The following is a 70,957-nucleotide window of genomic DNA, read 5'->3' on the forward strand; positions in this document are numbered from 1 at the left end:
GAGGAGGATTCATTGCTATCGATCGACCTTCTTCTTCCGCTTATGGTACCGCATCAGGGTTTCTGTTTGTTTTCTTGGTGTTAGATGATTTTCAACACACTACGGTCACATGGTGTGCATGTAAGCCACGGGCCTGCCAAGTATTTCGGAAAGAGAGACCCCAATGTAAACACTCGACCGTTCTGTGCCCAAATACTTGGCTCCTGGAAACACAAGTTTTTCACGACTTGCTTGATTAGAACTCACCGCAAGAGAAGTGAGATGATCCTGTAATCCTTACAGGAATCTGATTTGAGGGCTTTTCACCCGCATGGATATTAGCTGGCTAGCTTTTCTAAAAATCACATCATCCCACTGCTTCCACAAGGACACGACAGCCGTGCTCCTAGAGCATTGTCCGGCAAAGTGGACAACCTTTTGCATCATACATCCGGAGTTTTGGTGTTTCCGGAAGGGTTTAACCGGCAAAAGAACATCCACACCGGCTCGGAGGAGGTTTGCGTTCCAAAACGACTGTAGTTAGTTGACCACGTGGGGGTGGTATTGATGCTGCTTGTTTGAACAAATATATCAAGTAGCTAGATCTTTGTTTCCTCCAACCCTCGGGCTCCTAGTTTTTGCTGACGGTACACTATCGGGGAAACTTTTTAACCATTATCGACATGTTGTTCTTAAGGTTTGCTTTAGTTTTTTATCTGGATCTGATTTCCGTTCTCCGTGTTCGACTTCTTCAAACTCACACAATTGGGATGGTGTTTCGTTCGGGCTTGTTTGCTATTTGTAAAGGAAATGGTACCATTCGTCGTGCGGAGAAATCGATATGGCATGGATTTGGATCCATTCTATGACGGGGCTCAGATTACAGCTTTTTGATTGTAACATTTGGTGTTTCTCTCATTAAATAAATACAATTTGGTTATTTATTTGACAGTATTTGATATGATTGCTTTTTAAAACGCGTAATGAATAAAATACCTTTGGCTTGGTTTTTATTGGTTGAGCTTTTGTTGAACTGTTTGAATGTTTAGAAGAAAAATTGGGATTGGAATAAATTATTTCTTCTTTCTTTTTGGTAAATGTGCAAACGGCCAAGAAGTATTCAGCATGTTGCGTTAGAAGATTATTTTATCATCCTAAACATGTATCTCTATTCAAGTTATACCTTTTCAATCTAAATACTTCACTTGAGTCAACTTTTGTTAGTCGATTAAATTGAAGATATTTATGTCACAAAATATGGTCAGTAATCACATTCATCCACATAGAGAACATTTAATACTTTTATAGATAAATTTGGCTCAAAATTAAATTGTAGTTGAGAAAATCAATTTTGCCCCTGTGTCAACAGTTCTAGCACACCAATCGCCTGGGATACAAAATTGTAAATAAATTAACGATAGACCAGTCTAATTTTTCCATTTTGATATTGAAATAAAAGATGGCAATATATCCCATAATACATATTTCATACATTGCATGAACTCATTCAATTGCGCATTAAAACATCGAGCTCCAGCCTTCCTCTCGTCACATGAAACGAGTTTTCAACAAATGGTACAATTCACCACAACTGCTACGGAATTTTCCAAACATTTTTTTTTATCTCGACTCTGGCGTGGCAAAATGGTTTCATGTGCTTTTTCTCTATCTATCGCCCACGGTGTTACGGTGTGTTTGTGCCGGCGGAAAGTTCCACTGAGCGATATGTGGAATGAAAAAAAAAGATAACCAAGTAGTAGCAGAATGACGGGAGAACGGAGCTATTTCCGCTGTTTTATGAGAAAAAAAATGTAGGAGCAACATTCGTACTTGGAAATCCTACCAAATTCTCTTTGTTTGTTGTCTTAAATATGTTACGTCCAAGTTTTCCCTGAAATGGAATTGTCCGATGGTCTGTTTTTGCTCAAAGGATGCTGGAAAAGGCATCGCCTAGAGCCTGTGCCAATATTCATGCTTTTCTCTTCGAGTTAAAAGCACCAGGCGGCAGCATAAGCGGTCGCCGCCATTCGATGAGCAGCAGAGCAGAGCGCAGGTTAAGCGAGAGTTTTTTTTTCTAGCATAAAGCATATACGATGAAACAGACAGCTCTCGATGAATGTGTGTTCGTAAACTGCCTGCGCATGTTGGGAGAGCAGAGAGTGATAACGCACAGCATTGAGAGAAACCGTCAGCCGAGTCGGTATAGACGTCCGTTTCCGATCGTTAATGTAGTGGTACCGGCTCACGCATCGTGTAGCAGGAAAATTCGGCGAAAATACCGGACTCGCGAACGGGAAAACTAACTTGGAAAAGCGCCGCGACGTTCAACGGAGCAAAGATTGAAATTGCGAGAGTGTAGGAGAGAAAGGTTGACGTGCTGCTTGAGAGAGTTAAAGAGCAAGGCAGCAGGAGATCACAGGTTACGTGGGTAAGTGTTGGTACAGCGCCCCGATGCGGTGCAGAACAAAGGCAGAAATTTTTTCCCACTCCCCAAACAACACGAGATCAAATCTACCTCATAATTGTTTGATAGCGAATCGATTCATTCGCTAAGGGATAAATGGAGATTGTGTTTTTTCAGGAAAACTGAAGCCTTCGTTCGTAGAAGTCAATAAAATGTCGGTGGGAAAAAAGCTATGTGCACGAACATCATAGTGTGCGTGGTATCGATGTTGCCTTACAGGTACCGAAAGATGGAGAGAGAAGCAAGGAGAGGCTTTTAAACGCGATCCGCGCAACGCGAAATACTCTATTTACGTAGAATGCGGGAGAGCAGCGGAGGCAAATGTCAAGCTCGTCGAGCATCGGTGCGGTGAAGATGGGAGGAATGTGTGTTATTGCCGAGAGAGATACGATGACCACGGGCACCACGTAGGGCTAGAAGGGCTGGTTCAGTTCTCAGTCCACGCTCAGCGTTCAACCGCACCGCTTGTCGACCGTCGGACCGCATGGACGTCGTCCGTATTGTGTACACGCGTCCTGCGTATGTGTGAGTGTGCGTGTGGTAGCATTTCGCGTTTTATGTTTTTAATCTCCATCGGCCGTGCTTGCCTGCCGTGAAAAAGGGCAACACGTAGAGACGAAACCCGGAGGAGTTCGGCGGTTCGCTAGAGGAGTACTGTGTGTTTGGCAATGTCAACACAATTCGAGTGTGTCTTTATTTGTTAGTGATTTTCTTTTCACATCATCGTGCTTTCAAGTCAATCCATCGCCCGATGGTTATAAACGCACACACCGTACCTCGATCTCGGCGTACGTCGATTACGTTATCCTGCGAGGGGTACGTTTGACAGTTAATTGATGAATGTCTATGCCGGATTGTAAGCTCATTTCTTTTCGCACAAAAGAACGACCTCGTGCATGTGTTAGTGTAGTGTGTGGCGTTTTTCTGCATTCCCCATCTTCGCGGTGGTAGCAATGGGGGAAATTTCCTCAGCTAGCAATAACAACAACAGCATCAACAGGCTACAACAATCGCCATCATCTGCTAAGGGTCTAGTAAATTGTACGTATTCCACGTATCGTGTTTACAGGGTGCTTCTTCTTATTTGGATAAGCAAACGATAGTTTTTGGATGAAAAAACAGCCTCTTGATCTTTCCATTTACGAAAACCGTGTTTTTAGAAGTGTGTTTGTGTATGTATAAAATGGTTTTCGCGGATGGATGTGACGCGTTTGTGTGTATGTAACTTCGCAAAGTTTATCCACAAACTACTTTTGCCACTTTTTATGCTGCTATCGTTGGCTGAGGAAAAAGTGTACGTCGAAGTCGTCGTCGGGTACAATTTTCTTTTTTATCCCGTACGCGACAATAAGTTTTCCACCCCTCAAGGATGTTTCCGATGCGTTCGATGTTTAGATTTTTTTTTAATCTTTCTTACTCATAACGACCGTGAAATGGATGGTGAAAATGATAACATGCTTCGTTTTAATCAAAATGAAACCCTCAGGAAAGTGAAGGCATACAAAATGGATACAAGGTCAGCGAACGCTGTGAGAGGTGCGATTCTGCTAGAAAAGGGGAATATTGAGGAAGGTTATGCTCAATATTTTGGTTTGCCAACGCGAAGAAAATTTTATGCTGCGCCGCTTTGCATGCAGACAGAGAGAAAAGAACGACTTTTGCTAGTATGTCAAAGCGAAACAGAGAACATGAATCGTGTGAAAGAAAGTTTGTGCAGAAAAGTGGCAGCATCATTTAGAAATTCACATTCGAACGTCGTGTATATATGTGTATGTGTGTGTGTTGGTGCATACTTGGTGGAAAAATCAACGGGTGCCAACCATTTTCCATTTAAACCAAACCATCCGTAGCTCATTGCTGTTTTTCTTGGTTCGCAAAAAAGAAGTGTTACCGATGCTATTAAACTTTTGTTTTGTTAACCAGTTCAAATTGTTGCGATTTTCCTGTTCGTACAAACACAAAACCACCGGTTGCCAATTGTTTTCCACGTCCCGTGTGACGTGAGGCACGTACACTGCAGTAAATGCAGCTGTGCCTCATTTTGCTGTAGTTGTATTGGACGCAAGTCCCGTTTTGGGATGGGCTTTGCATTGGCACCTCAACTGCATTTGGATATAACAACAATTTTCCATTAAGTGATCGACGATTTGTTTGAACTGTTGAAGCCGATATTGTACCGATTTCCACAGTGCTAAATAACAAAATTATTTTTCTTCTCTTCTCTTGATAAAGTAATCTCGAATCGAGAGCCTAAACTTATTCATATAAGGGCTGTTTTTTGAAGGAATCCTTCAGCAACATGACCTAGGGTCCGCTTTTGGCCCATATTAGATTATATTATAGATCAGGGTAAATCGATACGGATGCGATAAAAGATGTGGGTATGAATATTGTTTTCAAGGTTTCACCGATAGGTTAATAAAAACAATTAATCCTTTTATCATGCAGTCATCTTAGAATATTAAATCCGTCCACACATGCCTTGATAACCAAATTTAATGTGAATCTTTTTGCCTCTTCCAGGTCTAGTAGCCTTTGCGTGAGCCATTGACGGATCCGTTTCCGGGCAGCGTAAGGGTTGCGTGCCATCCTTCTGCCGGTCCGGGGCGACCTGGTTCGCTTCCAGGAGGATAGGACAGCGGGGCGGAAAGCTATGGCCACACGAGAAAAGAAGGCCCGATCGGTGACCGCAGATTCTCCTACACCCTCACTCGGCAGCGCAAACAGTGGAAGCAGCAGCAACATTAGCACGATCGCCATAAACATAGGCAATACAGTAGTAACAGGCTCCGGTGGAGCGACCAGTAGTGGTGGTGGAGGTGGTGTAGATGGTGGAAGCGCTTCAGCACCAACAACGCCAACATCAAGCAGAAAAGGAGCTACGACAGCGACAAATGTAAACAGTGTAGGCGTCAGTGCGACAACTGGAAACGTTGGTGGTAGTGGAGGTAGTACAGCATCTTCTTCCTCTTCGTCGACGACGCGGGCATCCTTAAGTCGGGCAAAGTCAAAGCAGCTGCTGCTCAGCGACGAACCAGCGGCTAGCAACGACGATCCGGTTCCACTCGCTTCGCCCTCTGAAGGATCCACCAACACCGTCGTCACGACACCGACCCGCGCGACACGCCGTGGAGGAAGCATCGCGCGGGAAGATTCGGTCGGGCCGGATGCAAATGCGTCTTCGGCGGTGGCCTCAGCAACTCAGAGTTCAAAGGAGAAAGAAGACATGCCCCAATCTGCGGCGGCCGGTACGTCGAAGGATCACACCAAGTCTCCGGCAATCGGGGCCCGGCAGCGGGCGGCGGCAGCGGCAGCGGCTGCAGCAGCCAAAACCAGCAAGCAGTCGGTAGCGAAAAATCCTACCAGCACCACTGATAAGCACAGGAAACACCGGGTTGTAGCCCTCAAGCGTACCCTGCTCAAACGAAAGGGTAAAAAGATCATTGGAAAGCCGATCCTCGGCAAGAAGGGTGTCGCGAGAAGACAGTTGGCAGCGTCGGCGGCAGCAAAAACCTCGTCAGCGCGAGCCACTGTCGCCATGCCAACGAAAAAGGAAGTCACCACCGCCACCTCGCCGACCAGCTCGTCGGCCAAAGAGGACACCGATCTCCTTAGTACGCCCAGCCTGCGCAACGGGAAGCCCCGTAACTCGGACAGTCCCGTGGCAAAGCGCAAGTCGGTCGGTGCGGCACTAAAACGTGAGATCAACAAATCGCCCGATCCACTGACGGTCACACCGGCACAGGTTAAGATCGAGCGGCGACGGTCCAGCTCGATGCCCAAGTCGGAGGACGGTGATGCCGCTGGGTTCGAGTTCAAGCGCGAACTGCTCGACGATGAGGTGCGCTGTAAGATAGTGGACAAGATGGCCGAAGCGTTCAATGGACGCAAGCAGGAGGTGACGACACCGGGGGGCACGCTGCGCCGTAGCATGCGCCAGCGGAAGAGTACCACCCGGGATAAGGATGAATTCGCAACGCCACGGTTGAAGGGTGCCGGTTCGCTGGTAGACATCAAAGTCGAGCCAGCGGAATCAACGGAGGAAGGTGAAGTTGATATTGGTGGCACTGCGCAACCGACGGCACCGTTAACGATCGATACGGGAGAAGAAGCGGAAGGGTTGAAGGACGAAGAACCTACGGCCGCTAGCACCAGCAGCAGCAGTAGTAGTGGTAGTGTTGGCACCGCGGGAAATGTGGTTGTAGGGGAGGGAACCGAGCCTGTGGAGAAGGATCCATCGCTCAGCCCGGAACTGATCAGTGAGGGTGTGTCGGAGCTGAGCGTGAAGGAGTGCTACAGCGAGCCGGCCTTCCTGGAGAACAATCTCGGTATCGAGAAGGATCCGAAGCTGGGCGAAATCGTGCAGGGGCGCTTCCGGTGCGATAAGGTTAGTGACGCTAGTGGTGGTGCTTGTGAGGAGGATGAGGAAGAGGCAGTTGTGGAGGAGGTGAAGATGAACGCTAGCGGTGGTGGTGATGATGATGATGTTGTTGTTGTGCAGGAGGAGGAGGAAGAGGAGGACAAGGAGGAGGAAGTGCATGTACAGGAATCGGTTGCGGCCGTAGAGGACGAGGAAGTGAAGGACGACGGCAACGAAGCGGAAGTACCCGTGGTGGTTGCCGATTCGACGATGGAAGCTTCCGACCGTATCGTGGGGGAGACCGTGGAGAGTGTGGAGGGAGACAAGGAGCAGAAAGAAGACGATGAGAAAATGATCGTCGATGAGGATCAGCAGCCTTTGCCTGCTGTGGCGAAGGATGAAAACGATGAGGATGTTACTCCACCGGAGATTGAAATGGTAGAAATCACGGAAAACAGAGATGAAGACGACGCAATGGAGGAGGAGGACGTAGAAGTTGTGGTAGAATTGGACAGCGGAAAAGCGGACTCTGATTCCGAAACGGTTGCCTCGGAGCGCGTAGAAGAAAGTGTAGCGAAGGAAGCGGATAAAAATGAGAACGAAGCGGATGTGGAGATGAATGAAGAACCTACGGTCGAGGTGGTGGAGGAGGTGGTGAACGAAGTATCGAAAGATGCCACTGAGGACAAGGTGATGGAAGTCGTTGTAGAAGAGGCAGTAGAAATTGGTGACAAGGAGAAATCGCCACCGGCGGAACAAACGTTGGGCGATGAAAAATCAAAGACTGCGTCAGAGGATGTGGCAGAGGTGGCTACTGTCCCAACGGAAGCTGATAAGAGTGGAACAGCGTCACCGGCTCGTCTCGAGCGACCAATTTCCAAAACGCCCACCGAAAGCAATGGCACCACCGTTGCCTCTGTTGGCGAGAGTGAACAATCAAACGGAAACAATCAACAAACACCACGCACGCAGAAGGTGGCCGCGAGTGCTACGACGACGACACCGAAGGCAAAGTCCACGGCAGGTGGTGGCACTGCGGTACCGACACCGACCGGTAGTGGTAGTGGTAAGGAAACCAAGTCAAAGTCACGCGCTACTAAGGAAAAGACCAAGGACGATGAAAAGACACGTGAAGAAAAGTTGCGTCAGGAGAAGCTGCGTGTGGAGGAGAAGGTTCGGGAAGAGAAGCTGCGGGCCGAGATGAGACTGAAGGAGGAACTGCTGCACCAGAAGGATGGTATACCGATAGTAGTGCTGGAGAACGGAACCGCCGATGAAGTGCCAAGCGCGATCGGTGGAAGAAGTCCTGCATCGTCGCGGGCGGAGGGTAAAGACTCACCAAATCCAGCGGGGGATAAAGCAATCGGTGGAGGTGTTGAGAAAGAGCAGAAGACTGACCCCGCCGTGACGGCGCTGATTGCATTGCCTGCCATTACGATTTTAAAGAAGGAAACTGGCACCAGCAACGTTGCCGCCGGAACGCCGAAAAGAAAGCTCTCGAAAGATGCAGCGGAAACGGGAACCGGGCTGGTGGGTCAGAAGCTCCAAGCGGAACTAGAGATATTGCCCATCCCGGCAGAGCCGACGGGTAAGGAGGAGAAGCAACAATCCGTCAAGGAACCCACGGTTGTGCCAACATCTTCCGTCGATTCCGTCGAGTCACCGTTGCAGATCATATCGAAGAGTGAACAGGCCGCCGCAGCCGTCACGATCACCGTGGCGAAGGCGGTTGAGGGTGTCGCTGATGGCAACAAGTCGCCGTTACCACCGGCCACCTCATCATCATCCTCGGCGGCGCTGACTATAACAAAAATCGAAGACGAACGTGGTAGCGCAACTCCTTCCCCGAATGGAAGTGGCGATGAAAAGAAGCTTAAACGGACGGCGGCTGCGGTGGCGGCGGGTAGCACTCTTGTGGCCCAACTTCCCGCCGATAAGGCATCGATCGTCGTCGTCACCGGTAAGGAGGAAGTGGCTCCACCCGCCCTCCGGCTGCTCGAAGAATCCGATGACGTGGCGAAACAGAAGGAATCCCACCTGAAGAACCTTGGGCTGCTGACGATTCGGGCGGCATGCGAAGAAAAGCAACGCCGAGCGGAACAGAAACCATCCGCCCCGGATGGTTTGTCCGGCGATGGGACAACGTCGGCGGGCGGGGGAGAGGGATGGCTTGCGGGTGCTATCGGCAGCGGTCAGCCCGGCAGCGCCGGTAGCAACGGAAGCGGAACAGGTGCCAGCGGCGGTCGTAACGGGAGCAATAAATCAGCGCGTGGCTCGCGCGACGAATACACGGTTTCGATGAAAACGACCGTGCTTTGCGGCAAGGGTGGTGCCGGTGGTTCGGGTCGTGGTGAAAAACGCAAACAGCAGCGTATGCCACTGAAGATGACGTTCCAAAAGGGCAAGGGTAAAGGCGCGTCGGCGGGTGCTGCCGGCGGCGGGAGCGTTGCGGTTCGCGATTCATCCAACGGTTCCGGCACGTCCAGCAATGGAAGCGCGGCGGCCGGCTATGGAACCGACGGGGGCAGCAACGGGGACACCTTCTACACCATCCACAACAACGAGGTGAGCTCATAGTAAAACGGAGAAGAAGAAGTAGGAGAGTATTGTAGAAAATAGTAGAAAAGTCTGGCGAATATTATAACCACCAACCATCACATCGGGCGGAAGCGGACGATAACGACGTTACAAAACGGTCAGGATTAGTCTTACTGCTGCTCGTTTTCTTTCCCACTCACTCTTCGTTGGAACTCACGTTCCAGCCCGGCCTAGGAGTCACGGAACTACATCCGAGGGGGCTTATGCCTTCAAGATAAGACTTTACTTTTTTTTTCGTGGAACAGTGCACGAACCGTCGAAGGTCGCCATTTTCTTACCTTTGAAACGTCCCGGGATAATCCCTCGTGCGTTCGGAGAACGGCAGCAGATTCAGGGTTGGCAGAGAGTAATAGAATTGCTTGACATCCAACTAGAATCAATATCAACATCACCAGAGGGTGGAGTCGTTCGTCTTGACCTTCCCCAAATCCTCATCGTCCCCCCGTACTCGTGCTTGTTGCTTTTGGTGTGTCCGTTATGCTACCAGATGTGGTGGGGGTGTGTTTCTTTGTGCTTGTTTGACAGCAACACCTGTTGCAGCTGGGTGGTGGCCACTTCCACCCAGCCGCTTAAGATGTTCAATTGATTTCAACCTTTTTGCGCTTTATTTTGTTTTCCTTGCAGCAGCTTGATCAGCACTCGTCGAACTCTTCCGATGGACATTCGCACCGGGACTCGTCGACGGGTGGCCGGAAGGCACACAGCCGATCTCATACAACTGGTAAGTGGGAGGGCGGGCGATGTATTATTACTTTCGCATGAATTTTACGTTACATCACAGACGTTGCCACCAACAGGTAATGTTGTCTGTAAAGCAGCATGTTTTGAAATAGTGCATCAACTTTACTCTCTCTTTAATGGTATCTAGTTTTGAAATAACCTATCAGTTCAGCCCCTAACGTATCAGGTTTTTAATAAGGCAAAAGCAGACCCGAAAAGTCGCTATAACAACAATGAACATTAATAAATTTATGCTTTAATACTAACTTGTGGCTGGTACCATGGATTTTTTATTGATTTTATAAACGAATTTGCTGCTTAATGTCACTTGTTTTATATGTTGTGTGCGCGTTGTTGTTTAGTTTACAAATTTTTGGTCACTGCCAAACTTTTAAATAAGGACAAAATTTATTTCAGCTAACTTAGAGACAAAAGTTGATGCACTATTTCAATTATGGGTGAGTTAAAAGGAAAGATAGGTGCCAACGACGGTTTCTCCCATGAACATGGTCCTTGGAAAGCAAACTATTAGAAGGAATAGAAAATATAGAACACATTTGAATCTTCTTTAACAAAAGATATTCAATAAACGATGGAATGCCGTACAATCGGAAAGGATCTAATTTAAGCGCACTCGGATGTTTTCCGACTTCCGAGAGTTTCCCGCATACGGAATCGCTTCCGATACTTCCAACGAAAATGGGTCGTTGTTTTTATTGTCAAAGAGGAAGGAGGGTGTGTTATTACACAATTGTAATATGTTTGCACTGTAACTGTTTTTCTCACAAAATAAAAGAAGTGAAGAAGAACAAAATCCCACTCCCTCCGGATAAAGAGCGACCGAACAACGGACAAGAGACGCTGCTTCGGTCGTTGAAAGAGAATGGGGATGGGGGTTTCTCATACCGGAACTCTTGGACACACGTTCCCCAAACCGGAAGTGTAGACGACCCGTTGGAAGTAAAATGTTTGGATAGGATTTGTCATTTCGTTCCCTTTCCTCGGACTTTTGTCTCCTTCCAGTGGGTTCGTTTATACTCGGCGGGGCAACATTTGGTTTCTCCGACTTTTATCCGGATCTAAGCCAGTTTTGGGGCGAGTATTTTTTTTTACCACCCAACTCGTCGTCGTTTCTAATGACTTGGGTGTGGGAAATCCTCCACTTTAGTACTACACACTTCTCGGTTCCAATGGAAACAATGGATTGACCATCGTTTGCCCACTATATCCGCTTTTCTAACCCATTTATTCCCATCACCCTTTGCAAGCCAACCTAATGCTGGTTATGAATGAATTAATATTAATTGAATATTTAAGCACGGCTTCGGTTTTTATTTCTTCTACGCTAGTGAGGTGGTCCTGGCTATAATCTTCACCTGTGTAAGTTGGTTGAGGTTTTGCCAGCTTGCTAGTTTTGCTGCACAAAGTAAATGAGGAAGGATCTTCGATGGTCACTTTCAAAATTCTAGAATGGGATAGATGTCTGCCTTCCTTGGGGGTGGATTATATTCTGAACCATAAAATGAGCATGTGAGATGGGCTGCGGATAATAGAAAATTTGTCTTCATCTAGCGCCTAATTAGAAGGATGTAGTGTTTAAGTGGGATTTTTTCAAGACTGAAACATGCATGTGATCATCATCATACATGGCCATGATGGAGGCGCATGGTGCTTTACGTTTTTTTTTGTGTTGGATATGGTTGTGGGAACTGGCGAGGATTTTTCCATATAGGTTGATCAAAATAATTGAAATTGATTAACAATATTTTATTTCTCTTTTGTTCAGTATGTAGACTGTTTACAATTACAGTAGGTGTTACACAATTTATTGTTGCAATCAGAAACGAATCTTGTCACAAACTGTGATTCTACATCTGCGTGTGTCATGTAAGATTTACAAAAGTAGATCAGTAGCTAAAATTTTCCAAATATTTCAAGCTGTTGTTATTTTCTAAAGTAGAGTGAAAAACATGTTATACTTAATTTTTTGGGATTCATGAAACGCTCAGTTAAAAATGCATTCTGATAAAAAATATATTACGGGGTCTGTTTAAATAAGACTATTTGAGGACATGTTTAATCGGTAAATTTAATGTTAAATCAAAATTAATCCTGCAAATGAATTGGCTCCTCTAACATGAACAAATGGGTTGTTTATGTCTCAATATTCCTTATAACACTGAACTTTGCTATCCATAATAAAATACATCAAAAAGGGTTTGTGAAGAAAATTATCTCATGGCTTCAGTCACGTGCCATAAGAAATCAGGTACAGAGGCACTCATAAATCCCACCGTTTATGAGTGTACTAGACATTCTTAAGCACGACAATTAATACAGCCATCGCTCGCGTGCAATTGTGGGTGGAAGAATTGTGATTTTTTTCCGCAAAACAATTGTCATCTCTCCCCGTTGCGTTCTGTGCAAAAAACGCCAAAACACGCATCGGCACGGGACGCTATCCCATTGGTTGGGGATCGGGAGCGATAATAATTAAAATTGTTGTCATAAAGCGTCGTCACTCGGCGAGAATGTTGTAATGTAATTAAAACATCGCTTAACGACGCGACCAAAAGATGCGCCGGAAGGAGGAAGTACAAACGCAAAGTGAAAATACAGTCACTAATTCCCTGGCCCGAAGTACGTGTTCCGGGTAGTCAGGTTCTGCCGTGCTGTGTCTTCTATTCTTCACGCCCAGAGTAAACAGCGGGGCCATCGAGAAGCTTACCTAAATATGATGAACATTGATGGAAAGTGATGCTTTTTTACCGGGGAGGAGTGAGGAGCATGGGACGCCGGGCGATCGAATCTGTGCGAAAAGATGGTAATGAAAAGGCAGACGTAAAACAGACGGAACGAAGATGCTTTGTCCGAGGGACAATAAACTTCTTGCACCCGCTCCCCGAAGGAACGAGGGGAAGATGATGATGATGATGATGGTGGAGTGTGAGAGGGCTACTGTTTGGTTCTTGGTAAAACACTCCCGCCGTCGGGATTGGCTTGAGTGTCGGTTGTTTTAGCTGGCAAATGAAACCCTCCTCTCGGTTTAACAAAAAGGGACATCGGAGCTTCGCGCAATCGAAGGGAAGTTCCATTGCGAAACGGTAGCGGTAGCAAAAAAAAGAATGGATAAAAGACACGCTTGTTGACATTGGTTGTGCTGTTTCTGTGATCGGATTTGTAAACGTCCTCAAAGTAAGCAGACGGAGCGGAACACGGGTATCGAATGCTGATGCGACGCTGATGTTGCCTATCAAAATATTGAATTTATAGGATATTAAAAGTTGACCTTTTCTTCGATTTCTGATCACGCTCTCATTCGCCATCAGTGCTTCGTTCGCTTGCCGAGTGATGCCAATTGTCAGAGGGTTTCGGCGAGGCATTTAACAATACTACGAGGAAAAAACCATCTCGCTACAAATTGGCTTGAAACAGACGGGTGCAATAAATTAATTTATAAAAAAGGAGCCCCAAAAGATGTATCCACATCATAATCGAAAGAGAGAAGAAATTTTCGTTTGTCGAGAATAAGAGGAAGCTGGAGTTAATTTCCATCGAGAGGAGACGAATCCTAATGAGGATGTGCCGATGGTTTTCCTTTTCTTTTTATCGTTTCGTATGGTAGGTGGCCATCAGGGGTGGAATGCTGGAGCATGGATATAAAGTAAATGTTGACGGAAGGGAATACGGAACCGTGAACCTATTTTACCCCAACCTTTTTTTAGCTCGTTGGGTTTTCCCTGCTGGGTAATGATTTTTTGATTATTTCTTTACGCGGATGACACCTTTTTGACTCCGGTGAGGTCAGTGTTGGAAGATGGTGGGGATACAATTTAGTTACGAAAATCAGCCTCCAGTTTGTAGGAAAACAGAATGTTACCAATATTATAATTCGTTTTGCTCCTGTATCTGCACCTAATAGATTCTAATTGCTTGTAATCGTTCGTTAATTGTGAATACTTCTCTCTCATTTGCATGTTTTATTTTTAACGTTCCCTTTGCAGATGGTGTCAACCTATCGGACAGCGTTGGTGAGAGCTCGGCGGTGGACAAAGCCATTCAGAAGTCGCTGGTCATCCCGGAGAAGGCGTCCTCTTTCAATGTGCACCCGGAGCGGCTCTGCCAGGACCAGTGCTTCTACTGCGGTGGCAAGTTTGGCCTGTACGACACGCCCTGCCACATCGCCGCCATCAAATCGACCGAGCGCCAGCAAAAGATACTTCTTGGTAGGTGCACCTCATCTTTCACTCGGAAATAAGAAAAACACAAAGAAAATATGGGATTGCTTTCGTCTTTTACGTTCGCTTTTCCTGATTAGAACATTAACGTTTAATTGCAGCATAATCGGTTCTCATAATCGTTATTATCTGCTTTGATATCATTTTAACTTTATGTTTTTAAATGAAAACAAACATTACTCTTGTATCTCCTATTGAAATGATTTTTTACTATTTGAAAAATAGTTAGTGCAGTTAAAAAAAAAGTAAATTCATATTTCCATTCTCACAAACATTAGGCCTTAACGAAATGTAATATTTTCAATTTCATAACAATATTAATTAGTCAAGTGTTGAGAGATTGGTTTTCAATTTGAGACATTTCTGTATTATGGTTTTTGTTTCATCGAATAAAAAATCATCTAAATTTTGTTGTTTTTATGTAACTGAGGTTTTCTTTTCAACACAGTTAATCGATGCTTATCGCTTATTTTCAATTTCAGCCGAATCCAAAATCACTCTCGACAGTTGCCTGTGCGATGCGTGCTTCCGCCATGTTGATCGTAAGGCGAACTATCCTTCACAAAAGAAAAAGACGGCTTCCAGCGGCCCGCAGCAGCAGCAAAACTCTGCCTCCACCGGCTCCTCGTCGACGTCGGCTTCCGGTGGCAACACCTCGCAGTCTACCGTCTCACCGATAGTGATCAAGATGACCACCAACAAGGACGGTTCGACTAGCATCACCGGCCAGCAGCAGAATCATCACCACCAACCGATGGTGATTGACGATGGTAGCGGAGTGCCCGGTGCTGGCAATGCGCGCGAAATCTGTGCCGTACGCCAGTGCACGGCCCATGCGATGCAATCGCTCCGCCGCAAATGGGTGCTCAAGATGAAGCGTAAAATCGGCAAACAGTTGGACATTAATCTCGAGCAGGCGGCCCGGGCGACTACGGAAAACATCTCCATCTGCAACCGGCACTACGAGCAGATCAGCCACCTGATGATATGCGCCATGTGTACGAAACCGCTCCAGAGAAACCACGTCTACCATATGTATAATGTAGGTATCCTAGTTAGTTCCTCACGGTTGCTACACGGTGTGGCAGGTAGTGGATTGTTTTCCAGAATTTTGTCCGTTTTTTAATGTGAAACGCTTAAAACATATTATTTTCTAAAATATTCTAAATGTTTTAAATTTACACTAGCATTTAAATAGTGGTATTTTAACCGCTACAACATTTTCGTTTTTAATAGCTTGAAAACGGCGGGATATTTTTTCAACAGAAAAAAAGCTTATTTTAAAATTTAAACATGCAAATTTTTTTTTTTTGATATTCTATTCCACCAATTCTAAGAACTAATTTGATCAGATCCAGATGCTTTTTGGTGGTAATTTTGACCGCTCTGTTTCAACATGCTTTAACTTCGTTAGTTTTCAAGATTTTTCTCATCCGTAAACGGCTAATGTAGCTAATAATATTTTTCCAACATGTAATATTGCTCAACATACAATTTATAGTTGCTTTCTAGCGCACACGTATTCTAGTGTTAATTTTGCTAAATCGTGTTCGAAAGTATGTTATACACTGGTGAAAAGGAAATTTTAATGCTGTGAGTAAAATTTCGTCCAACTAGCCTTGCACTGAACCACTGTGCGATGGTTCCAAGTCCCACACGATACTAGTGACACCGTACCGCCCTGGAATGTCCTTATAGGTCGTAGGTATGCTACTGGTATTCGCGTTAGGGGGGGGTTTTCTTCGGGCGCCCGGAAATAAATGGCTATAAATTTCGCCAAACTTCTCCGCTTAACCCGCGTTGCATGTTTTTGGTCCGGGCCAAATTATAGTACCCCACGGGTGCTCTGGGACAAATGGAGCACACGTAAGGCACTCAGAATCCCCAACCACGCGGTGAAGATGTCAGCATCTTCTCCCCCGAAAGGGTATTTGTGGTTTTTCAGTTGGAAAGAGTCGCCGATTTTCTGTTTGTGTGTAACCCGCGCTATTTCTCAGGCCGTGTAAGATATTGACAGAACGCCGCAGAACGCACCAGGTGGGAAGTGGTTGGATCTTCTCACCCCTTTTTGTCCGCTCAACTTTCCTACCCCACCACGCACGTACCGTTTCATTTACGTCAGAATGGAGCTACCGCCTTGAAGTTACTATTTTGCTTTTGCTTCTTTTGCCGTTTCAGAATATTCCTCAATTAGAGCGCCTGCTTCAGCAGCAGGGAATCGACATCAGGCTGAGCAGTTCGGAGCTGGTCGTGTGTAAATTATGTAGACATTATGCTAATTTGATGTTTAAGCCACCGGATCCAAAATCACAGAAGGCTCAATTTATTAAGAATTACAAACGAAGGTAAGAGCGCGGGGTTGTGACGAATGGAGGGGAGGACGATTTATTCCGACAGTGACACCAACGACCGACCGCGTCCGGTCATTAGTTTGTAACTTCCGCCCTGTGCAACCCAGTTGTGCAGGGGATGATGTGACACCTTTGGACAAGTTGAGGTCGTTGTCGAAAACGATGGGACGAAAGGGACGAGAACCTTCTGTTCCATTGTTTCAACTTGTTCAAAAGATATGCTTCTTGTTCACAACATGCATGTTCCCTTTGATTCGTTGGTCGTAATTTTGTGTGTCACAAGCCAATGACCGGGCGTCTCCATTGTGTGTCGGGTTTTTGTTCTTGGATGGGAAATTGTGTATCTTGTACTAACCAATTTGTGCGTTCGTTGGTTCGGGTTTCCGATTGCCTCTTTCCAGATTATGTACGGCCCGGCAGCGTGACGTGAACGAGCTGAGCGAGCTGCCTTTGGAGGTGGAAGTACAAAGTGTCGACTCGCTAGACGGTTTGACGAGCGATGGGGTGGCGCCTGCCCTCTCGACGGTGGACATTGTCATCTCGGACGGCGAGGACGATGATGTCGAGGATGATGAGGTGGAAGAGTACCGGGACCCCCTGCAGCAACAACAACAACCGCTGAGTCAGCAAAAGCTGGCGAAAGTTAGTGAACTGTTTTCGATGGGTGAGAACTCGGTTTCGTTGCGACGCCGGGGCAGCTCCCGGAAGTCGCCGGATGTGAGCATCATTGAAAACAGTGGCAGCAGCAGCAGTAGCAGCAGCATGGCGCAGATGAGTGACCGTCTGGGAGAAATCACCATCATACCGACAACGAAGACCTATGCCGCCTCAGCGCAGCACCAGAACCAACAGCAATCACGGGATGATAACTTCGACATGACCCGCGCGCTTAAGTCGAACCCGAACATTTCGATGCGGGAGTTGTTCCCGGGCGAGGAGGAATTGGGCATTCACGTGAACATCCCGTTCAGCTCGTCGACGGCGCGTACTCCCGAGGGTTGGACGAAAGTTACCTCCACCATCCAGTACGACGATAACACCCGTGCCCTCTGGGATGAGTTGCAGAAACCGTACGGCAATCAGTCCAGTTTTCTGCGCCATCTGATCCTGCTGGAGAAGTACTTCCGCAACGGTGATCTGATTTTGTCACCGCAGGCGAAAACCAGCGCTACTACCTACTCGGAGGCGGTCCAGAGTCGGTTGCGTTCGTTCGACAACGTGCCGACACTCTCGTCACCACCGGCTCTTGCCTCACTAACGCCGGCCAACGTAACGCATCAGGATAAGACAAGCAACATTTTCCAGCAGTTTAGCAGTGCCACCATCACCATCGTTCCGGCATCGAAAGCCCGCGCCCGGGTGCCTTCGTCTTCTGCTACCAACGCCGGTACAGGCAACAGCAACAACTCATCCGATGGCGCTTCTCTCTCTACGGTCGGTCCGGTGAGTTTGCTAAAGTCGAACAATTTACGGCCGAGCGGCAGCAGTGACAAGGCGTCCGCTAACAGTTTGAAACGCAAGCTTTCGAACGAAGGCAAACCGGTTGCGGCAACGGCAGTCGCGATCCCGCCGAACTTCGGAACTTCCGGTGGCGGAATTGTATCGAAGGTGGCTAAACTGGACGAACCTAAGGCGGCCTCTTCGGCGCCACCGGAACTGATTAGTATCAATCGAAAGTCGAACATACCGGTAACCACCGTTCCTACCGCCAGCCTAGTGGCGTCCACTTCAGGCGCAGTCCCTCCTCCACCGCCGTTGAAGCAGCAGTCTCTACTGCAGCAACCGACGGCGATGCAGCAGCAGTCGCAGGCGAAACGATCACCACCGTCATACGCCGCCAGTACGTCCACAAATGCCGGCTCCCAGCAGGAACAGCAACGGGAAATCATTCAGATGCCGGAACATTTGACAGAATCGGAGCGCGAAGAGGCGACTGCTAAACCGTGGCGTCCAACGCTGCTTCCTATTGCACCCGGAGCGGTCGAGAGTCTGAAGTACGGCCCGCTTTATCAGACGGCCGACGGGCGTCTGCTGCCGATGCTGGTGCAGGTTATGTCCGGTGGTAAACCGTACCACATCTCGATCGACGATTACAATCGGATGTGCATTCTTCGGCGCGAGAAGTTGCTGCAGCAGCAACACAACAACAACAACACACAGTCAACGACGGCGGCGATGGCGACAGCGGCGACGGCTGCTACGATATCGACGATGGCCACCAAACGTGCCCTGCAAGCTCCGGGAATAAGACCATCCGGTACCTCTGGCACCACAGCAACTGGTGGTACCTCTTCGGCTGTTAGTTTGCTTCCACCGGCACTTCGATTGTCGGTGCCTTCGGTGGAAAACTCCCCCATCGGCACCGGTGTAACTACGATTACGCCCGCAACAACTAGCACGCGACTCGTGCAGCTACCGAATCAGATTCTGGAGCAAAACTCCCTCATTCCGATCGCCGGAAGTAGTCGACTCGGTTCGGCCGGTAGCGCACAGCAGAAACAGCATAGTAGTAGCAGCGGCAGCAACAGCAGCCTTACGGTAACCATGACGACCGCCATCAACAGCAACAACCTATCAAAATCGGCGACGAGCAGCAGTAGCAGCAACGCTGTAAAACCACTTACGCTTCCCAACAGTACCACCGTCTACCCGATGGTCATCTCGGCCAACACAATCTCACTCCCGTCGGCCTCGACGGCATCCTCCTCCACCTCATCATCCTCCGCGTTAGCGTCCATTGGTTCCGCCGGTGGTCCGTTGGGGATGATGTTTTCACAGGCGTCCTCGATTGGGCGTTCGAACGCTTCGGCGACCTCGCTCGTACTCACCCAGCAACACCCGACGACGGCGCCATCGCTCACCAACAATACGGTGAACTTGTCCGTCAACAGCAGCAGCAGCAACAGTAGCAGCGGCAACAACCCGCTCGACCTGCTGCTGAAGGGTGGCAGCCACGTGACCCAGTCCCAGCTGCAGGCCTTCGCTGCCGCCGCCGCCAACGGCAACGCCACGGTCACGGGCACACTGTTGGACAACTCGCCCGCCCAGCTGCTGTCCAAGATACCAAAATCGTTAACTGTGATACCACAACAGAAACAAAGATCAATGTCGCGCGTTTCCTCGCACGAGGACCAACACAGTGCCTAATAGTAGAGCAGAGTCGGGGTGGAAATTGGAACGAGAGTTAGCGAAAGGAGATGGAAAGAACAAACTCTACAAACAACCACACAACACTTACTACAAAGTTACAAATTGTACGACCAGAAAGGAGGAGGAACAGATGTGCGTTAGGCTTTATACGGAAAATGAATGTGAAAGGAAAACGAGAGTTAAATTTAAGAAGAAATTGCCGCAAAATACAAACGCAATTATGAAGTCGCCTAATTGCACGGTAGCAAACAAATACGTTAGGAATATAAAATTGAAATCAAACAAGTTTACAAGTGAAATTTCCCCGTGTAGAGAGCTAGAACAACAAACAAACAAAACAAAACAAACAAATACCTTACACAACTGCCCAACTGCCTCGAAAAGAGTCCGCCTAAGACAAATGTTGTCGCAGTTTGGTTCGATTTTAGAGCAAAAAGAATTACAATATCACGTTAGCGCCTGGCAGAAAGTTATTTAGAATTCCTAGTTGTACAAAAACAAAAAAGCAAAACTGTGGGCGCCGAATGTGTGTGAATTTGTTTTCAAACCCATTGTATACCTATTATCCGTAATACCCGTTCTTAAAACAGCTTCTTATTTCTTATTTAATGCTCCTCTAGTCATTAATGCTTTTTCGGACGAGAAATTTTTCTTGTTGATCTTTTCTTTATGAACTTCTTCGTTCACCAGAACTAGAGTACGTGGTGAGATCATCCTTCGCGAGCAAGGAAACCGATCGAATGCTATGTTCGTAACGTCTATCAAACAAATCACGGGCTAAGAAAATGAAACGAAACGGAAAACAAATGCAACATATCTAAAGTGTTACGGCGTGTGCATCCCAAGGTGTATCCCCAAGTACATTCCACAACAGAGAAAAAATCACTGCAGCACGTCACTGGTCATGTGGCTCGAGAGCGAGACCGGCCAACATTATGTAGATCGTGGAGGAGAACAGAAAGAGAATCGTTTTTGTTTTTTGGTTTCCACCGACAGAGTTTGGTGTAATTTTAATACCCAATACTTTAACCCACCTCCGTTTGCTTATAGTTCGATCGGCCAAGCAACAGAGAAGACCTTCCGGTAGCTTCGGCCAACACAGATCATTTGAGGTTTATCAGTGCATCTCCGCCGCAAACACAGCCATTTGTGTGTTTGCAGTGCGCAGATGGTCAACATGTGTACATAATTGTTTGGTAAATTTAATTTATTACTATTTAGTGTTGGAATATAGAATTAAGTTAAGCAATTTTGCTAACTAACAGATGAAAACAGGAATCAACCAGGGAAAGTAGTAACGTCCGGAGGTGAAGAATTCGTTAGTTTTTTTTCCCCCCGTGGTAGAAGGGAATGTATTTTGAACTATTAATTAAATAATTAATTTACAACCAATAGGAGTATGCTTCACACTTTGATAGATGCAGTCCAATTCCCCTCCCCCTTCCCATGTATTTGCCGACGCAAAAGAAAAAATCGGTCGGAAGTGTCGAATACAAACTTAGGTGTATTATTTTGTGTGAAAAATACTACGAATCATTACTTTGTTATCTTATCAGCCAACCGGAGCATTCTGTCGAACGCGTGTTTTTCAACCAATATGGTATTTTTCTTTAACACACACGTTGGGCTGGTCAGTTGGGAGCAAAAAGAGAGCGAACAATTTAGGCCCCTTTTAGTGGGGAACCCTCCTCACGTGGGGAAGCTACATATACGACATCATCATAGTCATAGGATTCGTTTCGCCAAGCCCGGGCACTGAAGAAGAAGCAGCAAGAAATAGTTATTTCAACTCCCGTTAGGCAATCCAAAACAATACCACACTCATCCGTTAAAACTAATAAGGGCCAAGACGAATAAAAGCATGAGGATTGTTGAACTAGTACTTTTTTTGTTTTTTTTTTCTACTAATGAAAAGTATCCATTTCCGGTAGTTCCCGGCGTGTTAAGGTTTCTCCCGAGACACTTTTCTATTGCCAGTTAAGAGTTTGCGTATAGAGTTTGGGAGGAGGGTGACATTTTGTAACATTTTGAGGTTGTGCTTCAATCCTAGGTTTGTCTTCATACTCATATGTTTAATTTATGCCCAAGAGTTCAATGTGTATGCTTATGAATAATTATGCTGTTCTTGGGGTTTGAAAAAACCAACAACTGGTGGGTTTTGCGCAAGAAATATGATCCAAACGCCTAAACGGACAAGAATTGAACACTACTCTAGCAAACATGGCGCAAGCGATAGGCGGCATGGATAAAAAGAAGTTGAAAATAAAATAGATTCATATTTTTTACACAGTAATCTTGTATAACCATATTATCTATATACATACATATACACACACAAAAAAACATTCAAACACACACAAGCCGTAAAATTGTAGGTGAAAAAAGCATACTTAGAAAGTATATTGCAGTTTGACGGGGAAAGATAGAGACTCACAGAAACGGTGTCATTTTGGCATATGGTAAGCATGGACAAATGGACTCGGAATGTGTGTTTGTGTGATGAGAGTATAGGGATAACATCTATTTGAAATGAATAAAATTAAAATATGAAAAGTACAAACGCGATTACACTTCGCATAGAATGTTGTCCTGTTCCGTTTGTTGCATCGAAAGAAAGATTGGTTTATGGAAAGGAAGGATTTATAATGCTATGCATGCTTTTACAAAGATCGTCCATCAGTTGACAAATCTCCCTGAAGAGTTGATATACGTGCTAATGTTGTTTCGACATTTGAAAACTTCGTAATAGTGCTCGCCTTATGTGTAACGTTTCATTTGGAAAGTTTACACCAAATCAATATCAGCTTTCCCTTTAAACTGCCACTTTGTGTTCCGGCTTGCGAGCATCCATTTTATGGCAACGATTTACTTAAATTAACTTCCAATAAAGTGCTTCCTGAGGCATTTTCTTATGCCAGTCTTGGAACAACTCAGGAATCATCGCCTTAGTCCCCACCATGGTGGGCGCTGGTGAAAACTTTTTATGATCGCCATCAACGTCGTTGGTAACAGCTGGAGTTGTGGAAGTTTTCCATGGGAGGATCGGCAGGGGTTTAATGAATGATCTGTTTAAATTATCATTTGAACTGCTGATGTCCAAATACACTTTGGTAAGTACTAACATAACCTAATATTTTGATGTGTATGGGAGGTATCTTATAATAAGACTTATAATTTTATTTTTATTTTTGAGCAATTTTCCTTTCCACAACTTCCGTAAACATACGGTTGTCTTTTTCAGCATTCATTTTTTTTCAGTTGCATGTAGCTGATAGGAAGTACCCACGCTACAATAAGGATTTCACAATGTTAATGTTGCAATGTCCATGCACAATATCGTTAAAAAATATATTTAGAACAAACTACACACATTTGGGTAAAACGATACATTGAATACGTCCTTTATATTTGAAAGATTTTCTCGTTGCCCTTTTAAATTTGCTTAACATCCCGCGGATGAAAAATTAGGCTGCGTACCCCTAATTGTAGCCTTTTCCAGCCCGCATCCACATTGTTTTACTTGTGTGCGCACAGTATACCTACACACAAGCGCGAATGAATCGAAGGATAACGGAATGCTACGATGGGCGGCAGTAAGTCGCCAGAGAGAGGTTCTTTATAACAACCCTATAAAGAAGAGCGTCTTTACTATGAGTATAGCGACCAAAAAGGCTCAATTTTGTACAATGGGTATGGATTGAAAAAAATACATACAAGTTAAATAAACAACTTCATTACATGTTTCATAAATTTGATAATAATACATTTGGTAAAATTCCAAATGGAGCCCCCCCCAGCCGAAATCGCTGTCGTAGCTACACCATTTGTGAGCGGATGTACCTAAAAGGTATGCAATGGGTGAAACAAATGCTGTTGTGTGAACCGTTTGAATTGAATGTCTCGTTAAATTAAAGATTGTGATTATACTGAAAAGGATGTACAACATGAACTCCCTCATGCATTACTTCCATGATTTTATGAAAATTCGGCTACGCAATCAACCTAGGGATGCGGTATGAGGGGAGCCCACGGGCCCGCCTTATTTCACAAATTTATAACAAACTCCCTTTTTCGGTAGACCTAGCGCATTGGTTTATGCTGTCCATCTTGCCTAGTGTAACCGATTAGTTCAAAACATTACAGCTTCTAACGGCAATTCAACGGTGCAAATATTCAAACTGAATTGATGTGCCACCTATTGCTTAACTTTCAGGCGCAAACGTGGAAACAATGACGACGATGCGGCGACTAGGGGGCCTCATTTGGGATTTTACCATACATTTTAATCTCACAGAGGAGAGAGATTCAAACGAATGGCGGTAATGGTATGTATGGGGGAAGCACGTAGAATGTTCATCGTATTTTGTTGAATTTCCACTTCCTCGGGGGGAGATCCCGCTGCCTACAGTGAAGTCGCTGTTGTGTGTAGAGTTAGTGTGAGAAACGCAAAACAGCATCTACAAAGGCTGAAGCGTTGCAAAACGCTCGAATGTTTTCATGCCATCTGACAGGTTGTTTTTGGGTCGGCGAGTAAAAATCGATTTTTCAAACCAATTTGTAAACAATCGGTGCGTGTGATTCACATAAGATAAAGTAAAGACGAAATTGGTAAGTACGGTTGGAAATTGTCGTAATATAGAGTGTTCTCCATACTCCATACAAAGTTATCTATGTTTTACTTATGTTACTTAGAGCAACATCAATTTAATACTACAGAAGAAAGAAATCAATGTATGATTAGACGATTTTACTTTTCTGACCAAGTAGCGATGCATGTAGATGTCGCTTGAAAACTCAACGTAGATTTATTGCCTTATTTACAGTGCACGAAAATGCAGCTTGGATCACGGAAGGCCGCTGAAGGGGCCCCTGGCTATCAAGCCATATCGGGCGGTGGGAAACCTCTCAACTGAACACATTTCAGCTCGTTACCATTTGCTTAGCGACGCAAATACCCGACCGGATTAGAAAAGGGTACCGCGCACTACTGGGAGGTGCTTAAGAAGCTTTGAATCGATTTCTACTGCGACATTACCTACAGAAAAGTATTCGTTTGTGTATAGACAATCAATCAGGTGTAACGGGAGGACCGAACCCTCGTTCGGGACTTGTTAAAGGGGCACGTGAACAGCGAATCTACGATGGTGCACGTGGCATCGTGCCTGTACACGCGGGGAGATGGATCCCACAGTCGGGAGGAACACGTGTGCCTAGCAGCATTGAAGCAGCAAAATACAGTGAAGTGGTAGTTCAATGCTAGTTCGGTTACTAGCAACGATCATTCGATGGTAAATCGGGCGAGGACAGAGTAGTTAGTATACTTTCGCAACGTCAACGTGTAGAGAAGCAACTTTTTACTTTGCACTTATCAGAAGGAGAGCCAAAGTAGTGATACCTTGAATGTTTCCGGTAAAGCTACCATTTCATCAAAGTATTTCATCAAGTTGTGGTCACAGCAATTTCAAGGACAGTGGTGAAAGTGTTATTGGCCGATATCGACAGAGAATTGATATAAGATATACTGTCCAGTGAACTACCGTAGTATGAACAACCATACATTGAGTGATGAAAATCGTAACCAGATTCAAAATCTACTCGACCACCTATACCCATTAAAGCTGGAACCCAACCATGAATCTCATGCAGTGGCAGATGTACCGAGCATTGTTCTCACAGACTTATCATCTAACGACGTTGAATCTCTTAAAAATGGATTGCGTTTAGCTAACCAGCGATCCGTTGATAAACAGGTTGATGATCAGCGTATTGGCAACGACGCTACGGGGATTAAAGGCAGTTCTTGCACGTGTGATACAAACGAGAAACATTTAGAAAACAACAACACGTGCTCAAAAACAATATTTTTACAGGTCCCTAGCACCAAGTTGAAGCACAGTGGAACGCTCGCATTTCATGTGCGTGATAGGTATTGTAGTGAAGCTCGACCCCCGTAAAGTGTGTTAGTGGACTGTTTCTGGGTAGATCGGCAAGAAGGTACTCTAATCACCAAAGATATCTGCTTCATGTTTTCATGCCATTTCTCTAACAATCACGGCCAACCACGGTGTCGAACAAGAGAGCGTAACAGACTTAGGAGGAAAGCAAGTTCTTATATATTCTGTCCGGTGCACGGAAAGCATGGTTTCAAGTATGGATGTAGAATCAAGCAAGCAAAGCTGTGATAATCATGTCATATTGTCGCAAAGCGCCGTTAGTCAGAAATCAATCGATTTGGATCTCTCGATTAAATCCCCCACGTCACCAACGGCGGCTCACTGTACGATCTTGGAGCAAGCAGCGGGTGCTTCTTTAGTTTCATCTCCACCGCCTGTGTCGTCAACCACCGTAATTACCTCTACGATCGTTGCGGTGAGTCCAGTGGGAAGCAACGCTAGCACCACGAAGAACAATGCAAACGATACGGATCTGGCCAAGAAGGCTATGAAATTAGATCTGGTAGATGCAACCACGACCGGTAATTTGCGAACGAACTGGAATCCGGTTGCTTCGATCAGCACGGCCTCTTCGAGTACAAGTGTAAATGCCAGTGCCGCTAGCACCGCCACCCATTCCTCGACATCCACGTCAGCTGTAACGACGACTACAGCGATCATCATGAAGCACCATCATCACAAGTTGAAGGAGCGCACGTTCAGCGATGAAGTTGGTTCGCCGAAATCGCCTGCATCGACAACAGGTATTATATTTAGTCCATGTCCTGGGTGGGATAAATAGTGAACGAGCTAACTGGTTGCTTTTTCTTCCTTTTACTATACGGCTGCATGCCCTCCAGGTGGAGTGGGCATTGATCGTTCTGCACTTGTGCTAACCCACCAAAATTCACTAACGCTGCAAGTAGAAGTAGTCGACGATCGCAAAGCACTAAGGGATGCACTCTACCAAGGTATTTTCCATCGTCATCGCCGTACGATATTTGCCGTTGGTAGCTTTCTGCGTATGCTGAAAAGCCGCAACTCATCGTACAACACGATTCGCAGCTCATCTGAAGGTGAGGATGACACCCGTTAGCTAGATGGAGTACTCGTGTTGACTATTTAAGTTACTACCCAGCTTAAGGAGAAGGTTTCATAGGTAGCCCACCGCCATAGACATGAAGTTTTTTTTTTTTAACCACACTAGCGTGTAACATTCCCAAGAAGATGTTTTTACTTAAAACGGGTTCGAACTCGAATGCTGAATGTAAATCCTTTGGAGATGTTTGTGTTCGATAGACGGAAATCAGAAGTACTTACCGTTTAAGTTTCATCTATATTATTTATCTGATATCGTATGTTTGAAATGGAGTAAAATAAGTTATAAGCGACAAGCGAAACACATCACTGGAAGTTACTGAACCATACTAAAGTGTAAACATGGTTTATTTCGAGCGAAGCTACAGAAATGTATCTAGAGTCCATTTTAAAAAGTCTTCTAGGTTAAAGGATCCGTTACTAAAGATTTTTGAATGAGTTACACAAAACGATGTCAAAAATGAAAAAAAAAAATTTCGCTCGGCGTCATCAAAGAGGTATTCCCCAATTAATTAAGACTTGATCGAGTCTTAAATTTTCGCGTAAACTTTTTGTTTCAGGTTTTGAAATACACAACTTTCACGTTCAACGATAGAATGATTTGAGGCCTTTACACGTTTTGTTTTTGTTTTTATTGCAATTGCCTTCATCTTAATACAACAATGTTATGTTCATGCTACTACAATATAAAGTATTTTAAGTACTGTGCAAAGTAAGATCACAGTTTCAAACGATAGCCCGAAACTAGACACTGGACCTTTTAAAAAAATTACCTTGGCTGATCCGAGACCCGAATAGCAAGCCAATTTTGAACAACTTTCTCCACGACCAACAGTATATAAAAAACTGATATCCTTAGCAAAACTCGTTCTAGGTAAATTTAGTACATCACTTAACGGCGTCGATGTTTTTCAAGCTTAACAATATCTTCCCTTGGCATGTTATCCATATGTTAGCCTTTTACTTACTGAATGTGGCATTACACTAAAAGAAAGAAAACAACATCGCAAAATTTACTGCCAATGCAAAACAATCCACTTTTCTTGAGGGGGGTTAACAAGTTCGGTCTGAATTAAATACATCGTACTATCAGGTGGAAGCTTAAATAAAGGTATTGATAGTGTTGAGCATCTACACAGGATAAAATAAACCATTCCCAAGGAGGGTAGCAAGGAGCTTTTGATGTTGCAATGCAACAGAACAGTATTTGTATGTATGACGAAACTCCCTGTAGCTAAAGTAAAGTATGCTCGATGGCATATGTTTATAATACAGCTTCAGGTGAACTAAAACCCACCTCATATCTCTGCAGTACAGAATATCAACAGCGTAATAAATAGTGGAGAATTTAACATCTAAAGCCAGGGGAAAACTAAACCAAATCCTAGGTATAACGGTGGACACAAAATAAAGCTTGCGCGACCAACTTCGCGTACGTTGCTTATGAAAGACTCAAACATAACGAAATAAGATGAAAATATTATTCCCCTATTGAAGTTGTTTTATAACGAAATAACTAACAATTAGATCGAACGTGAAATAACAATTTTGCTGAAATGAAATGAACCAACCAAATATATAAATTAGTTGTTAAATTAGAGGATGCCGTATTGTTGATAAGAAAAGTTTATACGAACCGAAAACTAGTGAAAAAGTGTAAAAACAGTGATTTATGTTTTTTGCGCATAGTGTACACGCGTCACATTCACATTGATGTTGATCTAGGCTTAGGCACTACTCGTTAATAGAAAAGCGGAATTTAAATTAAACGAACCCTTTACACTTTCGTTCAGACAAGGTCTTGCCTTACATCTGCAGTGGTGTGTAATCAACGATCTAATCGATTCAGTAATTTATCTCCAACCTGCAAGACTCTAAATTCAGGACTAAAGTGCTCGTACTCTATGTGCATGGGTTCATGATTAGCATTTCACCCCTATGAATTGAAAAAGCGTGCATAAGCACAGAAGCTAGGACCATTCCTATAAACACAACTTAGCATAGAATTTATACACAAACGAGACAACCAAACTGTTGCACTTCGATTGCAGAGTTCGGGTAAAATCGATCGAATGAAAAACCGATCGAACGAACTTTAAATAATCAACATTGTGACGACATGCATTCGGTATATTCTATTCAATGATACACTATGAAACTATTTAGTTGGAATAAAGAAAGCCTGAAACCTTCAAACTAAGAACCCCATCTGTGACCTGTTTATTTTTTGCGTGCTATCGTTGAATTATTTTGTGCACCGCGGAAAAAAACGATTCAGAACAGATGGAACACGTGTTCGTGGTAGTGGAATTTTATTTCATTCTAGTAACCTTGGTGATCATGCACGGTAGTAACAAACCTGGTTATTGTCATACTTTGGTTTCATTTGACAGTTTTCAAACAAATCAAAGAAATTTAGTAGTGGTGAGCCAAAGGACTCATGAGTTGGATTTAAATCAACCCGATTCATCGCTCGGGAGGGTGTGGGAAGAGGGTGGTGGTTTTCCACCCTGTTTACAGAACTCTATTTTCCGTTAATTATAGGTTTAATTCTACTACTACGTCAAAAACATCGTCTCCGTGCGGACGGTACTTTAAATAGCAGCAATGTTTTAAGCTATTCAACAACGTGAAAGAAGAATTTTGCTTTAAATTTGCTTTCGAACTAGCAGTATTCAAAACGATGAGACGATAGAAATTCGAATTTCACCTGTGTATCCGTAGACGAATTCAGTATTCTTTCGGATTCGGATGGAGCTTCAGAAAGGCGGAGTCTAAGTACATTGCTGAATCCAGTACGGTGTTCCCATCATTAGCACCGAGTCCCGTGAAGTCGAAATCTCGAAAAACAACAGTCAGTCGTAAACAAAATATTCGACGTGATGTTTCGTTTCGCGTGAGCGATGTTTTTCGATCTTACCCGGCACGCGGTTCACGAATAACGCAGAATGTATATTAACTTGATAAGACGCACCGGCGCGAGTAGAATTCTTTCCAAACATTTTGTGAAACATTCGCTCCGACAACTGTCCAGTGCAGATGGAAAATCGTGCGTCGGGAGTCGTCACAGTATTACGAAAAGATTTCGTAATCGAGAGCTGCTGATACCTGGTACCGGCAATCAATGGGTCGGTGGAACCACTGCGCGGTACGCGAGTAGTAAAAGTACCACCAGCGATGTGGCAAACGAGGAGAAAGTTGCGAAACAGTCCAAGCTTAAGCTGCAATCCACGGATGTGAAGCGTTTGCTCGGTTTTGCGAAATCCGAACGATGGAACATTGCAGGTCAGGAATTGAGTGATGCCGAAATCGGACGCGATAAGTGTTCGGAAGACGACGTCTAATTAACGGGAGTTTCGTTTTTTTCCTTCCAGGCGGTGTTGGTTGTTTGATCATTTCCTCCGTGATCACAATGTCCGTCCCGTTCGGGCTCGGGAAGATCCTCGATATCATCTATTCCAGCTCGGCCGAAACGGGAATGGCAAAGGAGAAGTTGGATCAGTTTTGCCTGATTTTGGGTGGCATATTCCTGCTCGGCGGGATAGCCAACTTCGGGCGAGTCTACCTTTTCAGTAATGCCTGTATGCATTGGCCGGATAACAAGCGAAAATTGTACCACCTCACACTGAAACACACCGCATTGTTTGCGTTTTCTCAATCGTTTTAGCGCTACGAATAACGAAAGATATTCGCGCCAAAGTGTACAGCTCCATGCTGAACCAGGAAGCCGGTTGGTTCGACCGAAAGGGCACCGGGGAGCTGGTGAATCGCCTCTCGTCCGACACGTACCTGGTGGGAAACTCGCTGAGCATGAACCTCTCCGATGGACTGCGATCGACGGCGATGATAATGGCCGGCACTGGGATGATGATCTACACCTCGCCCCATCTGGCGCTGGTCGGGATGTGTATCGTGCCTTGCGTGGCGGGCGGTGCGGTAGTGTACGGCCGGTACGTACGCAACATCACCCGAGAGCTGATGGACAAGTATGCCGACATTATGAAGATCGGTGAGGAGCGTCTGGGCAACGTTAAGACGGTGAAGGTATTCTGCAAGGAACGGTTCGAGAAGCAACTGTTCTCCGAACAGCTGATCGACGCACTTAACATTGGCTACCGGGAGACGAAAGCGCGGGCTTCGTTTTACGGAATGGTAATTCAGAAAAAAGCCTCCACTCCTTTCGATTCGTAATTGATACATTGTTCCTTTCGTTCCACCTTAGACGGGCCTTTCGGGGAACATTATCATTCTCTCGGTGCTCTATTACGGTGGTACAATGGTGAACAATTCGGAAATGACAATCGGAGCTCTCACATCGTTTATTCTGTACGCCGGTTACACTGCCATCTCGATAGGAGGCCTAAGCAATTTCTACACCGAACTAAACAAGGGTGTCGGATCGGCGAGCCGTTTGTGGGAGATTATAGACCGGAAGTATACGATCCCGATCGATGGTAAGTTTTGAGGTAAAATTCTTATAAACATGGCTGTACTTGCCTTGCCATTTACATTTGTCGTCACAGCAAATACGTTCTTTAACGTTTTCTTTCCTTTACATGTTTGTTCACCAAACCTTTTAGAAGAAAATTTTGTTTTCAAATGATTAATCTTACTTATTATATCTCTAATGTTGTTTCTAATACTTAAAGCTCCACAGATTAATTTTAGGTAACCAATAATGTTTCTTTGTACGTCAGTTTTATTGCATGAAATTAAATGGCATTACCTAATACCAGTTGTGATGTAATATAGACTTGATCAGGAACGAAAAAAAGTGTAGAATATTAATGGAGTTTTGGAGTTCAATGCAATTTTCTGTCTATCACCTTATTCTTCTTATTTTGTTTGGAAAAATATTGATTTTGTTTTTCATTAATTAGTTTCTTTCCCAATAAAAATTGTGGTTTTCTCTCATCGTTTCAAATTAGTTTCATTGTTTGTCTTGAATATAATGATAAAAAGGTCCTGTGAGCAACAATTATTCATTCCAACCTATTTAATGTACTTTAATTCATTTTAATTTCAGGTGGAATCGAGCTGTCTAAACCTCCAGCGGGACAGATTCATTTTCGTGATGTGGTGTTCCACTACCCTTCCCGGCCGGACGCTGCCATTTTGAACGGTGTTAATTTATCCATTGAACCGGGCACCTCAACCGCGGTCGTCGGTCGCAGCGGTTCCGGAAAATCCACTATCGCTTCGCTAATGTTGAGGTACACAAGTGCACGTTCTCAAGCTACGATATACGAAAGAGAGTTAATTATTACGATTCACTTTCACAGGCTATACGATCCCGCAGGAGGTTCGGTGTTACTCGATGGAGTTGACTTGCGGGACATGAACCCGTCTTCCCTTCGTCGTTACATTGGTGCCGTGAATCAAGTAAGATGCGTTTCGCCAGAAGCTGTATTTTTTACGAAGTACACACTAACACTAATTTTCCACAGGAACCGGTCCTGTTCAGTGGCACCATCCGTGAGAACATCCTGTACGGGTTGAACATGGGTGAGAAAATTTCCGAGAGCGACTTCGAGCGCGTGGTTCGGGAGGCGCACGTGGACGAGTTCGTGCGGAACTTCCCGGACGGCCTGAACACGCTCGTTGGGCAACGGGGTGTCATGCTAAGCGGTGGCCAGAAGCAGCGCGTTGCGATCGCCCGTGCTATCATTAGGGTATGTACAAATGAATGCAGTTTTATTAACTCATTTTCTTATTCGATCATTCGTTTATCTTCCTTCCCCCTCTGGGTAACAAAAGAACCCTAAAATCCTTATCCTGGACGAAGCGACCAGTGCGCTGGATGCCGTATCGGAGGAGCTGATTCAGAGTGCGCTCGAGCGGTTAACGCAAAACCGGACCGTTCTTACGATCGCACACCGGCTTAGCACCATCCGGAATGCGACCAATATTGCCGTACTGCAGGACGGTCGAATTGTCGAGCACGGAAACTACGACCGACTAATGGCGACCGAGGGAGGCATCTTCCGGGAGCTGGTGCAACGGCAGACGTTTAGCTCCACGGCCGTCAGCTAGGGGATCGACAAAATGGGTAGCTTTCGTGCGTGTGTCCTAGGGCACCGAAAGCGCTCGAGGTATTTTCCGTTTGATCGTCGCTTTACTTCAGTGAAGCCTTTTTGTTATTGCTTGTTTTTTATAGACAATTTTTTCTTAGGCACAGGATGTATTTTAGCGGGTGGAAATGGATTGTACAATGAAACACTCTGATTGAAACTGGCTCATTCTTTCCAAGGTATTTCCGAAAAATCTTATCAATGATTTAGTTTTGTAGCAAGAAAGGTACACGGGTACATGATTTAAATTAAAAAATAAGTTTATTCGTAATATATTTTCGTCCACCTCTTCTTGAGCTTAATCGTGAAAACCTTCCACCGAATGTGTGCTCCAGCGTTCAGTCGATTCGACATAGATTTCCTTCACTACGCTTCGAGGCGACACAAGGAGAACCTTGGTAAAAGTAAAACAGGCAAAGGGAGATACAAACAAGGATGTAAAAACAGTGGTTTAAACAAACATCTAACGTCTTAAACATGTAAAGTACAAGCACACATACACCTTTTCTTCCGCCCACTACACCCATCTACGCAGTTTAATTGGGATCAAGCTTAACGGGCGGTTTAACACAATGGAGAAGAATCGATTCCCCCGTTCCCGGTTTGCGCTCAGGAGAATCGCTGGGAACAATAGCCGTTTCGCGCAATAGCTCCGAGAGCCGATGGATGAGATTTTACGATAGTTTGCAACCAGTACAGTACTAATATCCGCGGTTGCGGGACGCCGTCCTCCTTACAGCTAATGGTTTTGTGTTTTCGTTATTTTCCACGCCCCACGATTGTTTTATCTTTCTAGCTTACGCCTACGAACAGTGCTCTAGCTTGAGCTGCCGCCGTAGGATTTTGCCCGATGCGTTCTTCGGAATACTGTCCAAGAAAGTGACGCCCCCTTCGAGCCGTTTGTACGCGGCCACCTTCCCTGCGATGAACTCCTTCAGTGCGTCCTCCGTGACGTTGGTACCCTTCTTCGGTACGATGAACGCACGCGGAACCTCACCGGACACGGGATGTGGTGTGCCGACGACGGCCGCATCCGCCACGGACGGGTGCGATCGGAGCAACTCCTCCAGCTCGGCCGGTGGCACCTGGAAACCCTTCACCTTGATCAGCTCCTTCAGCCGGTCGGTGATGTAGAACTGCAGGTTGTCGTCGTAATGCGCGATGTCGCCGGTACGCAACCAGCCACCCTCGATGATCATCTCGTCGGTGGCCTTGCGGTTATTGTGGTAGCCCTTCATGACCTGCGGGCCGCGCACCAGCAGCTCACCGGACTGGTTCGGACCGAGCGCGGTATTGGTCGGATCGTTCAGGTCGACGATCTTCGCCTGGGTGCGCGGACAGGGCGAACCGACGGAGGCGTAGTTACGTGAACCGAGCGCTCCCACCATCACGACCGGGGCCGTCTCCGTCAGTCCGTAGCCCTGGATGAACTCGACGTGCGGTGCCCGAGCAGTGAAGCGTTCCGCGTCCGGCGTACCCATCGGTGCCGCCCCGGAGAACACGTTCCGGATTGGGTCGGTGTGCTTCGGTTTGACACCGTCGTGATGGCCGAGGAAGATGACTGCAAAGGAGAAAGAGGAGAAATGCCATCAATCTAATCGTGTGAGTTGAAAGATTTCAATTATCTACAAAATAACACATAACGCGTTTGTCCCTAGTTTACAATATAGCGTCTTAATTGGAGGAGGTTGGACTATTTCATATATTTCTTCTGAACTAACGATTGATCTAACATACTGTAATTAAAAAAAACTGAATGACTCATTTAAAACAAAAATTAAAAGAAAACGATTTTTTAAGCATCGTTCCAAAAACATAGGAGATGCAATTGGAAAAAAGTAACCACGCTTCAAAATATAGCAATATGACGCGTCGAGGGCGAATCCCTACCGAGACCGGACCCTCCACTGTACGAAAAATTTAATTTTTCAAATGGACTTCAATTAGAAAATTGATTCACTATATCGAACGTTTGTGTTGGTTCTCCTTTTTGCCTTAAATGTTTGTTTGTTCGGAAACACCTAAACTAACGACGCAAGCCATCGACTACCGAAAACAAACTTCTTTAAATGTGAGATCAGTTACTTTTCCGATACTGAGGAGAACTAATTTTTAGGAGAAGTAATTTTCCGACATTTCCTCTAAGAATATGTGGCTGTTAACAAAATGGAATTATATTTCTAAAGTCGATCGCGTGTTTTGGTAGCGTGCAGGAAAATCCCTCCAGAACTTGGTTGGTTCTTGTTTTACATATCTGTTCGTTCACACATGTTATACCAAATTGACGTTGGTATTTCTTTCCTCGTATGGGAATGTCCATAAGGAGTTTTAGCCACAAAAACTTTGAGAGATTCTTCTATTTAATAATATTTAACTGGTGAAGTTACTTTGAAACTTATCCAATAGTTGGCAATACTTCTCCTTAAAAGATCGCTCAAGAAAATATTCGACTTGAGGTGCCCGATAAGAACTTGACACAAATGATCATCATCGTATCAATGATTTACAAAATTTGCCCAATTTTTCCTCCGCAAAAAGACAAATTCTGATAGGTGAATTTGGGTTTATCAACTCCTCATAATGTAAAAAAAAACTCTGCAGAACAGAAATGAGAACTTCTTTGCAATCGTTTTAAAAAACAAAAACTACACTTACTGATCGGTGGTACGAGATGCAGCACCGAGCCCTTGTGCTCGGCAAGCGCATTGAGGAACGTGTCGGGCCGGAAGTTGGGCAGCGTTACCAGCTTGCAGCCCTTCTGGAGCTTCGAGAGCATCGTTACCGTCAGTCCGTAGATGTGGAAGAACGGCAACACACACGGCAGCACATCCTGGTAGGTGTCGGTCGTCGGCAGGACCACCATGCCGTTGCCGGCCTTCACCGCGAGCATCTCGCTGTTCGACACTATGTTGACGTGCGTCAGCTCGACCCCCTTCGGCATGCCGGTCGTACCGGACGAGTACGGCAGGAAGACGATATCGTCCGGCGTACGATCATGCTGCTGCAGCTCGCTGTAGTGAATACCTGCGGAGGGAAGGATCGTTAGCTCGTTCGACGGTTGAACGTTGGATGTTATTGCAGAGTTTCGAACCTTTCGGATTGGACAGCTCGGCGAAATCGATCGCACCGGCCGGTAGGCTTTCGTCGTTCGTATTCCGGATGCAGACGATGGGTATGTTTCGCTTCGCGTGCTGCGTGGCCTCTTTTAATACTGCATAGTTGGACGCCAGCCCGATCAGGATCTTTGCATCGCTGTCCACGAGTTGGCGAGAGATTTCCTCTGTTTCAGGAGGAAGGGAAAGGCATTTAGATTAAAATCACATTCTCCCCATTTTATATTTAATTCCTTATAGGTCCCTTGACCTCCCACGAATGCGCGCCCGATAAACCTGGAGTCGTTTTTGGACTTTCCCTGACTCATGTAGTCTTAAATGATAAAATAACATCGATTCGCAATTGAAGTGATTGATAAGGTGATAAATAAATGCCCGCAGCATTGCCCTATCCAAGGAACTGGTAGCCGAGGTGTTTTAAGCCATCAAATCAAGTGCAATATTAATACCGGTTTAACGAAGCGAAAAACATATCGGAGGAAAAGGTTCGTTTTACACCCTTCCGCGATTTACCCCGGTAGGAACAGGAGAGGCATGACATGGCAATGTTCAAAGACACACGGATAGCAGGAAGTTCCTTTGGAACTGCTCCCCCGTCTTCGTTGCCGATAACGAAAAGGGGTGAATTAGGTGATTGATAAGATGACCAAGAGCGCACATGACTAAGCTGGCGCCCGGGCTCGATGGGAAAATAGGGAGCACCGATTATCAACGGCCCGGTGCGGGTGATGACAGGGCTTAAAATGGTTTCCTGGACTTTTGGGGGAGGGGCGATAACGAACTGTCAATTGACAAAATCCCCGCGTATTCTTCAAAGCTCAACTCATTATTACGACCCCATTTTGGGGAATTAACAATGTCATCTATCTTGAGGGAATTGATGCTCGCACCGCCCTCCTTCCTTTGTAAATCATCGTCCATCAAAGTCCTTACGAGACAGAGAATTTCGAATCACGTACCACCGGTGTAGATAGGGTTGATCGTCGTCACCACCAGACCGGCCTCGATAGCACCTAACGTGGCCAGCGGAAACTCTGGAATGTTGGGCAGACAGAGCGCGAGCGTGCTGCCGGTGGTGAGGTTCAGCTTCCGCTGCAATCGGACCGCCAGGGCCGCACAGTGGTCCCGCAGCGTGCCGTAGGTGTAACTTCGTCCGGTGATGCCGCAAACCTGCACGGGGAGGGTGGTAAAAAAGGGTCATATTTAGTACCGTGTGACTCGCTTGAGCAGTATGAACTTCTCAGAAGATTATGGATTATTTTGAAAATCTCGACCATAGCGTGTTTGTTATTTAAGTACTTTCTTGACTATCTTTCCATATACTGGATGCGTGACGAATTTTTGTAATTGTTCCTTATCTTTGCGTCACAATTTTAAGGAAAGGCTGTTCTGTTTGGTATCAAAAAGAATTTCAAGGATTCATAAACTGCAAGCGGAATCGGTTGGAAACTCTCTGTTTATTTTGCGCCGGAGGAACTGACAGGGATCTATTCAGTTAGTAAATGTGTCGGAACGATTAGTTTACAAGGTTTACAGGCCAAGGGTTTACCCTTAAACTTCGGGAAAGACATGCTTAACCTGTTTAGGACATCGTTAAATCTCGGTGCCAAATGGATGAACTCCGATAGGGTATTTTTGAACTTCATTGGACAGTTCAAAATTGCTACGTCTAGTACTTTTTCCGATAACTAAACGTTAACCTTTGCAGTACAAATTTATCTTAATACTATACCTCTAAAGAAGAAAAAAAAATGTTTAAATTTCAAACATTCTTTTCGCGCCCTGTGTAGTATATTCACGTTTTTGTCATCTCTTAACGATTGATGTTGATATAAGAATAGCTTTTAAACGTGCCGATTATTGTAAACCACGCGATCTGCCGGAACTCATTATGAAATAGCTAAGCACTACCTATTTGTTGCCTAGTCCGACGGCAACCGAGATCACTGTTTACAACTACAATCTTCTGACTGTTCGCCGTAGGGCAAGTGTTATCACCAAAGTCTGGTCGAAAATATAGCACTCACTTTCTCATTTACGCAAATTCAATGTTCCGGTTTCGGTGATAAGCACCCGGAGAAGGCAAATAAATCCCCCGAGTTCATCGAATGGCAAATCCGGTGGAAAGTTCTCGCGGTCCATCGTCTCGTCCGGACGCGTGATGTTTCCAGTTCAATCGGGTTCCCTCGGTGGAGGGAAAGAAACCAATCGCGTCGTCCGATTGATTGGGAGCAACGGCGAGCAAAGCTCGTCCAAAAAAGGCCATCGATCGTTTAACCCACCGTTCAAGCCGGTTCGAACCGGTTTTTCCGTGGTTGGTTGGCGAGGTGGTGTTTGATAACGGACCCCAAAAAGGCATCCCGATACAATGGGACCGGCGTTCGGTACCGAGGATGCGAGCGAAGTGGTGCTATCAGCGCAGTCTGTATAATTTACTTCAGATAACATCGTGCCACCGGTCAGTGGAGAGGGAAGTGCGCCACGCTTCGCACTTTGCACCGGCATAATCACGGTCACCGGCGGACACGGACACGATGATGAGAGATAACAAGGAGCGCATCGGCTGGTGCAGGATCGCTTCCTTTCGCGGACAGGTCAGCAAACCGGCGACAGGGGGGGTATCTTCCAGCCGGCACTTGGCACGGCGGGCGCAAATAAATTATCTCGTAAAACAATTGGTTAACCACTTGACAGGGCGGACCGGGCAGTGTGTGTGATAGGACCACGACTACTACCCCTCCGGTCAGAGATTGCTGTAGACTTTGAACCATACGGCCGTGGTCGGTCCAAGCGTGTATGAACTATTTATAAACCTTTTTTTTCATATTGTTTTCTTAATTGTTGTCCGCGTGTGCTAGCGATACTGGGATGTTGTGTTGCACTTGCTTTGCGATGCCACTTACCACGGCCGTCTTGTTGGTCCACTGGCTGAACTGGTCCCACATGTAGTGGTCGAGCGTGACGTGCGGCACCGGGATGTTGTTGTCGTACAGCGAGTTCTGCTCGAACCCATTCTCGGGCGGGAAGATGGTGTCCTCCAGGTATTTCACCTGCCGCCGGGTGCTCAGCAGCCGGACGCCCCGTTGGGCCCAGTACCGCTGGACGTGACGTGCCGTCGTTGCGCCGGTGGCCACCGGTCCCAAGCCCAACTGGGCCAACCGTGCTAGGGACAGTCCGCGCATCATTCTAGTTTCGTTTGTTAATGTTTGTGGTCCACCCTAACAAAATGGTTGGACGATGTTTTGGACAAATTTACAACGCCTTTACAAGAGTGTGCTTTTGGAAGCGTTTGTTTGCGATGGGATGATATGTACACAGGTCGGTTTGTTATAACTCAAAATCTTGCCAAATCACTGGGCAAACTGTTGCTATCAGCAATCAAGCGTTTTATCCGTCTATTTGTCACCGTCAGGAGATAGTAATTTGTACTCTTAGGTTGTTGCTTCAGTTCTTGATATGTGGCCTAAAAATAAAAGAAAAAGGAAAATTAATAACATTTGTTAGTAATTCATTAAAAAACGGACAATTTATAGAATTACACAATGTTTCAGAACGAAGACATCGTTACAAAGTTGAACGGACAACTTTAAAATCCATTTCAAGCTTGTCCCGTAAAAGTGTGTGATATTGTTTCATAAAGGTACAGGAGTATTTTAGCCTCTTAAATGAATGCAATGGACATATTTACATCGACAAGAAACTAAATTTACTCAAAATTATATAAAATTGTGTTTATTTCCAAACAAGTGATGTTCTTTAGTTATTAAACAAAAATGCGATAATTTGGTCAACGTTTAATGAATATCATTTGCTAGTATAACCAAACAAAACGACACCGATCAAAGGTCAAAAAAAGAAGCAAAATCTTCAACTTTGTCTAGAGTTGTTGTTTCTATTTGCATGTCACAGTTGCCACTTTTGTTGAAGCAAATTGATCAAAACTTTATCATAGCATTTTATTAGATGTTTCTTTAGTTTATGATGTTTTAAATAAACAAAAAAAGCTCAATATGTGATAAAGATGACGAATATATTGCCCGTGCAGTAATTATGGGACAGCAGGAACGCAGTTTGCTTTTCCGTGCAAATGAGAGAGTCAGAAAAAAACCCCTTCAAAACGAAATTTAACTGGGTTTGTCGAACTGGAACGTAATAACATTGACGCAATAGCATGACGATAAAAAGGGTGGTTTGCACGTGTTTTTGCTTTTAGTAAGCATCTTTTAAGAGCAATTTCAAGAGTTAAATTAAAGTCTCTGATATGCATACATCCTTTAGACCTGTTTTAGTTTTATCAGCAAATGGACGTTAATTGCACACACCAGAACGTAGATATTTTACGAGTAAAAAGAATGAAATATGTTGTAAGCACATTGTTACAGCGGAAAGAAATCTCTGCAGTCGGCAGGTGGATTGTTCTTTTACGACGCTTTTTAACTATTGATGGGCACAACATTTAATAGCCCTCACGTGACTGCTCCACTCGGTTGCACGCTTTTCCGGAAGTGTTGTTTCGAGCGGGGTCAATGTGCATACAGGGTGTGCATGCAAAAATCATCGAATGAATCCCGTCGAAAGCGTTGCTAAAAAGCACGAACGCTCTTTCCCACTCGTATACAAACAGTTCAAATCACGGTTTGGGCCATTGGAGTGGAAATCATCCGTTCTTGTTTTTTATTTTTTTTTTTTGCAACGGGGCAGCCTGACGGTGGACGCTTTCCTCCTCGGGGATCTAAATTTAGTAACCACCACCGTGTTTACAAACAAACACTTTCAATTATTCAACCGAAACACGCTCCTTGCGACGCTCGGCTGCGGGGATAACAACCATTTTCTCAACCATAGACACACACACACACACACATACACAGAGGTCCATGTGCCCGTATATTCTGGCCATCCGAATCCCTTGTGGACAGCGTGCCGAAAGAAAGTGTTGCTGAGGGAAAACCGGACGGCAAACTCCTGAAAGACATGAAAAACACACACACCGTAAGCACATGGACCGAAATCAGGTCAAGAAGTTGGGCGCATTTTCTTCTCGCAATGGCAAACCTTCCCTTTGGCCACGCTTTGCTTGCTTTCCTTCCCCTCTTGGTGCCCAGTTTCGGGGAGGCTTTTTATTTCATCTAGCAAGAAGATTTTCCTCAGCATAAGAAGAGGTAGAACCAAGGAGCAGGCTGTGGCTTTCTGGGGCAGCGTGGAAAGTATTTTTACACAAAACCCAAGCTTTGAAACGGACCAGTGTTTCAGTGTTTGTGTGCCCGTGTTGCATCCACTTCCGGCCCTTATCACCACGAAGCAACATCCTCCAGGAACCGCTTTGGGATGGTTTTGCCTTCGGAAAACGGCTTTCTTCGGCGAGGAAAGTTCTGGCCGACCTTCGGTGGGAACTTTGGAATTGAACTTTCAATGTCGCACCGTACTCGTATTGAAAACAATTGTCCTGTGGCCGCAGGGTCCCGCCGTCGGTCCGCATGGCCGGAGGATGGGGTATGCTGGTGTTTGCTAAAAACTGTTTACCATGGCTTGGCGTGTCGTTGGCATCCTTCCTTTGCATTTGCGCTTCGGACCATGCGGTACTCATTTGTTTCACATGCAAGCCGCGGAAAATGAGGGCGAGGGTCGATGGAGTCGCCTCCTGCCATGTTGCCGTCGCGGAACGGCATGAGGGACGGGCCTTCCGTCCAACGGGCAACATAATGCGGGATGTCGGTGGACATAGGGGCATGGAAATGAATGTTTGAATTTTTAAAAACAACACCTGCAGGGAACGTTGTTCCAGTTCCCTTCCTGCCGACCCCCCCTTCCCTCCCCACTGCATCCCCTTTCCCCAGCCAGTCGTGAGGCCCATATTATGCCAATCTCATTTGCGCTGATGATGTTTACCGTAACTTGATGGTCTTCGCGGTGGCTAAAGGAAGCACACAATCAAAAAAAAAAAGGAAGCATCAAATGAGTCAGAGACAAACAGCTCCCCCAGCATCGGTGAGTGTGTGTGTGTGTGTGTGTGTGTGTGTGTGTGTGTGTGTGTGTGTGTGTGGAAAAGCTCATCCCCAGTTCCTGTTGTGTGGCATTTTGTTTACCACACAACCTGCTAATCCCTTTTGGTGAGCCTCGAAGCCATTTTCCCGGATCGGAGATCGCGCTTCGGGAAGCATTTAGGCCGGCGAAGCGGGCAAACAAGTGATTGCGCTTACAATTGACGCTGGCTCCTTTAATTTCCTGCCCAAAACGCGCCTTAGGCAGTGGCGAGGGAATGGATGGAAGAAAGTCCCATCAAAGGATGGGATTTTGTTTTCCGTTGCAAATGGCAGGGTTTTCATTTTAATTTTCCCCTAGGCCACCACCGGAAGGCCGAAGGTGCACAAGATGGTTTCCACTTTCCCTCCCACCAACCACCTGCTCCAGGGAAACGAACGGACGAACCAAAGGAAATGCGGGAAAATATTAAAAACGTATCAGTCTTCTCCGATGGCGAACGTTATGCAAATGATTACGTGCAATCTTTCGCACACATAGTTCCGCCAGCGTTCTTTCCGTGTTGAAAATAACGAAAAATGAAAATAATATTTAAAAAAAATACCCAGGGAAACATGTTTTCTCGACGGAAGATCCTGGTCCTGGTCGGGGATGCTTCCCGGAAACGTTGCTCCATCCCACTCCTCCGCCTTCGACGCCGGGGGACACATTTTTAAGCATCTCATTTCGAGCCGTCAAGTGGCCACTTTTTTCGTCGCCTTCGTTCGTGCCGAGACCGTCCGGCGATCGTCGCCCACTCGAGTGTCCACTCGAACGCACACTTCGAAGCCTGAAGCTTCTTCAAATCATGACCAAACACAAAGCGCGTCAAGTGCCCGTCAAGCGGGCGCAACAGGCGCCTCACCAAAGCAAACCCCTTCCTGTGGCCCTGTGTTCCTTTACCTTCCGCCCGAAGGCATCAAAGGATTCGCTGCATGAATAATGGCCAACGGAGGGGACAAATGAAAAAAAAAAAAAAACTCTCTCCTTTAATTACCTCACATCTACATCCAATTATGGGACGGCGCGAGAGATGCGGCCTGGTTTCCCTTTTTTTTGTGTCATCTTGGAGACTCTTTTCTGTAATTTCCATTAGCTTTTTCTCGGTTTTGCTGCTCCCCCCTTTGAACACTCAACTTCTCCTCGATCGTGCCCAGATCGTCCTTCGGTGGTTCGTTTCCCGCCGTTTGTTTCCACATCGTAAATTTGTTGGAGGAAATGCCTATCCTTTTCCCGCTTTTCTGTTCGCGTGCTTTCGCCAACCACCGGAAGTCATGGGCCACGTTACCGCGCGCACGTGCTTAATCGACCGGAGTGAGTGGATAGTTTTTGACGTCCCACCGACCGGTTCGGTTAGAAGGACTCTTCCCAGTGTCTTGTCACTTTTGTTTTTCATCCCCCCTCCCAGGGGGGAAACTTACTTTTACAAACATTTATTGGCTTCACCGCTGCAAAACATAAAATAATTAGAATAACTCACGATAGAACTACCTGCGCCTAGTTTATGTAACGTGCACCTTAAATGGTTATCACTCACGAGACGGCTCGGTACATATTTTGTTCGTGTGTGTTGTGCAGTTTAATTAGCGCAATGCCGGTCATTACATGTACACAGCTTTACATGGAAGGTTGAAGCGACATGTTCATGATTTCGCATTATATAAGCAGCCAACGACGTTCCTAGTTAGACTCCAATGCCTTTCACGCAGTAGGCGGTCATTAAACCTACAGAAACACATACCCTGACTACGAGTAATCAAACGACACAGAAATTCGAAAGAGTGAAATAGAAAAATTTAACGTATTGCAAAAAAAAAGTTCATTTCAGAGAGGATTCCAAAAGTTGCATATACTGAAAATGATTTTAACTAAACCTTTAACCAGTTACAAACAAAAATTACCAGAATAACTAACTTTAATGTAAACAGTGAAAACTAGAAGTAGATTTTCGTAAATAGTAGGATTATAACCTATCCACATTATTTAATTCTTATTTTTATCCATAACAATATGCTTTGATTAATGATTCGAAATATAGTTTCAGAACACGATCATATGGCTTTACCTTTGCTGTATTTTTAATAACTATAGTGTTCACTCATTAATTGACAATTTTTATAATTTCTGTTGTTAGATCAGAACACTGTTCATTCTTCTTTATGTAATCGCATATTAAATATTACTTAGAGCATAAAATGTGTTTTGTTCAAACTTCAAAACACTTCTTCAAAACTTTCTTTTTATTTGTTTGGAAGTGATATTGATCCAATTTTATACAATTTTGTAAATAAAGTGCTGATAATATTTTCAGTTTACCCATTCGTTTCCTTTCAAAGAGTATTTAAATACAATGAACAGTGAAGAAGACTAACAGTACTTTGATAATCAAATGGCAAATGTAATGGCTTGGTAATTTTATACTGAAAAATTAGGAATGTAATTTACCAAAATAACAAAAATGCAGAGTATCAACCATATAGAGAGGCGTACAAAATCATCTTTTCGCAAACCATTATTCGCACAGGCGTTTGCGTGTGTGTGTGCGCGCGTAAAAAACAATCCAACGTTGGATTAAATTGAATTGCTTGTTCTTCCCTGGTAGTCCGATAGACGACCAAAGTCCAGATCACAAAATAATAACTTCCTGCATCAATATTCCCCGCCGCCTCTCAGTCCGAGCAATGGCCTCTCCCCCTTCACGCCCCATCGATCGTCCCACCTGTCTGCCCGATTTTTCAACGCTAGCCGGTTCCACTTGATGGCACCGGCCTCCCTGCTAACCCTATCGGGCCACGGTGTGCCCCTTATCACGCCAGCCCGATCATCTTGTATAGGCCACTCGACTTTGCAATCGAATTAGATAAGAAGGCGGCCCCGCAGTGCGTTCAACACCCGCATGAAAGTACTACTTCGACCTACCAGTCGCTGTTTCCCACCTTTATGGCCGCAGTCTTGCCGGGTGAGTTTTGGTGCGTGTGCGTGAATGGCCATGCATGGGGCCTTCTGGAAGAAGTGGACTGAATGCGCCGAAAAACTAGTTCGAGCTTATCAGGCAGCGTTTGGAGCCCGGTGGTTGTAAATGAGTGAAATTCCCTCTTCTTCCCGACGAGCTTATCATTGGTGCGGGAATTGGTTTGTACAAACCGTACGAACTGGCCCTTTTCCAGGAAATACTGCGAAATGGAAGAAGAATTGGGCATACTTGGCCGACGACTTTTAAACGGTGGTTCGGTTGTTGAGATCGTTGGTGTACGCTAACGCTATTTCTTATGTGAACAAATGAATTTTCATCTTAAATACTATCAAAGAGGATGAAAGCAAAACTTATTAGTGTACCAAAGTTTAAAGGTTTAGTTGATCGATGCAAACCATAAAACTCAACCTATTACCCAAAGACGATCATCTGTTCCTTTCAGATGATTTAAAGTAAAAAATAATACATTGGCAAGTAAATTCATTTATAGTTCAAATTGTGCACTTTTTATCAAAAATTTGAAATTCTTATTTCAAAAAGTACACAGTACTCTTTCTTTTCAGATCGGATTTGAGGATCACATTCTTATAATGTAATGAAATGAAATCTGCATCTTCTGTAAATCCCGTACCAGTTCAATTTCTTTAAATTTTTCAATTTTAATGATACAAATTGTCCCACAAAAAAACTATTTAAAACGGTGGCTGATCAGCAGTATTATTTTTTTATGTAGGAAAATTTAATTAAAAGTTGAGCTTAAATTTGGTTGCAAACTATAATCCATAAACACGAGGTATTCCACTTGTTCGGCTATGGTATCAGCATTTACATGCCTTCAAAAATACATGCCAACAAATTAATGGGTGACATCACAGATATCATCGTCTGCTTAATCTTCGGTAAAACAAATTTCTCAAGCAATAATTCTTGTGCGCAGCATCGGACTGAAATTTCTCGGTAGCCATATCTTTCGCTGTGCAAACGCTGCGTGTCGGTCGGTGGGTGATGAAGGCGACAACCAGCAATTGGTACCAACCAAATCCGGTTCGATTCGACACAGTTTTCGTCTGCGCCGGTTCTGTCCCCAGCGGGCCCGTCGGAGCAAATCATATATTCCCGACGTTATGTGAATTTCTCCCTCAGTTCGGGTGGAGAAGGGGTGTGGTGTGGCAGGGATGAAACCATAAACACAGCCAATCACACCAACAACACAGACTCGCGAGTCTCGCGAACGAACGAAACAGCGGAGATCAAAGTCCGACTCTCGTCACATTTTTTTTTGGTTTTTCTTTTTATCCCCACACACTGCTCGCGATCGTGTGGACTTGTGTGACGATCGTGTCAGTGTGCTAGTGCTGGTGGCCTTTGGAGGCCTATTGCTAATTTTATGGTAGTTTTTTTTATGTTGGTTCTGCGTCTCCATTACCTGTCGGCCGACTGTTTTTTTTACAGATCGCGTGCCATGGACATGGGAAAAATATTATTATTCTGACACGACATCTACAAGTTGTCATTCTTTGGATGGTAAATAAAAAGCTTTAAAGGTAGGAAATAATTAACATCGAAACCAGGAGGCGAAACTAAACCTCCTCATAGAACAGGAAGAGCCAAGAAGCCGTACTAAAGAACCACTTCGTATAGTCCACGGTCATCGCACCGGTCATTGACAGGTTCCGTCTCGAGAGAACGATCCACGGAAGAACGGACATAAGAAAACGGGTTCAGCCGTTTTGTTGCACCGGTGTACAAGTTTCTTGCATCTGTTTCTACCCGTTTTATACCCCTCTTATCCCTTCTTTGCTTCTTTGCACCGATCCATAAGGGTTTGACGTTGACCTTCGGGAGGTCTGGTAGGTATTCTTTAGGCGCAACCTTCGTTGCTACAGGAGGAAAGTGAAAACTCCTCGCGTTGCTGACGGCCTTGGATTATCCATTGCACTCATGCTCGGCTCGCTCGCTCCCGTTTTCGTTGCTTGTCGCATCGTTTTTCTTTTTCTATCGGGGGATGAAAGTTATTTTTAGCGGCGAATGATTTGTGTAGCAAGCATCTTATCCCGTTTGTTTTGTTTCTTTTGCTCTAGAACCAACTGAAGCATGTGCATGATCCCGTCGTCCCTCAACATTTCATGCTGATTGTGTGGTTTTCGCCCGGGACCGTATCAGCGAAGCGCAACACAGAAGACGTGCAAAATTCAACGATCTCAGCGCAACGGCAGATCGCAATATGCGCAGGATGCGCTTTCTCGGCGGGATATCCATATTTTTTTCCTCGCACTCAACGCTGCGCCCGTTGGCCTAGGTCGTGTTTTTGTGCATTCGCCAAATGTCGGCCATCGCTCCCGGTTCTTTTCGTCCCGTGGCCGATAACATTGCAATAGGGTAGGCGTCGAACGTATAAACAGAACATAAATCTCTAGACAGAAACGTGTGCGGAATATATACGAGCTACCACCGGCTTCATTACGCTGCGCAAACGATCGTAGTAATTGTGTTCTCCAGGTGTTCTCCGTACCTTTGGCGTAGCGTTCGTAGATCCGCTCCGTTTCGGAAGATAATTTGCAGTTTCCAGCCGTAAGCCTACTACACGGTGCTATCACAAATGGGTTGCGTTGGTCTTACACGACAGTAACAGCCAGTAATAAAATGGGTCAGTAAATGCGCAACGAAAACACGAGCCCGGGAACGCACCGGTAGACACAACAGAGGTCGGAACGGAAGGGTACAACGCGCACAAACCGGAGGGAACCGCGAACCGTCGAATCGATCACTTGCAGGTCTGTCAGCGAACTGACTGGTCGGCTTGCGCCGACACTGCGTAAATATAAGGTAATGGACCGCCGGCGATAATGCTGTGCCGCTCCGTTGCCCGCCAGAAGCGATCCGTGTGCCCTCTCGCTTGGGCAATCTGCTAACGCACACATTGGGACGGCGTCCGCTTTTGAAACGAACACGATCAACGAGAAGATGCGATGGAGATGGGATTTTTTACACGCCGTCTTGCGATGCTCAGTTCACGTTCTTACGCGCCATTTCACATACAGCCGTTAGCACTGCATACCATCGTCTGGGCCATGATCTACGGCTATTGTGCCGGTGATTCGTTGTTTGAGCAAACTCGCTCATCTGTTGCTCCGATTCCCTCGTCTTATTCGCAAAGTATTCGCATACGTCGAGGACCGAACAAGAAGATAAAATCGGCGCAAGATCTGAGCAAGTTTGCTCAAACAATAAATCGGCGGCTTTATAGCCGAAGATCATGCTAACCGGACGACGTTACGGAGTGGTAATGCCTGTAAGACGGCCGTTTTACGGAAACATTCCGTCCCAACGGTATCCGGTTCGGTTCGGTTTAAATAAATATTTAAAATTTGCAAGCAGCATACTCATATTCTATTGCTGTTGACAAAAAAAAAGAAATAATATCAGCTAAAGGCTAAAATAGTTCGTTAATGAAAGCATGGTAAAGTGTATAAATTAAGAACTAGCTGTTTCCGTGTTGTTACAGCAATACAAAGGCCTCTGCCAGCCATTTACCCGATGTTTGCTCACCCTGTTGCCATCGTTGACGCAAAAAGGTATGCAAAGGGTGATACATATGAGGTAAAATGTGTTAAAGGTTTGCGTAAAACAGGGATCGAACTTTGGCTCATGAAGGAAAAAAAAAACAGACGAAGTAGTTGTACCTAAAGAAGTAAGTTTTACAATTTAATAATGTATTACCGAACTATCAATTTAATTTTTATAATATGGGAAGAACATTTTCATTTCATTTTCGCTTTCAAAATCTTCAGTATAGCAAACAAAAATATAAAAAAACTTGTTTTAAAATTGATTTCACCTTCCAATTGCCCAACTATTCCAGCAATATCGATAATTTTCACCTTACTTTATCTGTTCAATTCTTTTGAAGCCTTTTTATTAATTAACTCTATCAATTTTACCAGACTTACGAAGAACAACGTATTGCTTACGTTTGAATCCAAAACACTTAAGATTCACAGATAAAGCCACTTAGTACACTTAGATATTCATTAACACTGAGTGTGAATTCACACCCTTTGACTTAAGTCAAGGTTGATCAAGAACGAAAAGTCAATATATAAGAATATCTGTCGTTCATGTTATTTTCTGATGAATCACAAAGCAAAACCAAAACTAAGGCATTCACATTTTATCCTGTCACTGGTGGGAGATGGTAAATTGTAAGTTTTAAGCACAATTCAGTAGAATATTGGTTTCACCTATTGAGCTTCGAAATGCAAGTGTCGGCATTTTGTCACCATCCTGTACACTTCACGGTCGTATTACATCAAAGCCAAATATGCAGATTTTGTGCTAATCCAATTAAACGGAAAGCATTTCATCTTGTTAAGTCGTTGAAATAATCAAAGAGCTGCTACACAATATTCATCGGAGTGAGTCATTTGGTTCGAATCCGACCTCAGAAATATTCACCATTCCCAACACTATTCTTTGCAGATGTGTGTACCACCTTTGTTGAAATTCATTGCGATGTTAATATTTCCTTATCCAATAAGCTGGCCGTGTTGAAATTGGCGACTTAATATTTCATTTTTTTAAAACAAAAACCTGTTGTCATACACAACCAGTCAATTATTGTTGCATTGTTGCGTCTCCATTATGCACACCCACATAAGACACGAACTCTTCACACCTGATGTTTCGTACCACGGCTGTATGACAACACTAGAAGTTTACCTTTGGGTCGTTACCCCACACGAATCCTTCCTGAAGACGAGGGCAACGCGTACCACCCACTACTAGTAGTAAAAATATGTATGCTTACAATATGCTTATTTGCAAAAAGCTGAACACCTCCGTTTTTGGCGCTTGTTGACAAACAGAGGAGTCGTCTGTTGACTGTTTCTCCTTGCGCACCGATTCTGTCCACGTCGTGAGAAAGGTGCGTGAAAGGTCCTTCCTGTTCCTGCGTGTGTTTGTGTAAATGTGTGTGCGTACAGAGTTTTTTTTTATCTCTCATCAACATTTCCCTACCAAAACACACCATCGCTCGTGCTGGCCACGTTCGTCCCCGGGAGAAACGGACATGCGTACACGAACTACCGTTCGTGTTCTCTCGTTCGTAATCCTTTGTCACTCTCCCACCTCACCTCCCCCGGTTGCCGGTTGTGGAGAACTGGGGCCAGGGGAAAGCTTTACAACAATGTTGAACAGAGGCAGCTTTCTGGGAATCCAAAGATGGCACCCGGTGGGTGCATGGAGGGAATATTTTACTCTCCACAGCGAAAACTACAAACTGAAGCGGGGAAACGATTTTGTAATCGGTTTTATTTTATTTTTTTTTAACTCAGGGGGTTTCCCAGTGGTTTTTTCTCGCGGAAAAATCAACAGACTGTTGCAAGAAAGTATGAATGATTGATAGGGTGGAATTGCACGGACAACAGGATTCCATAACGCGGAAGAATTTCCCATGTGCTCTGAATCCAAGTTACCGTGGTGTTATTTTATGAATTGCAAATTTCTCGTTCGTTGTGTTTGTGTTGTAATAAAATATTACAATCGGAACTGTGCTTTAATTTCGATCACTACTTTAATGATTCGTCTTTGAGCACCATGTTGATGCTAAGGGTTTCTGTTATATTAACTTACGTTAATTTCAACGTGTATTCAAAAATTTTCCACTTATTTGTCAACAATGCAATATTCGGTGTCAACGTTCTTCTCGAGGGGGAAATTCGAAACATTCCTTCAGAGTCACCCTGTACACCTTCTGCGACGGAGTTGCGTGGCGCTGGGTTAGCAGTGAGTGGTTCCTATTGCCTTTTCTTTTGCTTGGCCCATTCTCCTCCGGTCGTTCTCGCTGGCTCATCTGTCGAAATGAAAAGTTCTCCAGCATAGAATAAAAGTAACAAAAAAAAAACGTTAGAAAAGAGAAAGCAAAAAGGGAAATCCCATCCGAAGGTACGAACCGGTGCGGAGTGCGCTTGCCCAGTGCGACGAAGGGAAATTACCGATGGAGGAAACCACGGACGGTTTTCCCGCCGCCGCCATCCCGCGGCCCAGGACCGGGAGGGACTTCATTCCGTCGGGTTCGGCCGTCGCTCGGTCGCGGCGGAAGTTAGTCTACGTTGAGGGCGCAGCAAAGCTGGGTGTCTGAAAACCAATTCGGCCGCAGTTGCACGGAGCCCATCAGGTCCGGCGAGGTCGTAAAAATCGGTTCTTCTAGAGTTGTGTTGTGTGGCGAAGAAGAAAAAGGCAGAAGAAAAACGAAAACAAAATCCGAGAAAAAGAAAACAACAAAAAGTGCAAAAACAAAGTAAAAACTACCTTTATCGACCTTTGCGCGGTGGAAAATTCGGTCCACCGCTCGGTTTCCGCAGCCAATCCGACTGTGGGGGGGTCCGATCCGTGGTGCGCGTGAGTAACCGTTTCGAACGGTCCCACTAGTTTCATTTTTTTTGTTTTCGGTGACCAGCAAAAGCATCCCCTCGGTGTGTGGCAGTTCGCAAACCGAAAAGGTAAAGTCACACAGGTTTCTCTTGCAAACCGAGTGCGAGTGTGTGTTTCGTGTGGTGTGTTACTAAAATGAAAAATAAAGGATCTACGAAGGTGTGTAAATTTTCCCAGCGCGGTGATGCGTGAAAATCTCCACTTGATCGGCCTCCTTTTTGAGAGTTCGATAGCTGGAAAAACCTCGCTTGGTGGAAAGCCTGCGGAAGAGCGAGCCGTGCGTTCTGCAACTGTTACCTTTGTCTTGGCCGCGGTATCCGAAAAGCTTCGGCTCGAACCGTGCAACACTGACTTACACTTTTGCCGACGTGTCACGGATGAGGAGGGCGCTGGTGTTGCAGTAATATGTAACGTTGGGCCTTCTGCTGCAAGAGTCACCCGTCGACGACAGGGCGTACCGTAGCAGAACCGTGCGTAACCCATGAAGAAACCCCCCTCCCACACATACACACACATACACCCGCGGGCGGAGGGCAGGTGAAACCGAAAAGGACACCCGGTGACAAAGGAGTGTGGATTTCTGTATGTGTGTGTGTGTGTGTGCGTGTATGTGTGCTCTTTGTGTTTGTAGCGGTCAAGTTCTCCTCGAGCCCGGTTGTTGAAGGTTGCAGTGTTCGCGGCTGGTGTTATGTGTGTGTGTGTGTGTGTGTTTGGTGGAAATCGGTGGGAAAAGGCAACCGGATGTAGATGTGGATAGAAAGTAGGATAAATAAAAAAAGAAGTTAGTCAGGTGAACGAACATAACCGCCGCCCTCCTCCATCTCCCCCCACCTGTTCAGGCAGCTTGCAACAGCTGGCCAGCCGCACCGTCATTCCACAATCAGGTGAAGGACTCCAGCGTGCCTTCACTGTGGCGTTTCCTTCCGTTTGATAAATGAAAGCAACAGCAAGTGTGTGACCTACCCGTCCATCTAGCACAATCATTTGTCTGCCCCTGTGGGTCGATATGTGTGTGTGTGTGTGTGTGTGTGTGTGAGGGTGTGTGTTAATGTCCACGGTCAACGGAAAATTCTTCGTGAAGGCGCACAGTAATGACAAAGTGTACGCGGTGGTACGTTAGATGTTACGCGATTCGGCAGAATATTGTGACACCTTCACGTCACGTACGAAGTGCGAGGTATCCTTCTATCGCCAGCATAGAGTTGCCACCGTCGGTTGGACAGATGACACAAACGGGAGCAGCAGTGAGCAACTCGTTCGACGGTTCTGCAGTGGCCGTCGATGGAATGGATGCATGAATGTGTAACTGCGTCGCTCGGCTAAGGTTGCGACCGTTTGGCGATGGCTACTGAAGGAACCTGTTCCCTTTGTGGCGTGTTGGTAAATACGAGCGACTGTTTTCGACGCAAGAGAGCTTGCGGCGATGTAACTACTTTTAGCAAGTTGGAACATATTTTTTAAAGTAAACTACATTATTCATGTAGAGTTAAGGATTCATGCTATTTGAACTCTTTCAGATTTCTTTATAAATTGTTTTGAGGTTGAGAATAATACGAATGGAATATTGAATAATATCTTAAGGAAAATGCTGCATTGGGAAGAAAATATTCAAACACTTCGAACTAATTCTGTTCGATTAGATTTGAATAAGAATATGGATGGGACGCGTACAAAACGAAACAGCTAAATTTTAAATGATTATTCTTCGCCTGCTTTGTGAAGATCTAAATCAGTTTTAAATACTTTTGTTTTATTGTAAACTTAAAGTGAATTATATAATTCATTTAACTATGTCCAACTTAGCAGAATCAATGGCCTAATACAGGGGTCGGCATACATTTCCTACAAAGGGCCTGATGATTTAAAGGAAACTGATAGTCCAAAGTCGGATACCATAAACGACGATTTACTGTTTTCAAAGATGATTTAAAGGGTACTATTGAATGGATTATCAACTTTCTAAACAGTGAAGTTACGTAAAAAGTGGTAGGATATAAAATATTTAAAATTTTATCTTAAAACTTTTTTTAAACATTTTCATATTTATTTACGTTGAATTTTGATTTTTGTTTCTCGCCGTATTACAGGAACTCGTTGTTCAACAACTTTAATCTTCATTGTTAGGAAAAAACAAACCTGACATCGTGAACAAATCCGATAAAAGTAGAGAGGAGTTTTATGTATGAAGTACTAAAATATTCTTACGGGACACATAACATCAGTTGGTGGGTCGGATTTAGTTCATTGTCCTTATTGGTTCATTGTCAGGTGTCTAAAAAATAATTTTAGATTGGTTTGGATTTTCATTTACAAATAGTCTTATGTTAAAAACAGTTCTGCTACACATTACTTTTTATAGTTGACCACTATACTTTCGAAGAACTGAGAAACATCGGGGATGAATATTATTCTAGATCTCACTTGTTTTTGAAACTAAGCAGGAAACGGATGTAACATTTTTGTATGAATCTAAGTTTGCTTTTCAGTTTAAATGTTAGTAAATCACTAAAAGGCGTTTCGAAAAACTTGAGACGTAATTTTCATATTCTTTTTTTTCGAGATTTTTTGTTTTTCAGTTAGGTATTAGTTGAAAAATTTTCACTTTAAGTGGATTTTATATTCACTCTTCACTTTGTGGAGGTCCAAAATGCACAAAATATGACCGTTTTTCATAGATTCGTGGTCCCGTGAGGATTACTTTATTTGTCGAAAAGCATCATCTATTTGAGAATGTAATTTGCATTATTTTCATAAGTTAGTACATATTGCTCCACTTTACCCTAAAACGACACTTTTCTCGTTCGTTCGTGAACGCAAAGATTCTCCCAGCACCCCTCCCCCCCTCGCTCCTCCGAAACCCTCCTTTCCGGTACGTGTATGTGTTTTTCCCTTCGCGACAGCAACGTGTGACGTGTGCTGCTGGTAGCTCATTATGCCCAAGGTGATTAGAGCGTGCACGCGGGGCTTCGCTTCGGTGGCCCTGGGCACGGGAGGAAATGAAGCTTTCTCCGTCCACTTTGGGGCGCTTTGCCCGGCCCATCATTTCCACGGCGGGGCGTTAAAGGAAATTAGACTTGGAAAAATAGTGAAAATCCCGTGTCTCCGCAAATGAGGAAAAACGATCGTGCGGTGTGCTGGCGGTGAAGCTGATACGGCAGACACTGCCGACTCTGTGGCCCGCAGAACTCGTTAACTATCGCGCGCCTTCCGATGGAGGCGCCCGGTGTCTTGAGGGCGAAGAACGTCAGCCCATGGCGAGCACGCTGGTGCGTGATCCGATGATAGTTTGGCGTGCTCTGGCGAAGGCGAGCGTGTTTCCGGCAGCGTCTGACAGGCAGGCTCATTTGTGTGCTCGCCGGAACCGACAGCAGTCGGTCCGTTTCCAACCGTCCGAGGGAAGGATTCGTTCGGTTCAGCACGCTGTGCGTGCGTGCAAGCCGTTCCAAAAGTCTGCCACGGCGGGGGATGAGGGAAAAGGTTGCGCGGCCTGCGACTTTCGGCCGGCTTTCGAAGCCGCATCGGGAAAGGTGTTCTTCCCGGCTGTGTGTGTGGGCGCGCGCGCGTGTACGAAGGAAAATAAAGCAGATAATCAGATTATAAGCAGACTGGAAGCTTGAATCTTAATGCGGTTATAAAACGAAACACAACCATTTCCACAGACACAAACAAACACACACGTACGTACACACGAGGGTGAGGATTGGTGCCGTATGTGTATTTTGTGTACTGCATTGGACACGTTCACGTTTTGCCCGGCGGATCTTCGGAACGCCAGCCATGCTTTCCATGCTTTCCCCCTCGTGGACAAAGTTGGGAGACACACCTGAGCAGGCGAGGGTAGTTTTATTTTTCCCAAGCAATAAGAAGCCAGTGGAAACGTGGTAAGATGGTAATGATGGTTTTCCTGGCGTCCTGGTGTACTTTAAAGTGGCGCCTCCCGTCGAGGGAAAGCGTCCTCGAGGCAGCTGGAAAGGGGCGTCCAAACAATATTTCAAACCCTCCGGGGAGTGCTTTTAATTGTGTGCATGTGTTGGCACGTTTTATGGACACGTTCTGCCTTGGTGCGGGATGGAGTTGGAGAAATAGTAAGCCATTGCCACCCGAGCGGCCCTGTCGAAAGGAATTGTGAAGAAACCGAGTTCATAAAACCAAAACCCTCTACGCTCACCGAGTAGACCTGAACCGAACCTGCCAATGTTGCTTGCGATCGTGTGTGTGTGTAGTGTTCGTCGGCGTCGACGGTTGGCGTTGGCCGCTGAAATCACTCGCTATGACAAAATTAAATTTTCATTCTCCACCCACCACGGTGGTGCATATCAATAATGAACCCCACCGTGCTTTCGGGTTGGTCCATGGCGCCTCCGTCGTGGGTGAATGTCCTGCTCGCCTGCTCGCTCGGTTAGGCCTCTTGGCCATTTTTGGGTCACCGAAACCGGTTCATTTTTCGGTTCCAACTCCAACCCGTCCGCGTTCGGCTAGATGTAGTGGGGCGATGTATGCGGGTTTGGTTCGGTGAGTAATAGTGCCGCATCAACGCTGGCCTCGACCCATTGCGACACACTCACCGCCTGCTACCCTCTTCCCTCACCAGGCCTAGGGTTTTCCAGGGCTCAAATGCAGTTACTAAATTTTAAATCGGTCATAATGATTTTGATTACCCTTGTGGATTAGTTGGTGGCGCAGCTGGCGATGCGCCTAGCCGATGGTTTGCCACGCGGAATGGTGCACAATAGGAGTTGGTTGCATTTGCCGTTTACAGTGGTAGGCCGCACATAGCGTTACTGCCGCGGGGAAGGGGGAAAAAACGTTACGCAAATGGGTTTCCCCGTAATCAGAAGGCAGGTAAACTCATCTTGAATTCCCACGTAAGCTCCATTAAAGATTTATAATCGCAACCCTCGGGAGCGCCGTTCATGGTCGAATGGAAAACCCCTTTTGTAAACATGGTTTCAATATACAGCCTGCAAGGAGGTACGTGAAACAAAGGGTAGGACCACATGGAGAGCTTAAAAGCTTTAGGCAAATGTGTCGCGCAAGATGTTTGTCTGTACCTGCGATGGTTGAATTTTATTGCATGGTTCAACTCCATCTCTCCTCTTGCTACTCTCTTGCTTACAGGTTAGAAATAATAACCTTTAAGGGTTATGATACTTCAACGTTGATATGAAATATTTTGATATTTTAAAGCAAATAAATTGTGTTACGAATTTCGAACAATGTGTTTTGCTTGTTGGAAGTTTTCATGTTTTCATGAAATTTCATCTCGACTCGGTTTATCACAATTAATGTTTGTTTTGTATTTAATAAAATGAGTATGATTAGATTCTAGTTTTAGCTATGCGAATCTATCAAATACATGCCTCTTTCACATAATCAGCATATGAATAATGCTCTTTTAAGCTTTTTAAATACTTTTTATTCAACTTTGGTTTGACAATTGAAGTCCATTGACTTTCTTAGCGCTGAATTTGTTTAGCTTCAGATTTGTCCATTTATTTGTATAAAGTCCAAAAAGTTTTGCCTCGCACATAAATTGTGGATCGCGTCAGACACCAGATAAAATGAAAGTGAAGTTTTATGCATTTGACTTTTTGTAAAAGGGTTCGAACTGCCTTTCAAAAATGAACTGAATGTCTGCAAAACACTCTTGGAATTATTGGGAAAGTTTTCTCTTTAAAGGAATTTCATTGAGTTTTACTGCTTGATCATATTAGAGTCGTGTGGTTTTATTTAAATTGCATTAACTGTGTTTTATTTTATTATTTACATTAATTAACACCAATTTACACCAGGTGAAAATGTAAAGAAGTTCGATGTACCAAGAAAAAAAAATACATTAATTTGCCTCAGTGGGTTTGTGTTGGAATGCCATAGAATTTCAAATCGCTTGCGACGATTAAAGGGTGTCCCAGAAAGTATAAGCACGATTTCTAAACTACGTTTCTGGAAAACGGATGACGCCAAACAGTTGATTCTTCGGGTGTTTGATTTTTTACATTCAAACCTACTAGATAGTGCATCCAAACTATTTTTTCAACCGTTTCTGTTAAAATGCGAGGCATTTCCGTCAAAAAGCGCAAAAGCGTTCTGCACAAATGGTGTTCGACTCCTAACATTTCGCTAAGGAAATTGGCGAAATCGGTAGGTGTGAGTATCGGAGCCGTACGAACCGCCATCCAAAAGTTTCGGGAGGAGTCCAGCTTCGAGGATACGCTTAAAAGTGGTCAAAAACATGGTCCTATCGACCAACAGTTGAACCGAGAAAGAGCAAAAGCAATTAAGCAAAAATAGGAAAGTTCCATTCGCGATGTGGCTCAACAAATGGGTACGTTAAAAAGTAACGTCCAATGAGACAAGGCAAGATTGAATTTAAAATCGTACAAAATCCAAAAGCAATCGAAACGGACTGCAAATTAGGCTGCATGCATTAAACATCGGGCCCGGAAACTGTACGACAAGCTGCTGTGTGATCAACCCTTATGCATCAGTTCGACGAAGAGTCGACCAAGACCAGACCAATTGAGATATTTTGGGCGCTAACAAAGGCACACTTGAGAAAACATGTTAAAGCTACGGAAAACATCAACAGTTTTCAAAAAAAGTGTAAAACCGTTCAAAAGTGTCGAAAGCCGTTCACGACAAGTATGTGCTGAGCCATATCGGAGGCGACAGATCAAAAGTGCGGTCATTAGAATACGATTAAATTTTTAAAATTTTTATCTTTCGCAAATAGTCCAGAACAGAACCCAAACACAATTTATGAAACAAAAATTCAGTTTCTGGAACAGGTTTTATTTTTTACCTAATTTTGAAATCGTGCTTATACTTTCTGGGACACCCTTTAATATAATTTTGTTAGACTTGACGAAACTTTAAGAGAATAGTAGCGTCAATCGAATCGATGCTTGTTTTTCAATTCTAGAGTTTTAATGTTTTAATATTAAAAATATTTTTTCAACTGAAATTAAAGTAGGCTTGTTGTTTTGCGGCTCATCTTTTTCGTAATTAACCATCAAAAATAACATTGTTGGTAGATGTTGGTTCAGTTCGAATGAAAATATTATGCGATTTATTGAACTGACAAATAACTCGCCCGGTTACGATAATCAATTGTTTGCTTAATCCGTAAAGCACCAGTTAAGGAGCGAAATTCAAACGAAACACCACTCATTCGGCCACAATCAAGCTGATAGCTGAACTTGCGGGATGAAAGTTGTCAGCGCGGTTGTGTTATTGGCAAAGTTATTGTTTATCCCTCCTCCCTCGCCCCGCGAAAGGACCTACCTTTTTGCGTTTGAGTGCGGTCGCCGACGGAACAGTTGTAATTACCGGCCAGCTTGCGACCAAATCCGGGTGCGCCCCGGGCAGAATATTATTTCAAGCCCACATACAGCCGCCACCGCCCGATAAGTGCTCGTCTTTATGTTGCCCAAGGGTTTTTGGGTGGAACATACAAGCAGCATGTCCAGGTGGGACCCATACCTTATGTGGGTGAGGGAGGGCGGAGGTGGCAAGTGTGTATGATGATGGTACTCGGGGTACTCGTCCGCACATTCAGCGGCAGCTGTGCTGGACTCGACTGTTTTCGCAGTTGGCTCGCTCTTATTCCGACTTCTTGTGTGCCCCCGGGGAAATGCTCCCATAATTCCGCCCGAACTTTTTTCCTCCCCCCCTCTTAGACCCGGTCCTTTTATTCTCGAGAATACGTATTTTATGAAGCTCATCTTTCCATTATTCTTTGCTGCCTGAAGAGGGGCTAAAATTATTTCGGTCCCCTATCAAGCGCATTCACTCCGGAGTGGGCCGGAAAATAAAGGAAACCATAAGGAAGGTACTTCGATCGGGACTGAATTCGGTGCTTGGCGGTAGAGAGGGCCGTATTTTATCTACCGTTATGTTGTTGCCGTGCCGGCGACATTCGGCCCAGTGAGGGAGAGGTTTAAATTTCTTTCGCACGGGAAAAGTTTGGCGATGACAGAAAAGGTTGTAAAAGAAAAATCCCTTGGCCAACCCACACAATAAATTGAAGTGCAGTACCAGCTTTTCTTTCTTGTCCCCAAAAAAAAACGAGGAGAAAGATAGTCGTGTAAGGTAACGCTCGGTGACCACGAGAACGGGCGTTCGGAGGAAGGAGAGATCCAGCTCGGTGGGGCCAATTATAAGCTTCGCACAATCAATCATAATAGTGCCGGCTGTTTCGGCCGGAAGTGGATTTATTGTTGCTCGTTTCCAATTTGCTAATGTTGCTAGCCAACCATCAACCGGGGTGTCAGTTGTGCGCTTTTCCAGCATCGACCAATCTGGACACGAAATATCGCAAGACTCGAGCGAGCTTTTCCCCCGGTAGAGCACTCCAGAACCGGAGTGGATCCGGTTACGCCTGGAATGTGTTTACCCGGACCGCTTCACTTGAATCGGTCGCTCACAACGTAAAGAAAAAAACACTTGGGAAAGGAAGAGATAAATAAAAAAGCATTCGGGAACTTAATCGGAAAAAAGACACCAGGAGGGCAAGCGTAGCGAGAAAATTATTAGCAGAACCTAAGCGTAAAAGATGATGTTCCCAACGTGGGTGAAAATGTGGATGGTGGGGTGCAAAAGAATAAAAAAAGCAAATGGACCCACCGGGACCAACCGAGAGAACTCGAACTAATTTACAAGATACGAAAAAGTTAAGTAATCTTATTTATTGCCATCGGTGCCGAGACCGCAAGACAAAATAATGGTCCGCTACAGCTTCCTCGAAACCGAAAGGGGGACGCCTTGGTCTTGGAACAAAGACGTCGAAAGGGGTGTCAAGGGGTGGTGGTGGTGTCAGGAGGTCAAGAAGGCTGGCTGTACAACGAAAAGCGCAAGGCTGCTTTGAGACGCAAAACGCTGACGTAAACGAGCATCAGTCTGCCGCCTGCACGACGTAGAACATCGCCATTATTCCGTCGGGGCTAAGGAAGAAAAAAAAACGGGACAAACGGGACAAAATGACACTACAGGGCGTGCGGATGTGGACGGCGCAGTGGAACTGGGTGCGAAGGCGAACGATAATGAGAAATAGAGCCACGGGAAAGGATTAAAGCGAACCTTTTGCAAACGCCAGACTCCACGGCGGAAGGTTGTTGCAAAATGGACGACCCCGGAGGGACGGCAGGGAGTGGGAGATAAATTCGTTACCGGATGAAAGTCAGGAAGATTCGGTGGATTGGAGAAAATAAATCAAGTAAGTGTCACAAAAAGAAACCGACCGGGGAGATGGCCCGGAAACGATCGCCCGGTGGCATTGTTGGGTTTTGCTTGGGGAAGCTTGATTGCCGCTCGGGGCAATCTGCACCGGCGAGATCGAAGGGAAATCGGAACGGATAGCGTGGGATTGGGGGGGGGGGGGGAAGTAAGTGTGTTTGGAAATAAATTTCCTCGTGCCGACCGTAAGCGGATAAGCGCCGGCCGTAGCCGATACCAAGGGGAGAGCCTGTTGACTTTTAGAAGGAGTGCGCGAGTGAAGCAATTTGGTTCAATTGGCTTTCGCAAGTCCGGGATGTACGTACCGGGGGCCCTCTGGGAGGGTTACCGACCGTTCCACCAGGCAGTGTGCGATGTCGAATAATATTTTTGCAAAACATACTAGCCCTTCGTCGGGTCCGGTTCAATCACAAAACCCGCTTCGTCGACTTTGGCAACGCAACTCTAGCCGGCGGTGGAAGCTATTAATGTCCATTTTCATGAAACATCACCGAGACCGTGGACACCGATCCTGGCCGGACGATAGTGGCCCACACTCTGCCGGCAACTTGCGGCGAACCACCAGCTTATGCTCGGTGTTGGCGTCCTGCCAGGATGGGATACGTGTACCCAACCGACCACCAACACGTGCTTTTACCGTGTGCGATATGTGACGGAAAAGAGGTGCACGAAATCCTTCCAACAACCTTCGTCTCTCTCTCTTTCACTCTTTTTCAGCGTTTTGTGGTTGCTGCGTTTTTGTTTTCGCTCCCTACCGACAGCATATCTGCTTCGGTCATTAATTGTAGAAATGTCATGCAGCTCGGGAGTGCTGCGCCGGTTGCTTCCAGCGAGGCTTTTAGCGGGTCTTCATTATATGACACGAGATGATAAATGCCGGGCACATACATAATGAATCAAGTTCCCGAACTCGAGCGGGTACCGGATTTGTTTGGAAGCGAGGACGGATGAAAAATTATCAAAAGCACTCGGGGTGATATGCTTTGGTGGAAGCAGCGCTTCTCTTTTGGGACTGTTTTTTTTTTGTTAGTTTTTCGTTTGGTTGTTCTAAATTAGAAATAATGGATGCAAGCAATTTGGAACAATTGAAGTGTTTTGCTAATGGTTGCTGTTTGGTGTTTAACACGATTTCACAAGAGCTTTTCAAAGAGAAGCTGGATTGCACACAGGAATTCGCTGATCATAGATCATACGCGAAAAATCTACTTTCTTGCCAACATTTTTCAAACATCATTTATTTAGATCTTATGAACTCAACCGTAGTCAAGTTTCCTTTCTAAGCCTGAACACCGTAATATTAAATTAAAGTAATTCGATCGTAATGTTCTTGTGAAATAGAGATGGAATTTATACATTTATATATCATTTTTATTTTTTTTATTGCATCTTACACTGTTTTCAGGGCCAATTCGTCGGCATCAAGCTGCTCTTTGTTGGTAGTAGGCAGTCAATTGCACGCGCACGGTTTTTGTTTGGTTTCGTTAGAAATCACTTTGGGTTTGTTAAGTTTAACTTTGCCATTATCGGTAACAACATTGGCGCGACAACAACGCGACATTTTCTCGTCGCGCCAATGTTGCTACCGATAATGGCAAAGTTAAACTTAATAAGCCCAAACTGGTTCCTAACGATGCCAAACAAAAACCTTGCGCGTGCAATTCACTGCCTACTACCAACAAAGAGCAGCTTGATGCCGACGAATTGGCCCTGAAAACAGTGTATGTTTATGTTATGATTTTTTTTTGTGCAGTTGAAATGTTTATATGTTACAGAGGGACAGTGGTCTCTTTAACTTTTTTGCGGGTATAAACATTTGTGAATGATTTTGTTATGAGTTTTCTTAACTGTGGTGAAGTTTTTGTATGTGGTTCAATTAAACCTCGCAAGAACTATTATAATGAACAAATGTCCTGTTATGTGAGCTCTATTCCAACACAAAATGTTAGCAACATTTGTTGACAGTTTCCAATGAATTTTAGATAATTTTATTTTGAATTCCAAATTGTTTTCAAATTGTTAATCAATTCACTTTCCAGTCGATCGAAACAGCTGACTAATCGATCAAGTACTAAGATTGAAACTTTTAATCTCTTTTTAGCATTTTAGTCTCTTTTTTATACAGAATAATTTTGCTCTTACAAACAAGTTTCCTGTAAATAAGTTAGCAGCATTTAAAAAACGATTTCATGCAAAGGCTATTATTAAATTAATCGACTTAAGAGTTTATGAGATTTCTGGCTTAGAAACCCAACCAAAACAATTATTTACAATTTTTGGCAGTTTGTATGAAACACGCATTCATATCAACTAAATCATAAGTAAAATATACTACACCTAGTATTGTTACATGTTAATAAATTGTACTGTATTGTTAAACATAAGAACTCAACAGAGCGATTGAAAAATAACTGCAATCAACTTGTAAAAATCAATTTTAACGTTCTTTACAACGTTATTGGAACTGCAAAAAACCGTGACACATGTAATTTATGCTCCATAATTGACAAACCAAAGTGAAACTGGTTCGAGTTCAAAGTTTGACCGTATCGCTTCGAAACACACCGACAAATTGGCCACTCTTGGGCAGACCATGACCTTAGGAATAATTCGGATTTATTGGCCCCGGCATAAAACAGTAAATCACACTGTAAACTCCGTTGCCGCTCTCACTAGCGTTTATCGTACGATAGGATCTTTTTCAAGCGATCCTTCCCACAACCTTGACTTGCTGACGTCCTTTTTTATAAACCGCTGAATAAATATGACAGCGGATTTTTTTTTTCCCAGGGCGTTTTTCTTGCCCGCTGCAGTGTCTTCTCCGGCAAACTTTTCCAACTAACTACCGATGGCACCCGATTTGGACAAAAACGGGGCGGACGACAAACCGCTGCAACACCCAATGGCTTGTTCTAGCGCCCAACTTTGGAACAACTTCAGCCCGAATGTCAGACATCGCCCGACAAGGCCGGGTTTGTTCGATGGTCCGTCTTCCAGCGAGTGCGACTGCTCTCTTAAATGTGCCTTTTTCAAACCCGCAAAAGTCGTTCCCAAACTGTGGCAATTAATTTTCGTAGAATTGTGTACAAACCAGCTCCCTTTGCTCGCCCGTATCTCGATCGACTCCCCAGCCGGGTCGGCGGCTGGCTAGGCTTATCGGGCGGTCGATAGTGAACCACTTAATTTTCCAGCACCCAAGGTTCGTGGGGGGGCTTTGCGGCTGGAAACGGGGAGCATCGAATTAAATGATTTCCCATTTTGCCACCGAACACGCAGGCAGAAGGCACGGTTACAGTGGTGTGCGCACTTCGGTTCTCCAAAAAAAAAAAGGATAATTCATTAATATCGAGCACATCTCAGGCGAGCGACCCGCTCGGGCCGTTTGTCACGAGATGGTTTGCCCACTGTTCGGACGTTTACCGACCCTTTTTTTCTCTACAGTTTCCCACCACCTACAGTTCCTTTTCCACATCCTTCCATCGTGCCGTCGAATTTGATCGTGCGTCAAGCCTATAAACACGAACGAGCGTGCTTGCGAGACGGGGGAGAAAATGGGAAACACAAGTATTAAGTAAAATAAACGGGTTGCGTGCGAAATTCCTATCTAAAACATCTTCACCCTTGTACCGGCACCCGGCGGGTACCGGCAGCCGGAGCCAAACACAACACGGAAAAAACAAGAAAACCGAGCCGAAGAATGTGTTTAGAGTCGGGTGCGAAATGAGTTTTCGGAACTCGGAAGATATGAGTTAGAAACAACGGCAAAGGCTTTAGCCCTAGAAGATGGAAGAAATGAGTTCTAATATACACCACAAAAGGAAAACCGCGCCGGCTTCTTGGGTTTCACGCTCGGCGTTCTCGTGTGCTCCATTCCCAAAAGGTCCTTGCACGCATTCTACACACACACACACGCATTCCCTCGTCCATATATACGGGCTACCCATACTAAGCCGGGGCGTGGCAATCGATGGTATCAACATCGAAGCAAAAGGCGAAGAACTGAGGCAAAAACGATTTTCCTAACGTGCACATACCTTGACCTTTTTTTCCTCTTCACTGTCGATCTGACATCTCAACCCCCTGAAACACACACATACACACGTGTCCGTGAGTGTCACGATCTTTCTCGGGGGAGGTGCGGAAACTTTCATCTCCATCGAACAAATTGTCCCCGTCCCGGCAGGTCGCGAACACAAGGGTTACTTGTCTGCGTTTAGTCATCCAAACCAACCCTCCCTCATACCTCCCCCCACCCGTTCTGTGACAACTAACTGTGTCCGACCTTTCACAGACCCCCGTCTCCCGTCGCGGGCACGAAATTCCCAATGACGTCAGTCATCCGCTCCCGAAGGTGGCGTGCGATTGGTTTGGGACCACACGGCGGTTGGGTGGAAAATGGTTGCCTCTTGCCACCGCTGCTGAAGTGTTCCGGAGGGGGTTAGGGAGAAGGAGGGGGAAGATGTGACAGTGGCCTCTGGCATGGTGTCACGCCCATACTTGATGGAACCGATATCATCTCTGCCATACCATGACCACTAAAAGGTTTTCTGTTGCAGCGGTTGTAAAAACGGTGTGAAAACAAGGAAAGTTTTCCTCGGTTTGCTTTGCCGGCGAGGAATTTGTTGTGCTTTTTCGAAAAGGTAAAACAAGAACCAACGCCAACGAAAAACTGTCCCATTTTCGGCACGTCGAACCACTCCCAGGCGCGTTATCCAAAAATTAACTTTGACAAACGTGTTTCGACGTTGGCTTTTTCTCTTCCATTTGCATTTCCACCCTTTACGTGGTGCATTCGGTTTAGCACGGTTTTCCGGTGCCCTGTAATGTTTCATCCTCCAAATTTCTTTCATGTCAAACGGCCAACAAAATATGAACCCGTACGATCGTTCTTTCATTTCGTTTCGGTGTGTTATAACATTCATGGGAAGTTCCGCCCGACCGTGATTCCGATTTGGAGATGGAAAACCCCCTGCTTTTCGATTCGACGTTATGGTAATTGGTTTCCCTTCACTTTCGTGATGTAATTGAAATTTATGATATACCTTTGGAGGTTTTTAACCACCCCACTTTGCTTTCCATTTCCCCCCAGAGTCTCTTTATTTCAACGGCAGCGGGTGAACGTTTCTAATGCCTGTTTCGCCATTTTCATCCGCCTTTGGGTGACCAGGCCAAATGGATACAACGTTTTTGTGTGCCACCGTGTCGTTCTTCTGACGACGAAAAAGTGACACTCGACCACCGATGGAGCGATGGTTTCGTCTGGGCGACGTTTCGTCGAAAGCGGTAGTTAGTTGCGTAGGGTTGTTTGCAAACCCGCTTTTCCAGCAGCTGACACAAGTTCCAAGAGCCTGAACCGTTCCTCACATCTTACTCGGAAGTCTAACCCATTCTCCGGTGGGGGGGTGGGTTGTTTTTCTCCCCCACCGATACGCAGAAGAAGGAAACCGAAAGCAATATCATTCTATCCAATTTCAACTCGCTTCTGGAAACCGTTTCGGGATGTGCCGGGAGTGCTTTTGTCATTGTTGTCGAATGATGTCGAGCTGCTGGGAAACGATGCAAAAAACCAACAAACAACAAAAGAAAGGAACTCGACCTGCGCCAGGATGAAAATGACAATGTCACCACGGTTCATAATAAAATAGTTTCCACCGGGGGTTTGTGGAAAACCCTTCTGGTTTTTGTTCTTCAACGTCGACACAACGTTTGCGATTTTCCCTCCGTCAAAGGGTTTAAAAGTAACGTGGCCAGTGCGTATCACTCTTTTAGGAATTTTGAACTGGGCTACACGGAGAGTCCAACATGTTTTCCAACATGTTTTCAAAGCGTATTTTTCTACTCCTTCATTCATGTTCAATAGTTAAACGACATCCAAACTGGATTAAGAAAACCTACAAAGGAGAAGTGAAAGTGGTAGGCCATTAATATAAAGCACAACAAACTTGAAACCAAAAAACAAAACGTGAACGCGATATCTAAAAACTGCCAGACATTTGTGTTTTTAATTTTGGACCACAACGGTTCGCTCTGTTCCAGCGTGTCCGTGTCGTGTTTGTTGGTTTCTTCCTCTCTAAACTCACATCCGAGAACACTAGAACGTTGAATTCAAGCGCAACTCGAGCCAAGTTCGACAACATTTTCGCGAAACGAACGAAAATAGAATCACCGTGGCGAAAAAGCGTGGGGACAGTGAAAAAAAAAGGAAAGAAAAATGATACACAGAGCGCCACCATCCATGTCGCGACCGGGGAAAACTTTTGCTTCCCTCGGGTAGAACGCTTTCTGGCGGCGCACAATCAGCTTGCTGTGATCCGTAGCGGGAAAAGAAAACTGCCACGTCTCGGACGTTTGACGTTCGGAGGAATGGGAGTGAAAACAAAAACCACCGTCCAAAGGCGCATGGTGTGCGTGCGCATTGCAATAAAAGAAAGGAAAACTAGTGCCATTACAACAGTTATTAGCAACAGAGAACGGCTCTTATTAGTCGTCAACTTGGTCCGCTGCTCTTCCCGTCTCGCGACACCCCGAGTCTTCTTGGCCAGTCTTGGTAAGATAAGGGTGGAAAACACTCCACGTTCTTGGATGGGCAAAAGGTGGGTGCTGCCGTCTTGGTAGGGCGTCTTGGAGACGGTCGTCTCGGTGGAAGTGTGTGTGTGTGTGTTTTCTCCCCCTTTTCGTGTGGAGTTAGATCGATCGGTGGTAGAACGCCAGAACGAACCGGTTGGGGATGGACGGTTGGGGATGGACGGTTGGTTGACGTGAATGGTAGTATTTGTAGGAGTTATTTTGTGGCATGCATATTACTCCAGAATCGGCGGGCCACACTTACAGCGGTGTGGCGATTATTGCCCCACAAAGTCACACACAGTCGCACGGAATATTAAATTAGAAAACAGGCGTATTTTTTTTTCATTTCTGTAACCCATTCTTTGTGCCAATCGGCCACCGTCAAAACCAGCACCCGTAGCATAAAGCGCATTAGGTTGAGAGGGAAGTTCACAGAAAAGGATGCGATCCAAGGTGGCCACATGGCGTAAGGCACCAGGCGTCTCCATCGGGGACGGGGTTTTTATGCCACGCGAGTGTTCCTCCCGCGTGCGAGTTATGATATTTCTTAAAACATTACGAACGTTACCAATTCCCTTTGGCACATCTGGCACAACGTGAGCGTCAAAGGAAGGAGAAACAACCGCCGAAAAAAAATACAGTGAGATATTCAAAAACCGCTCCTGGCCGGGATGGGGTGTGTGGTGTGCGGTGTTAACATTAATTTCCCGATGCCACGAGGCGATAAATCTTGCCGCTGACGAGAGGCACTTCTGACGTTCCTTCGTCGTGGTGGTTGTGCGACGAGCAGGAGGATGCTGAACTCGGGTTTTTTTTTCGGGGATCGCGAGCGATATGATGATATTTCCAGTCGCGTTGTTAATTTTGGAACCAGGCGGTGGTGGAAAACGGGGTGGCATCTTCGGCGGGGCAGGTGGCAGGGGGTCGGTGTGCTTCCGAAATTATTTATTCATTTATTTAACCGGCAGTGGCCTGCGGCAGAAGAGTCAGTTTTGGGAAAAATGATGGGATACAAAGGAATTTTCGCGCCATCATAAAAGCGAACTCGGTCCATGGTCGATGAGGGCGACGGGAGGAGCGGAGCGGGGTTGGTGGGTTGGCACTGCACCTCAAGAAACACCCGAAGATGAGTGAAATTAATTACTGTCGGTTCGGGATGAATAATCTTGCCGTGCGTCTCTAGCGCCCAGGGCGAGTTCCAGAGGCGCTGCACCAAGCTAAATGTACAGTTACTTCCCCCAGACAGACACGCGTTTTTATTATGAGATTACACCGCAGGCTCCGGTGTTACGGCCGTGAGTGGGATGCTTGAAATTGGATTACGGATGCGATCAGCAACGGCAAGAGCACGTCGCGCTCGGCAGGTTGCTGGGTAAATCCATACTCTTGCCTAAATGTAATGAATAATAAATGTGGATCGCTTGATCGCCAAAGTGAAGTGCGGCGTTGATGGATCTAAAGTGGATGTTTTAGTTTCGCTTCGCCGGTCAAAGCTTCGATTGAGTTTGTACAAAATCGGGTTTTTCTGGCGAAAAAATCTATGCAACGTAAAGAATACCTTAAAACCAAATGTTTCTCTTTCGAAAACCAAAATTCGACCTCGGTAAGCAATGACGGGCCGGACGAATTTTCTTCAGAAAGTGAGGCAAATATGTATCACAATACACTAAACAACTTCAAAAGCATCTATAATTGATCGGTATTGCATCGGTAGGAAATTTTATACCTGACTACATGATTTAATAATGGAACTAATTAACTGAGCTACTCAGTAACCTGTCACATTGATCAAGCAATCTGTCAAATTGATCAAATGAATCGTAAACTTACTCTATCAAGTTGATGTTGGATTTATTCAGGTGAAGAAAGCTGGAGATGATGAAAGCTAGTTGGTTCCATTAATAGAAACTCTGTGCGTTCAATAGAAATTCTAATGCCATAATCTATACAGCTAGATTACTTGCTAGAGTTCATGTGGGAAACAGGATGAATTGAATCATATAACCATCTTCATAGTTCTCATGTTTATCTTATCACTGTTGTGTTATGCTTAGAGGCTTGCATATCAAATTGTGTTTTGATTAACAATGCCTTGTTTACTTACTCTTTAATTTTTTTGGTGTTCAGTCGAAGCGTGTGTTTCGAAACTATGCCGAGTGAAAAGATTATTCAACCAGATGTAGATGTAGGAAACTGAAAAAATGTGTAATTCATGACACATTCATATTTTAGGTTTGCCAAACTTAAACTTCCACAATTGAATCTACTTAATTAAAAAAAAACATATGAAGAAAAACTACATTTGTTTTCATCATCAAAACGATATGTAATGATGATAATATACTTAATGGAATTCTATGCATCCGACGACATAATACAAGTATTAAATTTCAAGTCAGTTTTGGTTTTGAAGGAATGTGTGCCCTGATATGTTTTTACCTACGACTCGGAGCGGAGAATCATCAAGATCTGAAGCGCTACCAAAAGCCATCAATTTCATTTAGGTGTCATATATCTTCAGCCCGCTTTTCAGTGTCTTTAGATCTACTTACGCTTGAAATGCACAACCGAGGGTGCCAACAGTGGAGCAGAATCCAATGGCGGTCTTCTTTTCGTACTATAAATTGTGCAGATCGCTTTTAAAAGAATCAGCAATTCACATCATTGCCCCGTTTCGGTCGATCCATCCTCGTTCGAAATGCAATTTCGAGCCGTTTATTCGATTTCCATCATCGGCACGGGCACCGGGTCTTCCTTTCATTAGCAGTAAACCATACACCGACGATCGCCCTCTTTCATCTCCTCAAACCCACCCCCCAATTTTCTCGAGAAAAAAATGACGAAAATCGAGGAAAAATCGAATGAAACCCATCGTTTTGCCGGGTTTCCCCCATTTGTTTTTGCACGATCCCTTCGGTTGTGCGGCCTAAAGCTTCCCTTAATGGTTGCTCGATTATGCACGCGTAACGACGCAAAAGGTCAATGCTTTTCCCGGTGTTCCCTGTGTCTTTTTCTGCCCACACCCTTCCTTCCTCTCTGACGATGTGTGTGTGTGTGTGTGTGACTGTTTTTCGGATAAGGTTTCAGTTTGCGGTTCGGTTACGGAAAAGAGCGCACACGGTTTCGGTTTCGGTCCGGAATACAATCAAGATAATCTGAATATCGATTTTGGTCGCTCATCCTCCAAGCCGGGACAGAAGCGTCCTTCCACGGGCCGGGAGCCGACGAGTGGAACATCTCCGGCCGCTTTGCGTCGAAGGAGATTTTTATTTTCCCACCACCGAGCCCTCGAGCTCGGGGTTTGCAATCGTCGTCAGCTCATTTTTCGCTTTGTTTTCAATCCCACCGGCGCCCGCCCGCCCGAAGAGGGTGTTGGGTGGGTGGGTGGCCGTCCCAGTGGCTGGAATGTGAGCCTATGCGACACAAATTGATGGAGAATGAAATCATCCCGTACGATGTGCCGGCCGACGTCTCGGCCCGAGACGACGAACGCATGAAATAATCATGAGGGCTCGCAACGTTTCGGAACGGAGGCACTTTTGTCGTCTGCCGGCTGTCGAAGCCCTGATGTGGCCCGGCCCGGATCGGCCGCTGGTGTTGACGTGAATCGAAGACGACGCTCCAGGCAGCGATGCGTCAACGGCGCCACAACCACGC

General features: G+C 45.2%; 4 protein-coding genes across 4 annotated transcripts; 3 read left to right on the forward strand and 1 right to left on the reverse strand.

The window, feature by feature from the left end:
• Positions 1–5,096: 5,096 nt before the first annotated feature.
• On the forward strand, positions 5,097–20,081 carry LOC131284764 (uncharacterized). The gene is made up of 7 exons (XM_058313622.1): positions 5,097–6,890; positions 6,945–9,368; positions 10,029–10,122; positions 14,126–14,347; positions 14,842–15,401; positions 16,538–16,704; positions 17,112–20,081. Exons 1-7 carry the CDS (start codon positions 5,097–5,099, stop codon positions 19,855–19,857), a joined length of 8,007 nt encoding a protein of 2,668 aa, XP_058169605.1. The 3' UTR covers positions 19,858–20,081.
• Positions 20,082–25,998: 5,917 nt separating this feature from the next.
• Positions 25,999–26,889, forward strand: LOC131288799 (uncharacterized). The gene is made up of 2 exons (XM_058317975.1): positions 25,999–26,557; positions 26,654–26,889. The coding sequence occupies exons 1-2, from the start codon at positions 25,999–26,001 to the stop codon at positions 26,887–26,889; spliced, it is 795 nt and encodes a 264-aa protein (XP_058173958.1).
• Positions 26,890–29,784: 2,895 nt separating this feature from the next.
• Positions 29,785–33,081, forward strand: LOC131286307 (ATP-binding cassette sub-family B member 10, mitochondrial). Its single transcript, XM_058315241.1, has 8 exons — positions 29,785–30,176; positions 30,266–30,472; positions 30,559–31,043; positions 31,114–31,345; positions 31,918–32,104; positions 32,174–32,273; positions 32,339–32,563; positions 32,649–33,081. Exons 1-8 carry the CDS (start codon positions 29,840–29,842, stop codon positions 32,922–32,924), a joined length of 2,049 nt encoding a protein of 682 aa, XP_058171224.1. The 5' UTR covers positions 29,785–29,839; the 3' UTR covers positions 32,925–33,081.
• Positions 33,082–33,314: 233 nt separating this feature from the next.
• LOC131289933 (uncharacterized) lies at positions 33,315–39,493 on the reverse strand. The gene is made up of 5 exons (XM_058319285.1): positions 38,979–39,493; positions 37,035–37,245; positions 36,054–36,242; positions 35,618–35,986; positions 33,315–34,523 (listed from the first exon to the last, which is right to left on the reverse strand). The coding sequence occupies exons 1-5, from the start codon at positions 39,258–39,260 to the stop codon at positions 33,766–33,768; spliced, it is 1,809 nt and encodes a 602-aa protein (XP_058175268.1). The 5' UTR covers positions 39,261–39,493; the 3' UTR covers positions 33,315–33,765.
• Positions 39,494–70,957: the final 31,464 nt, after the last annotated feature.

This window comes from Anopheles ziemanni, chromosome 3 (genome assembly GCF_943734765.1).
Source record: "Anopheles ziemanni chromosome 3, idAnoZiCoDA_A2_x.2, whole genome shotgun sequence".
Taxonomy (NCBI): Eukaryota; Metazoa; Arthropoda; class Insecta; order Diptera; family Culicidae; genus Anopheles; species Anopheles ziemanni.

What these genes read in the sequence shown, in the direction of transcription:
- LOC131288799 (XM_058317975.1), top strand. Translation starts at nt 25,999, where the DNA reads ATGGTTTCAAGTATGGATGTAGAATCAAGCAAGCAAAGCTGTGATAAT. An exon ending in ATCGCCTGCATCGACAACAG is followed by an intron (nt 26,558 to 26,653) that starts GTATTATATTTA and finishes CATGCCCTCCAG; the next exon opens with GTGGAGTGGGCATTGATCGT.
- LOC131284764 (XM_058313622.1), top strand. Translation starts at nt 5,097, where the DNA reads ATGGCCACACGAGAAAAGAAGGCCCGATCGGTGACCGCAGATTCTCCT. An exon ending in ACACCATCCACAACAACGAG is followed by an intron (nt 9,369 to 10,028) that starts GTGAGCTCATAG and finishes TCCTTGCAGCAG; the next exon opens with CTTGATCAGCACTCGTCGAA. An exon ending in ACGTCTACCATATGTATAAT is followed by an intron (nt 15,402 to 16,537) that starts GTAGGTATCCTA and finishes TTGCCGTTTCAG; the next exon opens with AATATTCCTCAATTAGAGCG.
- LOC131289933 (XM_058319285.1), bottom strand. Translation starts at nt 39,260, where the DNA reads ATGATGCGCGGACTGTCCCTAGCACGGTTGGCCCAGTTGGGCTTGGGA. An exon ending in GGACCAACAAGACGGCCGTG is followed by an intron (nt 37,246 to 38,978) that starts GTAAGTGGCATC and finishes CTCCCCGTGCAG; the next exon opens with GTTTGCGGCATCACCGGACG. An exon ending in GCATCTCGTACCACCGATCA is followed by an intron (nt 34,524 to 35,617) that starts GTAAGTGTAGTT and finishes TCTCCTTTGCAG; the next exon opens with TCATCTTCCTCGGCCATCAC.
- LOC131286307 (XM_058315241.1), top strand. Translation starts at nt 29,840, where the DNA reads ATGTATATTAACTTGATAAGACGCACCGGCGCGAGTAGAATTCTTTCC. An exon ending in GGGCTTCGTTTTACGGAATG is followed by an intron (nt 31,044 to 31,113) that starts GTAATTCAGAAA and finishes GTTCCACCTTAG; the next exon opens with ACGGGCCTTTCGGGGAACAT. An exon ending in ACATTGGTGCCGTGAATCAA is followed by an intron (nt 32,274 to 32,338) that starts GTAAGATGCGTT and finishes AATTTTCCACAG; the next exon opens with GAACCGGTCCTGTTCAGTGG.